Source organism: Plectropomus leopardus, chromosome 18 (genome assembly GCF_008729295.1).
Source record: "Plectropomus leopardus isolate mb chromosome 18, YSFRI_Pleo_2.0, whole genome shotgun sequence".
In the NCBI taxonomy this organism is placed as follows: Eukaryota; Metazoa; Chordata; class Actinopteri; order Perciformes; family Serranidae; genus Plectropomus; species Plectropomus leopardus.
The window spans coordinates 6,143,468-6,215,057 of NC_056480.1; the positions used below are offsets into that span (position 1 = coordinate 6,143,468).

The 71,590-nt window shown below is 39.3% G+C and overlaps 4 protein-coding genes across 10 annotated transcripts; 3 read left to right on the forward strand and 1 right to left on the reverse strand.

Moving 5' to 3' along the window:
- The first annotated feature begins 1,167 nt into the window (after positions 1–1,167).
- On the forward strand, positions 1,168–33,391 carry ago4 (argonaute RISC component 4). Of its 7 annotated transcripts, none has more exons than XM_042506057.1 (19): positions 1,168–1,348; positions 10,435–10,606; positions 11,869–11,989; positions 14,506–14,687; positions 15,614–15,750; positions 16,970–17,104; positions 17,909–17,996; positions 18,179–18,326; positions 19,541–19,660; positions 19,954–20,115; positions 24,229–24,377; positions 25,524–25,708; positions 26,130–26,289; positions 26,646–26,817; positions 26,990–27,166; positions 29,462–29,596; positions 29,683–29,784; positions 31,278–31,477; positions 32,445–33,391. In XM_042506057.1, the coding sequence occupies exons 1-19, from the start codon at positions 1,330–1,332 to the stop codon at positions 32,551–32,553; spliced, it is 2,673 nt and encodes an 890-aa protein (XP_042361991.1). In that variant the 5' UTR covers positions 1,168–1,329; the 3' UTR covers positions 32,554–33,391. The 7 variants fall into 7 exon arrangements, with proteins under 7 accessions (XP_042361991.1, XP_042361993.1, XP_042361992.1 ...); XM_042506059.1 differs by having other exon boundaries at positions 27,023–27,166; XM_042506058.1 differs by having other exon boundaries at positions 24,244–24,377.
- A 6,518-nt stretch (positions 33,392–39,909) lies between these two features.
- LOC121957901 (claudin-4) lies at positions 39,910–40,896 on the forward strand. Its single transcript, XM_042506701.1, has one exon. The coding sequence runs from the start codon at positions 40,207–40,209 to the stop codon at positions 40,894–40,896; it is 690 nt and encodes a 229-aa protein (XP_042362635.1). The 5' UTR covers positions 39,910–40,206.
- Positions 40,897–42,113: 1,217 nt separating this feature from the next.
- On the reverse strand, positions 42,114–44,666 carry c19h1orf109 (c19h1orf109 homolog (H. sapiens)). The gene is made up of 4 exons (XM_042506878.1): positions 44,211–44,666; positions 43,239–43,418; positions 43,038–43,156; positions 42,114–42,529 (listed from the first exon to the last, which is right to left on the reverse strand). Exons 1-4 carry the CDS (start codon positions 44,477–44,479, stop codon positions 42,489–42,491), a joined length of 609 nt encoding a protein of 202 aa, XP_042362812.1. The 5' UTR covers positions 44,480–44,666; the 3' UTR covers positions 42,114–42,488.
- A 119-nt stretch (positions 44,667–44,785) lies between these two features.
- cdca8 (cell division cycle associated 8) lies at positions 44,786–50,584 on the forward strand. Its single transcript, XM_042506808.1, has 11 exons — positions 44,786–44,862; positions 45,169–45,261; positions 46,760–46,888; positions 47,038–47,078; positions 47,195–47,270; positions 47,471–47,529; positions 47,641–47,723; positions 47,823–47,921; positions 49,197–49,326; positions 49,550–49,636; positions 49,870–50,584. Exons 2-11 carry the CDS (start codon positions 45,171–45,173, stop codon positions 49,903–49,905), a joined length of 831 nt encoding a protein of 276 aa, XP_042362742.1. The 5' UTR covers positions 44,786–44,862; positions 45,169–45,170; the 3' UTR covers positions 49,906–50,584.
- Positions 50,585–71,590: the final 21,006 nt, after the last annotated feature.

Sequence of the window (71,590 nt, forward strand, 5' to 3'; positions counted from 1 at the left end):
AATTTTGAGACATTAATGTAAATAGCCACTAATGTGAGATTAAACTACACGGTTACAGATACTTCCAGGCATGGACCATTAATGTTCATGAGTTTTCTTCAAGGATAAGCATTGTATATTTTCATTTCATAAAAAGGTTACTGTAAAGGATGAAAACTACTCAAATGACACTAAAGGACCCAAAGAGATTTACCTTGTGGATTGTAAAACCTGCAAAATTTTAGTACTTGCCTTTAATTGGAAATTTGAGAAATACACAAGCATATGTGTAAATGAATAAGTAGATTTGGTTGCACATAGGTGTATTGATAGAGGTATTTGACCTGTTTTTATAATGATTATTTTGTATTATGGTTATGATTATTATTATTATTATGTTTTATTTATGTTTTTTTTCTTTCATTAATGGTACAGCTAGTTTGGCTGTGGTTATTAGAGACAGGTTTACAATATATGAGAGAGCATAATGTTAAATATCAGCAACGGAAGAAGGATCAGCAGCTGGTGGTGAATGTTTAAGGAGGTTTGTTTGTTTGGAGGAGGGGGTTTGGCTGGAAATCTGTGGTGAATTTACCATTCTTTGTTTCCATGCTCTGTTACAGTGTTAAAAAACAATAAAAATGTTAATCATAAAAAAAAGAAATTTGTGAAATACATTTTTCTCTGTACATGTGTAATCCAATATTGGATGACAGTATATTATATGCACTGTAGTCTGCATCTTGCGTCAAAGTGAATACACTGACAGGACCACTGCTTCACACACTTTGGGTGATAAAAAGTTATGTATAGTTTTAAAAAAACAAGTTTATTTAAAAACTGTAAGCGACACAATGGATTGGATTTAATAAATTTCCACTTCTTCCCACTCCTGTTTGGACATGTCTGTATGTTTGTGTATGTTTACATGTTCTTTCTTTCCTTTCCATGTTTTTACATGTTCGAAATACATTTCAGCTCAATTCAATATAGGGCATATAGTGATATATTTATGATCTGTTTTACTATATCCTGTTACTATTCCGCAGCTCCCCGCCCTCTCATTGACTGGGATCATTAAAATTTGATCTGCCAGTGCGGTACAGCAAATTACGCATGCGCAGAGCGGACTCTACGGCTCCTGGCTGGCGCATGCGCAGTTACAAATCCCCAGAACCAGCAGCAGCGGCGGTAGCTCAGGTCAGTTAGTTCAGTCAGCAGTCATCCGCGCATCTATCTATATTCCCTTTTCTTAAATTAGCCCATTTAAGCTTCGCGATACCGCCCCCAATTTCAGCGTCGGTACGGAGCCGCCAGGCCGGGACAGAGACGGAGAGAGAGGCCTCGGCCATGGAAGCGCTCGGACCCGGTGAGTAATTTTTTAAAACAGAAAAATCGAGCTAGCAGCGGAGAGCGCGAGCCGTGTGTGGGGCGCGTGTGCGCAAATGCGTCGCATCACTGGGGGCCGCGGCTGCAGCGAGGCCTCGACGCTGTGACGGGAAAACAAACCGAGGCCCAGCCCGTGTGAATGTGTGTGTGTATAAATGTGTGGTTTTATTTACACCGAGACACGTTTTCTATCCGTTCAAAGAGAGTTGGTGTTTAAATGTGTAAACCAGTAATGTCTGCGCGGTTTTATTTATCAGAAGCACGCGCAGCTCGTCGTGTCGGGGCTGGCATTGTGTGAGTGGGGATTTAACTACCTTCCTCCTTCCTTCCTTCCGCGTCGTGGTGTGTTTACGTTGTTTGTACACGATGTGTTTCTCTTTGACCACATAATACGACGTAATTCCTATAACTAGACCGCACAACGACGTCGAAATTTGACAAAATAATTCACCTGTGTCAAATCTTTGCTGCCAAACCATTTAAATTTGTACCATCGCCATCGGGAACAGTGCGTCTCCTCGGGCTGCCCTCCGTCCAAGATGACAGCGATGGGGTGAAAACAACATAAAACACACGTTACAGACGTTAAATGGGCAGACGTGCGTGTTTTGTGACTCCCAAATTTTGTGGTTTTAAGCGAGGCTGTCATTGGTTCACGCGCCATGCGTCTGTGAGAGCCCAGCAGGGATGGATGGCGCTTTTATCGATCAGATCTGCAGGCCAGCTCCATATTATTCTGCTATATGATAACAAAGGCACTTATTTTGATGAGAAAGCGTGCGGAGATGAATCAGCCACACACCTTTGCACACAGCTATGCAATGCATTTTTATTGTAAGATCATGCAAATTGTGTGTTTACCTCCTTTTTTTTTTCAAAATAGACTTGACTGTTCCTCATTTTGTTTGTGAAATGCGCCCCTATATACTGGAGGAATTGAGTGCAGTTCGCGTAGTGAAGTGACATTTTTTTTTTTAAAAAAAATTTGTTGAATCCGTGCACACATTGCCAACATGCTCCAGGAAAGTAATACTCCTTGGGGGACAATTTTGCAAAATTACAAAGACCAGAAGCCAGTCACAGCAGCCCCATAGGTTTATGATTTTAGGACAATTCTAGGGTATTAGGACGTTTCTAGGGTTCAAGAACATTTTGAGGATTTTAAGATGATTGTATGACTTTGGACATTTCTAGGATTTTAGGACATTTCTGGGATTTTAGGACATTAGGGGCTTAGCTAGGACCTCAGTCGGAGGGGATCCTCCACTGGCACTTTTTTGATGAACAAGCTCTATTTCAATGCTGTTTTATGCACTCTGGTATCTTATGTATGCTAAAGGTAAATGTTAGGAAATGGTAGGTGGGCCACCCAGCACCCTATTAGGGGCCAGATTTGGCCTGGGGGCTGTACGTTCAGTATCACTGCTCTAGTAGAAAGATAGTGGCATTTAGAAAACCTAGATGCATTATTTAAGGAGGACACTGATGCATTGTGCCGTGAGAGCGTCCAGAGGAATGTTTAGGGGCAACAGTATTGTACAACCATCCACAGGTGTGTGAGCTTCACATAATCAGTGCAAGCCATCAAGTTCTTATCTCTGATAATAACAGCAGCTGCAAAATTCACCTGGTACTTCCAGGATCTCCACGAGCCGGCTGCATTTCTCAGGGAGGACTAGGATTTAGTACAGGTGTACCGTTGCAAAGTGGAGTGTGGATGTAGATTTATTTTGCAGAGATTATTTACTTTTATTAATAATGAGAAATGGGGATACAGCAGTATGATTTTTTTTTTTTTTCTTCAGTACTAGTGTCACTACTAGGCATATTCACACGAGCCTTAGTGGAATTAATGTGCAAATCAAGTTAAACCTTTTCAAATGCCTAACTTTAATCAGTATTTGTATTATGTGAGATGTAAAGTGATAAAAGAACAATTCTGTATTGCTCTTTAAAAGGAATATTTCACCCACAAAATGACTATTTATAAATCAGTCATTCTGTGTTGCCTCAAATTTGTGCAGGAAGCTTTGTTTTTCTCGCATGCCTCCATGGATGAAGGCGAATATATTGATTTATTGGGGACAAACAACGAAACTTTAATAACAAAACTATATCAAAACCTCTGTTTACAAGCTCACACTACTCACACAGTATAATCCAAGTCTCATTTAACTAGTCCTATGCTCAGTGCTTCCCAATCACATGCATTGTCACGAAAAAAAACTTATTTGAGTCTGCCTTTGAGGTGAGCATAAATAAAATTGACTTTCAGTTTAGTTTTGAATATTACAGTTTGCATGTGTTTGTACGGTGCTGAGAATACAACTGGATAAATGACAATTGGATTATACTGCAGAAGTTGTGTGTGTAGCTTTGCTGTTGTTGAACATGGTCCCCCATAAATCAATATGTACGCTGCTTTCTGTTGAGGCATGTGAGAAAAGCAAAGTTTTCTTCATGAATTCAAGTTAACAAGGCATGACTAATTGATATACAAAGGTCATTTAATGGGTGAAGTAATCCTTTAAACAAATCACCAATAATGTCCAGTGCTACACAGAAGGCCCCACTGGAGAACACATTGTTCACAGTGCAAATTTCCATTAAAAAGTACATTGGTTGAAGAGAATTTCTTCATAAACATGCACTTTTTGGTCTTTGCTTCAGTGTGGCTGGAGTTGCTTAGACACGGCTGCCAAAATGTGTTGTGTGTGTGTGTAATGATGTGATGTAGACCTGGGGTGTCTTCACCAGCTCCTCTTAGCTCCTCTAATCTGTTGCTATTGTTTAGGTGCAACTGTTAAAGTGTTTTTTTGATCCAAACTGAAGTAGTTAACACGAGGGATGTGTGCAGTTAGTCTTCTGGTCAATTAAATGTTTCCACCATTTCTAGTCAGCGTCAGAAATCTTAGCCAATTAAGTGTATAACTATTTTATGGGATTGCATTCACCCATTGAAATGCAGTTGGAATAATCAAGCTGGTTTCCTAAAGATAAAAATGTTATTTTTTGACTTTTATTTAGTGAGTCATGGTTTGTAGGATGATGTGCAATGTTTATAGTTCACGGTGCAAAACGCTGCATATTTCAGCGTTATTTAATATTTGTTTATTACAAATTATTATGGTCTTAATAATTTCGTTACTGGTTCACAACTGCCGTGTTCCAACTCCCATTAGGGATCGACAAAGCTTTATGTGGTGTCGCAAGGCCTTGTAGATTTTAATGATTGCAAGAAAACTTCTTTATTAAAATATGGTATGCTTTATCTGAACATTTCATTCATTTCTGTGAAGAAAACTATATGAAATTTGTTATTTTTAAAGTTTAGATTATTATTTAAGATATACACTTTAAAAAACCTCACAGGATAAGGGCACGGTGAAGACCTGAACACAAGTTTGTTTTCTTACTTTTAGACTAGTTAACTGATCTAAGTTTAAATTTCTGTTTAAATGTTGGGGAAATTGGTCAGAACATTTGTAGTTGACACAAAATGCAACACAGGAAAGGCGTAAATAGAGCTATAAAGACAACAGTTAACTGTAAGTGACATGAATTGAGGGAAAGTTGAGCCCACTCAAGCAAATGTTTAAACTTGAGCGAGAAATTCATGATTATACTGAATTATTTGGCTCCACTGCACAATTATACAGAAATGGGTGCTTCTGGTAGAATTTGGGAGTGATTGACAATAATCTCAGCACGAGCTATTGCACACAGACTGTAAATGTGTGTTATTTCAGCAGCTGCACTTACCGTCAAGAAATGCATCCATTGGTTATTTGTTTGCCAGTGAATATGAACCGCAGAGGTAAAATTAATGTAAATAACAAATACTGCTGTTTTTATCTGAACTCATCAATAAAAGTTAAAATCAGATGCTCCTAAAGCCACAGCTAAGAGTTAAAATTCTCTACACCTAGGGCTGTATAATCCCTTCTTGTGAATGAGTTCTCTCAGTACCTCCTGCCTTTTCCTCAGTCCAATGTGTAGTACCTTTAATCCAGGTGATTTGCAGGTGTGGGTTTCTCAGCGCGCGCTCTGCTCAGTGCTGTTAGTCTCTGACTCATTGCCGAGGCCAAGCCATCATCCTCATGCTTAGCTTAAGCCCAGCTGTCTCTCTGCTTGATCACACTGTGGTTACCAGGGACACACATAGCATTAGTGGGCTCCACAGTGCACGAGTAGTAAACCTCTCTCGTCAGATGTGAGCACACCACACACAATCTCTTTAAACAGTAGATCAGTAAAGAGGGAAAAAAATCATCGTTGTTGCACTGGGAGGCAATGATCTTTGTACCGTGTTGTGTTGCTCCTTGAAAACAGTGGTGGTCAATTTAGTAGCCAAGATGAAAGATGCACTCAGACTACATAGGGAGCAGAAAGACTTGTTTGGCTTCAATGCGTGATCTGTCATTTTCTGTGCCAGGAAAAGCTAATTTCACTTCCTCCGTGACTCAAAGTAGCTGCAGCCCTGTCTCACTCGGAGCAAAAGCATAGAATTATGGAGGGAGCTCACTTAACAAGATGCTTAAATGCCACCTTTAGGTCTTTTTATGTGATATACCTCTATTTAAAATGTTTTATTGATTAGTTATTCTGTCAAACAAGGAAAAAGGATTTGCATACCTGCTCAATTGAACTCTGTGTTTTTTAATAATGCATGACAAGGTTGTTAAAGGGATGTTTAAACACATAGTTATGACAAAATATGCTTTGGACAAAGAAAGAAGGGTGTATTCAGAAAAGAAATCACTTGAGAGAGGGTGTTTTCTAGACGGACTTAATGTTTCCCTGCATATTTGTGGCTTTAATTTAATTTCTGATTAAATAGCACTTTGTTCTGTGTTCGATGGCCTGCATGATCATGTAATGGTCCTCCTGATTTTTTTCTTATTAGAAACTTTTGGTGATTTTTTTTTTTTTTATTATGTCCGCTTCCTGCTTCCCCTTCTCTTACCCCATGACAGTTTAGGGCTCTAAAATATTCTCGGTCACATGAATATAGGCCAAGTTTCACTTTTTTCTCAGTGTAGCGGCTGTACAAAATACTGATTTGACCTAACGTTTACCCCAAAGATTCACTCAAGTTGCTTATTTGGATAAAAAATACTCATGCTTTTTTATGCTTTTTGCTTTTTGTTTTGATGTCATGTAGCTAGAGATGAAATTATTAGTTGGTGGATAGAAAAATAGTCAATTTTGGAGCATAAATAGTAAAAAAAAAAAAAAAAGAAAAAGAGTAAAAAGCTAAACATTATGTTGTTTCTGTTTCTTACCTGAGCAGTTCTGCTGCTTTTCTTTGTCATATAGGAAATTAAACTGAATATCTTTGCTGGCGGTGCTTGTGGAAGACGGAAAACAACAGGATAATAAAAATAAACGAGTAAGCATTACATAAAAAAGCCTTTATTATGGTGGCTTAATCATTAAAAAAGCCATCATGTTTCGACCAAAAAACGGTCTTCGTCAGGGCTTCAAAAACATATGCATTGTGGATATGGCCCCACATATACAGGGGCAGGAGCCACACATAATTGACTGACTTTGAAGCAGTTCCTTATGGCTTGTGTTTGGCAGTTTTTCACAATTTTGGTTCAACAAAAACTTTATATGAACTCAAACATGAAACCCTTTTTTAATGGCAGTGTGTGCAAATAGTCTGAGGAGAAAAGGAGATGGACAGGGGAGTTTATTTGTCCAGTTGCATAATTTTTTCAATACTGTAGATAAGCAGTAATTGTCATGCCACAGTAAGCCTGAAATCAGTATACTGCTGCATTCCTACAGGCAGGTTGCAGTAACATCAGCCATAATAGCTCGAAAAAAAGAATACTTTGCAAGACAGCCAAGCTTACTTACAGAGAAAAATAAGAAAAGAAAAAAATAATGTCCTTGTTTTTTTTTTTTTTTTTGACGCAAAGGTGGAGCTGACTGACATCTCTAGTATTATATGAATGAATTTGGGAATTTGAAGAACTTGCTAAATGTTGATGGTAGAGAAGAAGGCAAGTTGAGGGAGAAATGTTGTCTTCATTGAATTTGTGTGGTATGGAGTAAGTGTGTAGGCGTTACTTTTTTCCTCAGAGAAGAAGGCAAGAACATGTATTTATATAGACATTTATATTCTTTCAGTTTTATCGAACGTATGTGTTTATATCCATGAGCCTTTTCCACTTGTTGCCATTTTTCTGCACTCATAAAATAACCTGAGCCAGTGCTGTTGAGTGAAGTAAGACAACAAACCCAGTCAAGTGAAATTGTTAGAAGTTAGAAACAAATTTTTCACTGAAATGACTGGTTTTAATTATCTGCTAGTTGACGGAAGGAAAATTAATCTGCAACTGTTTTGATAATCAAATAAATAATTTTTTTAAATTTTTTTTTTTTAAGCCTAACACTTCCTCTCTCCAGCTTCTCAGTTGTGAGAGTGTGTTGCTTTTATTTGTCGTATGTGATAGTAAACAGAATATATTTGGGTTTTGGACTGTTGGACAGACAAACAAGAAATTTGTAGACATCAACTTGGGCTTAAGGACATTTTGACTGACATTTTATTTACTTACCAATTAATCCATTAACCGAGATATAAAAATAATTGTCAGTTGCTGCTGTAAACTGTTTATCTAAACCCCGCAGAGTTGGGTTGGTTGGTGTTTACTGTGGTAAATAGACATGTTGTGGAGGAAGGATGGGTTCAGGCATTTCGTGTTGAGACACGCATATCTACTGTGGTAGTGTGGCAGCTGAGGCAGCTATATATAGTTACAGCTCTGGTTTTGGTGGAAGAGGAGGGCCTTGAGCTCACTGTAAAGCCCTTTCTGTAGTACCTGTATGTGCACCCAGCAAGCAGAGAAACCAAAACACAAGTACAATATCATAGTATCATGAGTTTTTCTTACAGAAATTACTTCCACACATATTTACCTCATTATTTGAGTCTTTGGCCACCTTTTATATAAACGTACTTCATCTTAACACTATATATAAGACATGGAAAAGCATAATAGTATTGTATTTGTATGAAATGGGGTTTGTCTCAAGCATATGGTAATTTCTGTGGTCAGAGTTTGCGGTTGCAGTGTCGTATCAGATTGCATTTTATTAAAATTGCTTTGCTCACCCACACATGTACATACAACCAAACACAGAATGTTATACAAACACATTTTGCTGCTCGCAAAACTTTCCATAGACACTATCAACACAACGCACCATAACAGAGGCATAAAGGAATGCACCTGAATTACTATTGAATCCACTTGAAATGCTTGTGACACATAATGTGAAATTACACACACAGGGTGCTTGGTAGGCCTTTTGTTGCCATCGGTAACAAGGCCAGTAGGACAAAGTGGAGTGAATCATCAGATGGTTTTAATCCAAGTCGTGACAAAGACAAAAACAGACTAACACCTTTTTTTCCCGAGATTGTATCATAAGCATAATAACGCTATGGAAAAGCTGAATGATAACACAATCAGGCTAATGGTTTGTTTGTGTGATGGATGAGGAGGAGGAGGTGGAGAAGGAGGGGAGTAGCAGGGAGCAGGGGAGGTGATTTGGGGCCCAGACTAGTTGAGGGCATGTTAGGAAGCGTGTTTTCAGGAAGCGATGGGGAGGGTCCTGATTGTCCGTGCTCTCGCGCTTCACTTGCTAACTGGAGCGTGTGGGTGCATGGAGTTCAGGAGGACCCCCACAGTCCCTTAGCTGTCAGTTAACAAAAGCTTTAAGCGGCCTCCTCCAACCTCCTCTCCATACCACCAACACAAGGTTATTTTAATATCGTTTGTAAATATATTTTCTGCCTTTTGTCTTCTTTTGTTGCAACTAAATTCAGAGCCAAGATGTGCCGTATGCGTTTACTGTTTGAACATTTTGCAGACACTCGTTTATACTGTTAGTAGTGTTGATGTGTGAGATAAATGTGTTTTTATTGAGTCACTTGATGAAGTACTGAGCATATACAGTATGTGCTATGCCTGCAGCTTTTTACGCTAAAATACAAGACCGACCTGTGTTATGTACCTGTGCATGTATGTACGTAATGTGTATGTGAGTGAGATGCATGCATGCGATTGCGTGTAACGGTAATCCCAGACTCTCCGTGCAGCACCCCCTCCATATGGCCCTGCTGCTGTCTGTCTGAGACGAGCTCGGTCTTTGTCTCTGCGTGAGGGGTGGGCGCCCTGTATGTCTGGGTGGAGCTGGGGGCGGGCTGAAGGATAATTGCAGGTCATTGTTTCGCCAGCCCCTTGTTGACCCATGTAGGCCAGGGGCCAGAGTTACGGATCAATCAAGCGGTATATGTGCGCCTCAGGGTCTCTGAGGCCATTTCAGTGCATTCAAGCAGGTGTCACTGATGAGACAGTTTGCAACAAGCTTGGCGTTACGCCGCGTACATTCATCTTTTAAAATGTGACATGTAATGCAGAGATAATGGCACACGCTTTCACTGCTGCCACCTTTGTTCGCATTCAAAATAAATGCCAAACATGCTTGTGTTGAAGCTTCGTCCTTTTGTGGCGAGGAATCCATTCGTTTCCCTTAAGAGTCTGGTAGGTTTAGCTTTCACTGAGAGGAGGAATTGGATGAAAGTCGCAGGGCTGCAGGATATGCAAAGAAATCAAAGTGCGATTGGGCTACGTTAAAGGATTTTGCAATTGTGATATGAATTGCAAGTTCAGTGGGAATGGGACTTTTTCAATTTATTTCATTTTCACTGAAAAAAACATAAAATTGATGTTAATGTAATCTTTGCTGGGGTCTGGAGTGCGATTTGATAAAAGGGACATCTCTGTTGCACTACAATGTGTCATTTATAATGGTATGTTGTGAGACATTTTACCTTTATCAAATAAGTGGAGCTCCTGTGATTTGAATATTGCACTCATAATATTTCGATTAATTTTGCAGCCCTAGTTATATGAACACTTAAAATGAGGAAAGTTACTGATATTCTTATTATGCAAAGTAGTGACTTGCATGTAAACAATGTAAACAAAAGCCCATAAACTTTTAAGATGGTGGTAATTTACAATCACTTTTCTCTCTCTGCAGGCCCGCCCGCCCCTCCCTCTCTGTTTCAGCCTCCGCGGCGTCCCGGCCTCGGCACGGTGGGGAAACCCATCAGGCTCCTGGCGAACCACTTCCAGGTGCAGATTCCCAAGATTGATGTATATCACTATGATATCGACATCAAGCCTGAGAAACGGCCTCGAAGGGTCAACAGGTAGGTCCTACTGACGGGTTTGAGCAAAAAAATGCACAAGGGGTTGAGAGAATTTGTCTTATATTTTGACAATTTTTAGTTAGGTACGATAGTGGTAATTTATTTCTGTCCCTGTTAATAAATTTCCTAAAGGAATGTACATAATGGACATAATAATTTTAAGTAACATCAAGGCATTTAATTAAAAGGAAAAATAAAAAAGGTAAACAAGGTATAAGCTGATGTTTGCACCTATTATACCTACCCCTTTTTATTATACCTAATGGTTTTTTCTCAGGATTTCTCATAAGTAATCTTATTTAGGTGCCAATTGCATCTGCAAGTATAATAACCACAGTCTGCCTGATGAGAACCATGTCTCTAAGGGACAAGATATTTTAGATGCCAAGTAATGGGCAAAAAAAGCATTTTGTTTTTATTGCAGTATGAAATTGGGACTCCTTAAAAACTTGATGTTTTACCTGGATGGGTGTGGTTTTGCAGGACACAGTTGTGAACGCTTCTGCAAGCTCTGTGACCGTCTCAGCCCATGCTGAATGCAAGTTTATACTTAATATGATAACCTGCATGCAGCTTTGCAAGATTGCAGATCACAAAACCTATTTTGGTTTGATGAAAATGAGAAGTTGGACTGCATGGCAAAGTATGAAATAGTTTTATTTCTAAAGCAGAAATATAGACTAGCTAGACTGGTAATTCACTAAAAGTATGAAAACATAAAGAATATACTGTTCATGTGTTTCTATAATTTGTATATCTGGTCTCACACCTGTTCACATGGAAACCGACAGTCTGCCTTGTAAGCCTGTTTGGACTTACAAATGGATTTTTCTTCTTGAACACAATTTAGTCCATCTAAGTGTCACTGTGTTTCAGAAAAAAAGTTGTACAAATGTTTTAGAATAAAGTTATGATAGTTAATGTGAAAATGTATCAGCAGTCAGTTAGGAGTCAAAATCTGAAGGGAAGTCTAGCTGTGGTACAGCCGTGCAGCAGAACAAGGAGCAAAAATGTAAGTATATCTTCATAAATTTAGTTAGGAGTGAGGTTTCCTGTACTTTTAATCATGGGGTTAGGGCAAAATCAGGCTTATGAAAAAAAAAAAGAGAAAAGAGAGAATGCAGATCAGCCACACAATACTGTGTAGTGCAGGATGTAAGGCACCGCCCCTGGGTGACTTGTCAAGTTTTTAGGGAGTCCTGTATGAAATGTTGTCACCAGAAATGCTAAGTCAGTCATCCTGTCGTCCCCGTCTCTTGTAGGGAAGTGGTTGACACCATGGTGCGGCACTTCAAGATGCAGATCTTTGGAGACCGACAGCCTGGTTACGATGGGAAGAGGAACATGTACACAGCACATCCACTGCCAATTGGGAGAGACAGGGTTGGTATTTCACACACTGGACCCTCATGTCATGAGCATGAACACACATTAATCTGTGTGTCTTTTTTTTTTTTTTTTTTAAAGAAAAGTATATGTGTATGTCCTGTTAAAAAAACAAGTTTGTGCTAATGGATACAGAAAAGGAGAAATGGTTTGCCTTTAAACATATAAACCCTGTGATTTGTTCACATTTTAGGCAGGAGGTGTCAGGCACATAAATGGTTTAGTGGATTATTTTGATTGTTTGTGGGTTTGTAAGTGAAAGGTTGCCAGCTGGATCAGTCTGGAAAGTCTGGACCAGGAATGTGAGACCAGCACTGATGCACTAGGACCTGTAATGGAGATTAACCCCAGTCTCTTGAATGCTCTTACATTTACTTACCTTTTCTGTTAATTGATGCCTAGTCTTTTTTTAACAAATAAAGTAAAATGATACACTACAGTCAACTCTGACAAACATCTCCACCCATACATACAGTATTTAAAACAGCACAAAGTAAGAAAAAAATGTGTCAGAGAAAAAGAGGTAGAGAAAGGCCACAGTACACATTCATATATAGGAAATATTGGGTCACAATAATAATATATTATATTTAATTTCTGTCCCAACTCAACCTCTATTATATATGTCGATGTCTATTGGTTTACACTTGCCAAGCGCTTATTCAAAAAAGATTTTACCTTGAAAAAATGTAATAGTTCAACACATGGAGCAACTTTTGTTATCAGTTAGCACTGATGTCCTATATATCCTTTAAATAATGAGTATACATAAAATAAATTAATACAAATTTTAAAAAAGGAAGTTTTTGATCCTTTCTATAAGTTATTTTCTAATACTTACACTGCGTTATAGAGAAAACCTGACAGTAAGTATTGATGTTTGACAAAAAAAAAATCTGTAATTTGTATGAAATCTCTGGGAATAAGAGACGTTTATCTTCAAATTTTAACATTTAATCATGAATGGAGACATCAATACTAATATCTTTCTTGACAGTGTCGAGATGTTTTAGGGTATTAGGACCTTATCTTACACACAGCACAGCGAAATAGTCATTGCCAGCAAGTAGCAAACATACTCGCACACATCTGTGCAGCCATGGACTGCAGGTCTTAAAATGATGTGTGGTCACATGCATTGTTGACGCATTTTTATTTGACAGCAAAAACCAATTGTGCTTTTGACCAACAAAAAACTGTTAATAAATTAAATGTTAATTTAAGGGTGCATATTCAGATTGTAAGATGTGCTTACAAAGGTGGATTAACAACACGCATGCACTCATGTTCACACAAGGATGTGTGGATGGGTTGCAAATGGGTTGAATAATACATCATTAATGAGGGAAATATTAATAACATTCTCTGCAGAGCTGCTCTTCAACTCCAGATTAAAAGCGATGCTGTGGGCATTCATGCATGAGGAGCAGTGTAACTTCACTGATTTTTTTTCAGAGGCTCAAAGTTAAGTCCTTCTTTCTCTTTCAAGTTTATAACCACAGTTTTTAGTTTTGCTGCTTAATGTCTCACAACATCTGTCTGCTGCAGTGACAACACTGCTCTAATTAGTCTCCGCTGAAGCTGCTCGCTTCTCCAACTTGCCAAATTCAGATTATAGATAGCAGTGCACCTTGGCTGTTAAAATGAATGCTATACATAGCTGAAATAGGCCCCGATGTCTTAGTTTTCATGGTTTACTTAACCCTTTGAAACCTGGGCAAATAGGCTTGATTTCTTTAAAAAACATGGAAAGAAGGCAATGAGCAACCAAAGGAGAAATGACCCAAAAATTAGACAGAAATTTGTAAAAAGTAGAAAAAATTTGACTTAAAATTAGCAAATAAAGAAACCAAAACACACACAAAAAAGAAAATGAGAGAGTAGAAAAAAAAAGGATATGACTTTAAAAAAGTGCTTAAAAATGATAATTCTCTAAAATAATTTAAATATAATAATGATGATAATTATAAACATAGTTTAGATTTAGAAATATTTCTCTCTATATAATATATTTATAATTTCTTGGAAACTGTGGGACATTTCTGGCCTAGTAGCTCTTTGCCCCTTTTTCCCCAAGTTTTTGAAATTTAACCAGTTTGCTCAGGGCTCAAAGATTCCAATACTAATAGCTAAAACAAAAGTAGTGAAATTGAAAGTGTATTTTTGTTTAAAAAAAAATGGAAAAACTTTGTGTATTACTAAAAACTACTACTTTACTGCTCATAGAGCAAATTGACATCAGAATTAAGTACATTTTTTCCCCCAGTTTTTGGATTCTTGCCTACATGCGTTGACTCTGTGTGGCTTTGCTAATTTAAAGTCTAAATGTCTTTTGTCATGTCAAGGACAAACCAGTTCATCAAGAATTCTTTCCGTGTTGCCGTCTTTATCCCAATCTACTTTGCCCTTCGGTCTTTATTGCCTTTTATCTCCTCGCCACCTGTTCATCAATCCATTTCCCTCCTCATCTTTTGTATTTGTCCCCTCCCTTTGTCCTTTCTCTCCATCTTTAGGTGGACCTGGAGGTGACTCTGCCTGGTGAGGGGAAAGATCAGACGTTTAAGGTGTCTTTGCAGTGGGTGTCTGTGGTCAGTCTTCAGATGCTGCTGGAAGCCCTGTCCGGTCACCTAAACGAGGTCCCCGAAGACTCTGTTCAGGCTCTGGATGTCATCACACGGCATCTTCCTTCCATGAGGTATCGACACTCGTCACCTCAAACACACCGCCCACATCTTTCTCACATCTGTCAACAGAGTTATTGCTTTTCATCTTTCATTTGTCTGTATAATTTTAATTTCCTGCCATCCTGTGTCTTCCTGACCAAATCATATTACAGTCAAATTACATTTTCATGAAAGTTTCATTGAGTTTAACAGCTTCAGTAAGATCTGAACCACAGGGCACTGCTTTCCTGATTTGTCTGTCCATCTCCATAAAGGGATTTTAAAATTTCTGAACACTTTGATTTGAATGTCACATCACACTAAAATTATGACAGAAAAATGTGAGAAATCAGTTCATCGCACACAGATGATGAACAGGAAACTATTATGTTTTAACCTGGACCCTTTTTCCCATGTTTTTTTTTTAAAATTAACTAGTGAGGATGACAATTTTTGTGATTGGTCCAGTATTGAGAGAGATCAATTGAGCCACTGTGGCAAAAAAGGCTGCAATGTAATCCCTACAAGTAATAGTGCACCGCTGATTCACGTCCACTGTGTTTTTTTACACACTCAGATTGGTATTATAAGTGTCTGACAACACTCCTCCCCAGAGAACATTTAAGTGTTATTGCTTTTGCTTTCTTAATTGCGAGATGCATTATACTTGTGAAGTGGAAGCAGGAGGCGTCTCCTGTACGTATCCAGTGGGCCTGGAGAACTTAAATGGTCTTCCAGTGTTGTATTTTGAGTTCTAGCTATATTTTGTGTATGCGTCCACAGAAACTTCCACCTCAAGCTGTTGAACCCAAACATTTTCCCACAACAATCAAATCTAAACTTTAATCTGGTTTATTATTTAAAAAAATGATTTTGTTGACATTTCATTTATTGAGGTAGTTTGACTCTAAGTTGATTAATTTGGTTCATTATTCGATGTTTGTCTTTGTGCACACAGGTACACTCCTGTGGGGCGTTCGTTTTTCTCCCCGCCGGAGGGCTACTATCATCCCCTGGGTGGAGGCAGGGAGGTGTGGTTTGGTTTCCATCAGTCCGTCCGTCCTGCCATGTGGAACATGATGCTTAACATCGATGGTAAGCTCATCGGCTTCAACCTGTGATCTTAAAATCTTTCTTTGTTGTTTAATTGTCTCTTATAATATTAACAGATCATGCAGTTTTATGACCTATGGTTATGACATATTGATAAACCTTCAAAACAGTATCTGTTACTTAAATTAAATTTCAGGGATTGTATTCCAGTGTCTCTCCTCCAGCAGTGAATCGCTCTTGATTTCCTTTTTCCAAACACGAGGCTGACGCCAGTGTAAACAACCGTTAAGTCAGTTGAAATTGTAAAACTCGCATATTTCACAACGCATTTTGGCACTAAAGCCAGTTCCTAAATCTATTTAGAGTGAAGAGGTAGTTGTGATGTCTGCTTAACACCAAGACCAGAAACACCAACAATCTCACTCTATAGCCCCTTTTAAACATATGCACTATGACCCTGAACTTATTGACACACGACCCAGAGGAGCTGTATGTGAGAATACATATGTTTTAATCAGTTAGACGGGAAATAAAATGGAATTATTTCTCGCCAGCTAGCTTGTAAAAAGTCCATGTAATGTGAAACTGAACCCGTGTGTGAGTAGACTATGTCATTGTCTGGGAAAGTGGGTGTGTTGATGTTGTGTCTCGTGCGACTGGCACAAAACTGGAAGAATACAAACATCCGAGGGTGAAGAAGAGAGGCCATTTTACACGAAGACGCTAACAAAAATGTCTAACAGGAGAGACGACAAAATCCTGGAACTTCTGTCCGTAATAGCCATCATGGACAATTTCCACAGCGTGCTTTTTGTGTCACGTCCTGCCTCCTGCATGCCACCCGTGCACCAACCCTTGCCCAAACCAAACACAGTATTTCCATAAAGTTCCTCTCAGAGAGTCCGCAGAACTGTTCAGTCCAAAAACGCCCAATGTCTGGAGCACATATGAAAAAACGAATTTTATATGACAGTAAGTCACTGTCTGTGTCTCAAAAGCCTTTATAAAAGTCCTTCTTGTGGAAAGATGTTTAGCAGTCCATAGATGTTGCTGATGATATCAGTCCATTATTTTTGTCAGCAAGAAGATGCTTTAAAGCATTTATTACTGCTCCATCCCCACTCCCCAATTCTACAATATGACCACACTCTTCTTATTATATCCAGTATCATTAACTCATTTGACTCTGTTGTATTGTTTTAAGTTATTGATTTATGGGGCCAATATTCTGAATAATGTCATATCTGTTGTTCTCCCTCAGTGTCAGCCACAGCTTTCTACCGCGCTCAGCCTGTGATCGAGTTCATGTGCGAGGTGCTCGATATACAGAACATCAACGAACAGACCAAACCACTGACAGACTCGCAGCGCGTCAAATTCACCAAGGAAATAAGAGGTGAGTGCTCAATTCCAGCACACACACACACAGTGGCTTTTTCCATCAAGTGAAAAGCGCTAAACTTAACAGACACATTATATACACAACTTCTGTGACTCAGTGTATCAGCAGAGATTACACAGAGGTGTGGGCCTTCAAGCAACATGCATGTTTGTTTTTATGCAATGTATACGAAGCTACACCCACTTACATACTGGATACCCACCACATACACAATGCTGCACACTTGTTCCTAACCTCACGGTGACAGAAACAAGCCACTCACATCAGAAAATATGTCCATTAGATTCACTCAAATGTTCACAATTGATCTCCTGAATATGGCTTTTATTCATAGATCACAGATTTATTTTAATGTAAGAAATTCCTGCTGATTTGAGCTGCTCCAGTCTGCATTTATCTCCACTTCTGTAACTGCAAATATAAAAAGAAACACAGAGTAACATTGCAGGAGATAATTGGATTTTTCTGACACTGTGGAATTTCAGCTGCATATTTTCTACAGCAGACACTTGTAAGATCTCTAAATTCTTCTTTTCGGTGTGTGTGTTTTGAGTTGTGACAAATGTGTTAAGAGAAACGACAGAGAGCTAACACATCCTGTATGCAATCAACTGCCTTGTCAGCATTTGTCTTTATAAAGGCCCTTAAACAACTGACGGTGAACAGAAAAGCACAATTTTAACCTGCTAAATTTAAATATTTTGAAATATTTGAAAATACAGTCGGGTGGAAAAGGGAACTGCTTCTTCAACTCGGTAACAGTTCTTTTCTTTAATGTTTTTTTTTTTAAAAAAACAGGCTTGAAAGTTGAGGTCACACACTGTGGTCAAATGAAGAGGAAGTACCGTGTGTGCAATGTGACACGCCGACCTGCCAGCCACCAAACGTAAGTGCTCATCACTTTGCTCACCCTCATACTGCACGTCAGCAAAGGCAGCATTGTACGTGTAGTGCAAAGTACCTTGTAAATATACAGTTAATGCATCTTAAGTCATATTTTCCTTTTTGTGTTTTACATGCTCATGAGGAACTGTGTATGTTTCACTCACATTTTCCATTTATTCACAGGTTCCCCCTACAACTCGAGAACGGCCAAGCCATGGAGTGCACAGTAGCTCAGTATTTCAAGCAGAAGTACAATCTGCAGCTCAAATATCCACATTTACCCTGTCTTCAAGTAGGCCAGGAACAGAAGCACACCTACCTTCCACTGGAGGTGAGACAGAGGCTGTGTTGATGTCCAGTGTGTAGGATTAAGGGGTATGTTTTGGCAGAAGTGGAATATAATTTAATAAGTTTGCTTTTTTTAGTGTACAATCAGCTGAAAATAACAATTGTTCTGTTTTCGTTACCTTAGAATGAACCATACATATTTACTTAGGGAGCAGGTCCTCGCCCAGGGAGTTGGCAGTTTTCAGCGGCAGTGTTTTTACAGTAGCTCAGAACCAACAAACTAAATTCTGGTGCCAGATAGGGCCATGTATGTTTTTGTGTAGGTCACCGTAGTGAGCTGCCCCTTTGGATGAGAGCATACAAAACGCAAAGATTTTCATAAAGTGATACTTCTTTATTCAGTGTTTTTACCAGTTAAATCACGAGGTGTGTCTGTTTGGGAGAGGGTGAGTCTTCTGGGTGTAGTTCAGTTCCCAGCAAAAACCTCGTGAACATCTCGAGCTGAAGTTATTAGAGAACAAAGGTAGGCCACACTGTCTGTGTGTGCGTGACGGCTACCTCGCTGAACTTCTGCAGCGTTTCTGCTGCTTGCTGAATGTAAATCTAGTATTTCCAAAACTAAAAGCTGGTACTCCACTAATTTATGTAGCCGTGCTAGCAGAAACATTGTCAAAGTGCTTTCATTTTGAAACGGAAACAGGATGTGTTGCAAAAAAAGAATTTATATGCTTTTTATATCTGTGACAGACATAAACATTGAACCTATAGTGAAAGGCAGGTAGTATGTCAATATGACCATCAAAGGACCATTTGTACAGTGATTTTTTGCTGTAACATGCACATCATGCAGAAAAAATAGGCAAACCTTCTTTCTTTTGATGTTCTGCCCTTGTGCAGCACTGCTCATGAGGACAGTGTTCCCCGGGCGTCAGCAGGTACTGGGCCAGCAGACCTGTCTGCAAAGAGCTCAGCAGCGCTAGAGAAAAACTGATCTGTAATGTGAAGCTGCTTTATTCACTGTTTTTACTGGTGTCAATCATTTGGTCCATTTGTTTTGGAGAGGAAGAGACCTCTGTGGATAATTCAGCTCCTGGTACAATCCTCCTGAACGAAGATCACTAAAGGAATTCTAGTTTCAGCTGGTTGCAATCGGCAGTCCTCCCGCTAAATCTTACACACTGGTCCTTAAAATATCATTATTTCAGTTTCGAGTTTAATAAAAAATCTTAATCTGAAATGTTTCTGTCTGCTCTGTAGGTCTGTAACATCGTAGCGGGCCAGCGCTGTATCAAGAAGCTGACAGACAACCAGACGTCCACCATGATCAAAGCTACAGCTCGCTCAGCCCCCGACAGACAGGAGGAGATCAGCAGACTGGTGAGTGCTGTTCCCTCGTATGGTGGGAAGCAACTGGAGCAGCTGGCATGTGGTTGATTTTTCTCAGAGGACTTGTAGTTTTTAGTTGTAGCCTCTGATATGAAATCAGGCTTGCCGTCTTGCTGAATATGAGCGAAATCGACAAGACAAATCAAACAACTCTTGTACTCTTGTTTGTCATATAAGATGACAAACAAGAGTACATCTCTGCATTCGTTCTTACTCATTCTTCACAATTTTGAGGTCTTCTCAACCTTCCAATTCCTCTTCCTGACTTTCTCCTCTCTTCTCAGGTCAAAAGTAACAGCATGGTCGGGGGCCCCGACCCTTACCTGAAGGAATTTGGCATTGTCGTGCACAATGACATGACAGAAGTGACAGGGCGTGTCCTCCCAGCGCCCATGCTGCAGTATGGGGGCCGGGTGAGTACAGACACAGGGCGGGACTGTGGCAGGGTGAGTACTGGGCAGGGGCTGCACTCCGGGGGCGCACACCTAACTGGGATAACACAGGGTGGGGGGCATCACAGAGTGGATGCTGGGACAACGGGGGGAGATCCAGGTTTGCAGAGGTCACTCATCGAAAGTGTATGAGAATTTATAATGTAATTTTTTTTGTTTTTTGATAATCAAATAATCCACTGAAGTGAAAAGTATTCCTTTGAGAAAACAAATATTTGCCAGTTTTTCTGAATTAACAAAGTTATCTCAGAATCATGAGAGAAAATTTCATGGGGAAAAAAACTGAATTGTTTGTCTGATTTTGCAAGATTTTAATCTTGTAAATTATTTTTTTGATCCACAAGATTATTGTCTCATTTTGGAAAACAAGCAGCAATTTCTTTCCATGAAAAACCTTTAAATTACCTAAATTATTCTTGTCAATTCAGAAAAATAGGGCAATTTTTTTTTCTGAAGTGAACACACATTTCTGAGAAAAATTCGAGATTAATAAAAATTGAAATTGTTGGTTAAAAATAGCTATTTTTTCACTTAATGGCATAGAGTTGCAAAGAGGGAGGAGAATTAAAGTCCTGTTAGTTATTTTTATTGACACTATGAGGTGACCGACAGTTGGAGCACTTCTACAGCTTACATGGTAATCAAACTTGTCCTTTTGAAACATCAGTATGAAATATGAGTAACTGTTCATAAAATATCTGCTGTCTGTAAATTAATAAAGTTTGTAGGTAATGTAAAAGCCTGTGTGCATAAAAACATAAGATGAGACGTTAACTATGACTCACAAGGCTCACTTGGATAAGTAACTAACCACAGAGCTTTAAAATATTTGATGTATGCCGCTAATTGCAAGTTAAATTTTAATATTGACTACAATATACTGATGAGACAATCTCCATCCTAAATGAACTCACTCACTCAGTTTAAGATTATTTTTACTGCAACTCTAATTTACGCCTCTGATTGGCTTCTTCTCTATACCAAAAGCAGCCAAGGGTCATGGGTATTATTATATTAAGAGAGCTGTCAGCCCCATGTTTCTGTGTTGAATAAAATTGAGGATGTGATTAGAAGAAAAACTTGAAATGGGAATACAGAATAGTGGGGGTGCAGAAAAAATATTGACAATAAATTTTAATAATTTGTTAGCATTTTTTTAAAGTTATTATTGCCTTTGTGAAATTAAAATTGGATGAATGAATTGACTGATGCAACATATCAATTTTTTTATGTTAAATATTAATTATTAATATTTCAAATACGTATTAAACTTTTGGTAGCCAGCAAGAACAATAAAAGGAATTAGTTTTTCAATCATCAGATATATTTTGCGGCAAAAAAATATATTTAAAGTGAGATGACAAGACTGAGAACTTTGTCAGCATCTGTTTCATCTAATAAGAAAGTTTTTCTTTGGCGACATAATTTGCTGTAAAAAAAAAAAGGGGACGTAAATCACAATATATGTTTTATTGAAGTACAAAACTTTGAAAATCACAATAATATTGTATCATGACTTGTATTGTTGTATTGTGATAATATTGGTGATTTCCACCACGACAGAATAGTAAAAAAAACGCCACAGAATAGTCATCTCTTCTGACTTTGCGACTCCATATGCTCTGTATGAACCAGTCAATTAACTGGTCTTTGATTTAAATGTTTCTATTTACTCCGGTGGTGACTAGATACAGAATTCAACGTGAATGCGTGCAAACCTGTAAAACCTGGAACTTTCCCCGTGTTATAATCCTGTGGCGCATCTCTGCAGTCTGCTTCATGCTTCTCTTTAAATAGTCTTTCCTATGAATAGGAAGGTTTCCATTAACCCTCAAATTGTGCAAATTGAAATTGCAAATATAAAATACGCCTAATGGAAACGTCAGTTTTAAAAAAAACTCCCATTTATTGCAAGAAAGTTTTTACACTTGCATGATGTGGTATTTCAGGCAGTTTGATAAAAACATTTTGCAAAACTGCAATGGAAACGCTTTAGGTTTTTATGGGTAACCTGATGTTATGACTATGTGCTTATCAGTAGGAAGTGGCTTCTTTAGATGTGATGCAACAGACACCACAAGAAGTGTTATTGCATCACAGAACTCTTCAAAAGTTCAGTGGATCATCCAGAAGTTTTGAATCCACAAATTCTTCTCTGAAATAGCGGACTATCACCTCCCTGAAACCCCTCTTACGTAGCCACTCCCATGTATAAGGGGCTTGCCTTTCTATTATCGCTTGCATAACGCACCTACGTCGCCTTACATTGGAAAAAATAACAGCTAGTGCGGTGACTGCAATAGGAATAAACCTGCTAATGTTTTGAACATCCATCATCATGCTTCTGGGAGCGTTATTTTATTAACATTTCAAAGAAAAAAAAGTTTTGTGTAATCCGTAATGGAAACCCGCCTAATAACACAGCTTCTACAGTAAGTGTGTAAATATAACAGTGCACAAAGATGATGGCTGAAGTTTTCACCCGTTGCATTCAATAGTATCTGTGAAAGTGAAGGACTGGAGATGATGATGAGTAGAGGTCGCCGCAGACTGCCAAGATTCACCCACTGAATCTCAAATCAGCTACTTAGAGAAATGTTAGATTGGATAGTGCATGCTGAAGAAATAAGTAAACATTTTTTTCTTATCACACTTGTCTGGATCCGAACGATCTTGATCAATTTTTAATAGGAATGCAGACCTTTTTAATCCTACATTTACAGGTTGTTAGGCGCAAGAGGCTGATTTGGGATTCAAGGATCGTGTGTAAGGGGGGGAAGAATGAATGTGCTGCCAGCAGGACGACGATAAGACTCGTAGCCACCCAGCATTAAAGTCTGAAAGATTCATTTTTAAAGCCTGTTTGATTTTTATCTCCCATCTGCAAATGAAAAGGATCATATTAAAACTAAAGGTGCTGGAATATAACACCCCATTCAGAGGCAGCGTTTGGTGATTCTACTCAGATAAGATGAAACTTTAATGATCCCCACAGGGAAATTGGTTCAGTGTATGGGCCAGCTTTTCTCTTTAAACTCTCTGCTACATTTACAATTGTTCTTTGCAGAATCACAGCTTGGAAAAAAAAAATCTTTATGTTCCAGTGCCAAGCTTAAATCCAAATATTGGCTGCCCGAACTATACATTGGTTAATTTACCCAAGATCCTATCACAACAGTCTCTTTCTGAAAGGCTTGGCCACTTGCCTGCTGGGACATCGAGTCTAATCGCCTTCAGTGAAATGCCCTTAAATGTAGACTGAAAGCTTTTCCCATTTCTATGATACCTTGGTATGAATGAAGTACATCTTTCATTTAAAAATGGCATGCTGATATTGGCGGACATACAGTCACATCAGAGTATTCATAGAAACAAAATGAATACGGCTTGAAGCGACTGCATGTACGTGTGAGATGGGAAAAGCAGCAGTCTATTTCCTGTGTAACATGCGCTTTGTATATCATTGACAACAACCTGTAATCACTTTAGGTAGTTTTTAAATCCCTAAACTTCATGTTGAAGATTCTTTTGAGACAATCTTGTAATGAGATGAAGAAGCTTTTAACTTTTCTTGGCGCACAACTCAAGAAGTTCATGGTGGTCACTTGTTTTGGAGAATAAAAGCTCTTAATGGCCTTTGGTAAATCTTGTTAACTTAATTGAAAGCCACTGCCCTTTTGAATTTGTATTCACAGCTCAAAGCAGGAGCACTCACCTAATGACGTGTCTCCTAATAGATACACTGCTCTTGTTCATGACAGGAGTCCTGATATAAGAAACCGGGATATTTATGTGCAATAAAGAAGAGAGCATTTCTCTCCTCTAAATAAGTCTCACCATGCTTGGCACAGACTGTGTGTTCTGTGCAGATCAATAGTTATTGCAGAAAACACACACAAAACATCTTTATACAAAAAAACCTTTCAATATGCATTGATTATTTTTTATGTCTCAAGTGTCGCTAACATTATTTGTTGTCTGTGGGGCAGCTGGGTGGGCTTTAATGCTTTATATTTGTCTGTATATTGTTGGTAAATCAAAGTTTGGGTTGGACTGTGGTAACTTTTGTATTGGCTCACCCAACCGGGGGGTTGACTAAGAGAGTAGGGACTCTCTCCACAGAATAAAACCGTGGCCACGCCCAACCAGGGCGTGTGGGACATGAGAGGGAAGCAGTTCTACGCTGGCATCGAGATCAAGGTCTGGGCTGTTGCCTGCTTCGCCCCACAGAAACAGTGTCGAGAGGACCTGCTCAAGTGAGTAATGGTGTCAGCTGTTGTGCTGTTAGTTGAGACTACTTCAACACGTTGTCTAACCTGGTCCCCATTCAAAAAAGTTTGGACACCCCTGACCAAGACCAGATCATAACCAAAACCAGACTGTAGTGAAACAAAGACAATGGCAAGTTTTTGACGGGCTGAGACCAAGAACTTGTCTGCACATACACGGGTATTTTTGAAAACTTTTTGCTTTTTGTATTTTAGGTGACGATGTTTGTGGAAGAAAATTTCTAGTTTCAGTTTTCCAAAACCCCTGTCCTTGAGGGCAAGGCCCAAGTCAAGTGCCACACTGTGTGATATACTTAGGATAAAATGTGGAACGTGGAAACCATAAGCACTCATCAAAATAATCGAAAAAAAATGAGATTTTATTGCTGAAGCTGCAGCTTACAGAACGTGACAGAATAAACAGAATTAAACTTTTAGCCTCTGAAATAAGCAAAGAAAAGGGAATTCCTGAACACTGTCCTATTATTGCAATAAACTTGTGCTGGAATTGTCTTTTCTTATACTACAATTTTCTCATATGCACCTGTCTGAAAGATTTTGAAGGCGTGTGGAAGCCTCCACATACAACTTTTTAGTTAAGCTGCTCCTCGTACACAAATGCACACAGCGTCTCTCTCAATGGGGAGCCAAACAGCAGTTCTGCTTTCTGCTGTGTTGACATTTTAAAGAATGTACTTAATATTTTCTGCATTATATTTTAACCCAACATGAAGGTGCATCTTTTAAATAGCAGGAAAACACTGTGCCATGCTGACTTTAGATCAGGTTTTTGTTGGTTAGTTGTGCAATGCTTTCTGCTGCCTCAGAAGAGCAATAAACCGTTCGCCTGACCACACCTCATTTTAACACCGACAAATCCATGGGCACACAGATGGGTGCATGTACATTTTGCAACTTGCACTACAAGTGCATTAATCTTTGTACCAGCAATGACGCTTGTGCATCACTTTGCGCTGGGTGTGAGATAAGGTCCATCAGTTAGAACCAACAGTTGCATTGCTCTTGGTCTTTCATACATATAGTGAGTTTATTTCTCCCCGCTAGATTGAATTTTATTACATGTTGTTAGCTTACGCTGCTGGTTTCTGATGAGTGTTCAATGCCTCCCAATAGGAGCTTCACTGACCAGCTACGAAAGATCTCAAAGGATGCTGGGATGCCAATCCAAGGCCAGCCATGTTTCTGTAAATACGCCCAAGGAGCTGACAGCGTGGAGCCCATGTTCAAACACCTCAAGATGTCTTATGTAGGTCTGCAGCTGATTGTGGTCATCCTGCCTGGCAAAACACCCGTCTATGGTAAGAAACTGAAATTAAAGCATTTTAGATATAAGATGAGTCTCATATGAGGGAATCCGACCATATTTGTTGTAATTCTGCATGTAATTGGTCCGTTTTTAACTCTAATTATTATTATTTCTAAGCACTTTTTTCAAGTCATATCCTTGGGCCTTTATTGAACTTTTCTTCTTTGGCTAATATTTAGGTAATTTTCTTTTTTTGTTTTTTTTTAACTACTTTTTTTAGTTTTTTATGCAAATAATCAAGTCATTTTCTTACACTTTTTTTCTAATTTTGCTCTTTTTTTGGGTTGTTTCTTAAGTTGCTTATTGCCTTCTTTCCATGTTTTGAAAGACATTAAGCCAATTTACTGAGGTTTCAAAGGGTTAAGCTCATTTTTTGTGATCTTTACCTTCGTTATCTCTTTTTTCGTCTCCAGCTGAGGTAAAGCGAGTGGGTGACACCCTCCTCGGCATGGCAACCCAGTGTGTGCAGGTGAAGAACGTAGTGAAGACGTCCCCTCAGACCCTCTCCAACCTGTGCCTCAAGATCAACGCCAAGCTGGGAGGAATCAACAACGTCCTGGTGCCTCATCAGAGGTCAGAGTGGATTTTAGTCATTTCTTCATTGCTGTCTAGATGGGAGTCAAATGCTTTTTTGCGTTTAGTGTTTGATTATTAAAATGTTTTCTAAATACAGATAGTCCTCTGGTAATCATGTGGCAAAGAGCAATCTAAAAGATCATGATTTTCATGTAACTTCAGCTGTTCTTGGTGTTTGTTTGATCTGGTGCTTTAATTCTGAGAATCTTGAGGAATAAATATTTTGTCAGATTGAAACTTTAATGATTTTCTGTTTTGTTTTTTTCTTAATAGTCGTGCTGTCCATGGTTTACAAGTTGAATAAGAAAACAATGCGCTGTTTACTTATTGTGTGTGCCCCGTTCTTGGTTCAGGCCCTCTGTGTTCCAGCAGCCCGTCATCTTCCTCGGAGCGGATGTCACACATCCTCCAGCAGGTGACGGGAAGAAACCGTCCATTGCGGCGGTGGTGGGCAGCATGGACGGCCACCCCAGCCGATACTGCGCCACAGTGCGAGTCCAGACGTCCAGACAAGACATGTCCCAGGTAACAGCACTGTGTGTGTACTTAATGGATAAAGTGGCATTTTGATTTGCATGTCATTGATTAACTGCTCGTTTTACTTGACTTATTCCTTTAAAGTGAACCTGCTGTGTCCAGTTTGAATGCATCGCTTTGGCACCAGTTTCAAGTTTTCAATTTCACACTTTATTAACAGTGCCCTACTCCTACTCCTACTCCGTCTGTTCAGGAGCAGCTCTTCAGTCAGGAGGTAATTCAAGATTTAACCAACATGGTGCGGGAGCTGCTCATCCAGTTCTACAAGTCCACACGTTTCAAGCCCACACGAATCATCTATTATCGTGGCGGTGTGTCTGAGGGACAAATGAAACAGGTGAGAGATTTTGAAGCTGTTTTTCATGCTTATCTCCAGTTTATTTCTGCCATGTTTTTGGGGTGCAAGTCCAAAGTGCGATCTGCAAGGCAGGAATGGCAGCTGTGTTTCATTATGAGCGGAGGCTGCTGAAATCTTAATTTAAAGATGACACATGAGCAATTCTCAGATTTTGGAACAATACATCTCCTCCAGATTTCTCCTCATGTGAACACGTTAGCTAGGGTCATCAAGAAGTTGAAAGCTTTAAGAAGTCATGGGCAGGCTTTCTTGTTTTTAATATGTCGTCAGCATTGTAATGATTTGAGGTCTAGTTTTACTGCTGTGGTTGCTAAATTACTTTTTTAGGACTAAGAATGGGCAGCTACCAGGGACCAGTGTATATGTCGAATTCCAACAAAGATACTGGCGGTTTGTTTGTGTCTGACTGAGAAGAAAATATAAAAATTTTAATTATAAAAAAATAAAAGATGACACATTGTTTCAGTCCAAAATGGTATCCAAGAGCCTCATTACAGAAAAATATCTGTAATAAAAAGTTAATTGATAAAGCACTTATCAAAACCAAGTGCTATAGCCTACACTTAAAATGACAAAACACAACACAAATGAAACATATGAGAACAATGCACAGGAAAATGTTTAAAAATAATTAAAAACAACACTGAAGAAAAATTTAAAATTAGTGTTTGAAATTAAAATCAAAACAGTGCAGTGCCTTTAAGACTTGAGTGCAATTTCAGGAGTAAGGTACTATATATTAATAAAACAATCCATAAAAAAGACTTTCAATAAAAATAAGTTTTTATAAGTCATTTAAAAGAAGATAGTGATATAGCAAGCTGGAGATCCTCAGGCCGAGGAGCCCTACCTGCAAACGCTCGATCACGAGAGGTGGTCCTTATTTAAACTTAAGTTTCAAAGAAAGGAAAAATCTGATCTTTCGCTTATAGAAGTAATTCCTAAACTTATGGCTACATGTTATCCTAACATGATTGTAAATCAGATCCTTCAATCGGCACTTTTCCTTTCATGTCTGTATCTTTGATTAAAAAATATTAATAAGATCCTTCTTGTTAGCACTTTATAGTCGATGATGACCATAGCACGTCTTAAAGCTGTGACACATCAAGCAGACGGTCCGGCCGGCAACGGCTGTGGAGCCTGTCGGCGAATTAAATCACTCTGATTATCTGTTCAGCTCGGCCACAAGAAGAGAAACTGAAGGCAGGTTTGATGTGTTCCTGTGCTATTTTTTGGCCGAGACACGGCGATGAGAGGCGACACAGCAGGGGGCTTTCGTCGCAGCTAGTTTTCTGATGTGTGTCACGGCCTTTAATGTGTTGGGTTTTGGTAAGTGCGCAGACGGCTGAACAGACCAATCTGAGCCTGTAATTCTCTGCGGCACACTGGACATGTCAGAGAGGATGTGGAGCTCTGAGACGCAGCCACAACTCTTTACTTAGCAGAGTTGTGGTGTTGCTTCCTCGACATAGCACGTGAGCGTCTTTTGTTCTCGCAGAGCGCTGCACCTTCCTCGACTTTTCCTCTCCAGGTATTTTGGTCTTGAGCAAGGGATTCACAGCTTTTTGGATCAAAACCAAAGATCTTCAAGGAGGCTGTGGTGGAAAATTAAATTTGGATCATTATTTATTGCATATTTTCACATATACCATACACTACACCATATTTCATTTGTCTTAACTTGTGATAAATTATTGACACATTTTAGGTCACTATAACAGGTTGTGTTACCTTGGCTTTATCCTGAGACAAGGACACCTAAAGTTCTGTTTCAGTTCATATATATCTGTTAATAAATGGTTTGGCAAATTTAAAGCGCTATATAATTTGAGTAGCATCTCAGTCAATATATTTTGGTGTTCATATTGGTCTGCAAGCTCATTTCTAATATGAACTGCAAACCGTCACTGGGTCCATGCCCGGACTGAGGTCCGCCATTTAGTGATGCTGAATCTATGCCGTACATACTTAAGATTCTTAATGAGGGAAATCTCAAGTTAAGATTGTACTGTAATAGCTAAATGCCCTTTACTAAGATAAGATTTTTTTTCCTAAATGCAGTTAGGAAACATTTTTCTCTAATGCCAAAAAGTCTTAATGTCATTCAAAACTATGATAAGGTATGATTTCAGACTTTGCTGTAATGAGACCTCGGCCCATCAAAAATAAATTAAAATGTCAAATAAGCACAAAATTCTATGCAATTGTAGTTTATCAAGACAACATGTTGCACAGGATACCTTTCAATTGTGTGTGTCTTTTCTCTCTCAGGTGGCGTGGCCAGAGCTGATAGCCATCAGGAAGGCCTGCATCAGTCTGGAGGAGGATTACAGGCCGGGCATTACCTACATCGTGGTTCAGAAACGTCACCACACTCGTCTGTTCTGCTCTGATAAAGCGGAGAGGGTCAGCAGGAGTTCACTCTGCTATGATGTGTTTTAATTCATTGTTTTCTGAGTCCTAACTGTAATTTCATTAATCACCTGCTGCAGGTTGGGAAGAGTGGTAACGTCCCAGCAGGCACCACGGTGGACAGCACCATCACACACCCGTCCGAGTTTGACTTCTACCTGTGCAGCCATGCTGGGATTCAGGTGAGTTAAAACGTTCACACACTTGAGGTTTTCCACAAAAAAGTGGTGTTAAATAAATTGTTTTTTAAATTTTAATGAAAAAATGATGCAACTTTTCATTGTTTCCAGCTCACTGCAGTTCTCAAAGTCTCGTTGCTGTTTTTCATACAAAGAAAAATTGAAATTATGGTTACAGCAGTGGAAATTGTCTTCAAGGGTGTAGCAATTTTGCTCTGTGGTTACCACGGTAATGATGCTTAATGACAATAAACGGCATAATTTGGATGCTTCTTTGACCCATCAGATGGTTTGGCTGTTATTTTAAGTGATACACTTCCCACAAACTATCTCCTCAGTATAAAACACTTGTTTCCTGTAAATATGAAAGATGTCTGGAAAATGTGGCTGCAAACTGCAAGACATTTGCAGTGGTTTGTGTACATTGCTGCGTTTGCCTCTTGCTCTTTAGTTGGTCAGGAGAACTGCTCTCTTAGCTCACTTAATAGGCAAGCCTGATGCTGCACTGCTGTAAAACTAAATTAATTTATGTGTCCAAAGAGACCAAGAAACATGCTTCAAACAAGGGTGTAAGTTTAGCAAATGAGTAAGCTCATATAGTGTGTACAAACCATCTCGCCTTCTCACAAGCTTCACACAGTTGTCTGAGAGTTTTGAGATGGTAGCAGTGTATTCAGCTGGTGTGTTATTCTGAAAATGTTCAATTAAAACATTTAATGTCTTACTGTATCTAAGAAGAACTGCAGTGGAGGAGAGAGAGATGACTGGTTGCTCTGTAGGCTATAATCAAACGTAGGTCAAAAACTTGTGTCGTGTGCTCATGGAAAACAGGAACCAACGGGAAGGAAATCCAGGCTCTCCAAAAATGTGAAAAATGAAAAGCCTTTATTATAGCGGCTAAATCATTTAAGAGAAAAAGCCAACATGTTTTGACCACAACCGGTCTTCAACACAACAGGGCTTTAAAAAAATGAACTGCAGCGGATCTAGAATATTAGTGCTGGAAATCAAATGATTAAGGTTTGATGTGTCACCAAGTAAATTTTGTGCACTTGAAGTCTTAAAAGGCTTTGAATTCATTAATCCAAAAAATAAGGCCTTAATTAGTATTACAATGTTTTAAATAAATCTTTCAAAAGTCTTAAAAAATCTTAGACATGGAAAATTAAGAATTTAATGGAATTCAAGGATCCTGTTTTTCTGACACTGGATTGTATAATTTCAAAATAACTGGCAACATTTTTTAAATACATAGAAATTTGCCAAATTCCTCTGGCATGAAGGTCACAAAGTCATGTTTTATGTTACAATTAATATTTGTGTAAAATTGTCAATTGATGTCGGTCCGTGTCTTTTTGATTCATTTTTGCTTTTTTACAAATTACTCTTCATTCCAAGTGATATGAAAAAATCTAACCTGCCTTAAGCTGTATGAAACCTGTGACATTATCGGTACAGTATTAACATGTAACGTTTTATGTCCTGTCTTTCCTCAGGGAACCAGTCGTCCCTCCCACTATCACGTCCTGTGGGATGACAACTGTTTCACTGCCGACGAACTGCAGCTCCTCACCTACCAGCTGTGCCACACCTACGTCCGCTGCACGCGCTCCGTCTCCATCCCAGCACCAGCCTACTACGCCAGGCTAGTGGCTTTCCGAGCCCGCTACCACCTGGTGGACAAAGACCATGACAGGTGAGTGCTGAATATCTGTGGTCCCAAATATAATAAGGTTTTAATTAGCATTAAATTGATTTAAATTAATCTTTTGAAAGTCTGGTAATGTCTATTTATTTTTTGCTCAACAATTTAATAAATTACTTTTTTTAAAGTTGTCGTGATGTGAATCCAAGCTGTGGAACCTCATATGAAGAATGAGAAACACCAAATCATTCAGAAAATAGGCCAGAAATACCTAAATTTCCCACTTCTGTTGGTAAACAAAATAGATGCCTTCATGACAATACGATATGTTCATTGTCTTCCACGTGTTCCACTGTAGATAATCTAACTTTTTCACTGGACAAAGAAAAAAATGTTTCATTTTTCATGACACAATAAACATTTGGGCAAAATACAATTCTCCTTCAGTTTTGGGTATTCAGAAATTAGTCTTAAACCTAATTGTCATTGGCATTAAAAATCTATCTTGCCTTAACCCTGTAAAACCTGAGCAAATTGGCTTGGTTTCTTTCAACAACATGGGAAGAACACACTGAGCAATGAAATAAGAAATGGCCTAAAAATTGGCTAGAAATTAGTCAAAAGTGATAGAAAATTACCTGAAAATTCTATTTAAAAAGGGGAAAAACATGCACTGAAGAAAGTTTTAAAAACATGACCTGGCATATTATAAAAACAGTTTGTCCCTAGATTTTTTTTGTTTTTCCCCCAAGACATTGTTGCCTCTTGGAATATGCAGAACTTTTCTTACCAAGTTGCTCTTTGAAATTTTTTCATGTTTTTGAAAAACACAGCAACTTGCTCTGGGGTCAAAGGTTTAAATACTTGTAAAAGGCATCTGAAAACAGCACAAGAAAAGTGATGTCAATCCAGGTTTCACAGGGTTAAGCTGCAGGAACTATGCATTAGTCGATATTCAGGTTGTGACGTGATATCATTTTTGATAGTCAAAGTAAACTCTGCCTTTCTGGTTTTGCAGTGCTGAAGGAAGCCACGTGTCGGGCCAGAGTAACGGCCGGGACCCCCAGGCGTTGGCCAAGGCAGTTCAGATCCACTATGATACCCAGCACACCATGTACTTCGCCTGAGCTCGCAAACACGTCAGCCAGTCCACCCGCGGATTCCCTTTCTCTGTCTTTTTATCTCTTATTTGCCAGTTTCTCTCTCTTCCTCTCCCACATCTCTCTCTCTTTTTAGTCTGTCTCTTCCTCTTCACACTCACTGTACATCTTCTGAATCTGCACCAAAGCGGCTCTCGGACGGGGAAATCTGCTGCGACTCAATGTCCAGCAGATTTTTTTATTTCAAGGAACAATCTCCAACCAGCGTTCCCAATCGAGCCGCCTTTCAAACCAGCAACCCAGCACTGCAAACCCTGAGGGGTTTCCAATGCACAAAAGGAAAAAAAACAAAAAAAACACGAAAAAACAAAAACAAACCATACACACACATTCTACAAGTTGAGCCATTATTTTGCGTTTGTTTTTGTTTTTTCTATTTGAATGTCTGCACTCTTGTGTTTGTAAGATACACTGAGCAAGGGAGTGGACTGGCACAATCTGTGTCGGCGCAGCTCTTTAGCTCTCCCAGCTAAGCAGGACTCTTATCTACTTTTACCTCAAAGCCCCTTTGGGCAAAATCTGTCACAAGGTCTTGGGTTTATCGGGTGGTGGGGAGGGAACTCTACACGAAAAGAGACGGAGGGGGAGTCGACCTTTTGAGAATGATATATATATTTTTTTCCTTTTTATGAGCGTGTGTTTTAACTTTTTCTCCTTTACGGTCTTTAACAAGCGAGGTGACCTGGGTGTCCATGCCCATTACTATTTTCCTCCCATCTTAGCGAAGAATACTCACGTCTGTCTGTGTGAGTGTATGTGTGTGTATGTGTGTGTCTGTGTGTGTCTGTGTGTGTCTGTGTGTGTGTGTGTGTGTGTGTGCGTGCGTGTGTGCGTGTATGTGTGAGTGCGTGCGTGTGTGTGTGTGTGTGTGTGTGTGTCTGTCTGTCTGTCTGTGTGTGTGTGTGTGTGTGTGTGTGTGTGTGTGTGTGTGTGTGTGTGCATCTCTGTATATACATGTACTGCTGTATGAGAGTGTGTTTGTGTGTTTCATGGCAGGCCACTGAATTGTAAAGGGAAAATCATGGAGATAACTGCTGTAAATGACTCAGATTTGTTGTTTTTATATTCACACATACAGTACATATAAGCATATATTTACATCTATAGAGCAACTTTGAGACATATGACATAAGCAGGCCTCATAGAGGCTGGTGTGGGTATTTGTAGCAGCCCTGGCTCGCTTGTTAATTGAAGTGTTTTGAGTTACGTTTTGAACATGCGTGTTAGCTTTGTGCTAGTGCATGATGGGTTAGGTTTGCACCATGTTTGTGCCTGGAAACATCATTGAAACCCTGGAAATGTAACTTATTCCATTTCAAGTAGCAAGTGAAGTCAGGTCTGACTGTGTAGCAGTGGTAACCGTGGTCAGGCCCGTGACTGGCTCAGCATTGGGACCTGTTGAGTGGATGAAGGCATTAAACGCAGAGTATGGTCTTTATCAGCCTTGCTGTCTGTGTGAAGAGCAGGATCTTATTTTTCTTTGGACCTGATTATCTGAGAGACTTTATGATGATGACGACACTGCTGGACGTTGCTTTTCTTTAGTCCTTTTTTTTGTAGAATTAGTATCATTGGGCCGGAAACAGACGTAGTTTTTGAGGTCTCCTTTGCTAATATTGGCCAATTCATTGCACTGACCCGGGACGCTAGGCAAGCAACAGAGGGCACTCTCAAACTCTCTTTACCTTTATGCATTTATACATACGAATCAAGAAAGCAGATTTGTAAAAGTTTAATATAAGATGTTTTGTGGTTATCTTAAAAAAAAAAGAAAACGTTTAGAATTAGTAGTTTACCATTGATGTTGTTGTTGTTGTTATCGTTGTTGTCAATGTTGTTACTATTGTGATGAAATTTTATGGTCGGCAGCAAAGCCAGTTATATAGTTACTAGTGCGACTTCAGGAATAGACCAGTTGTTGAGCTGCAGGTTAGCGGGGTTTAGAGCTTTGGGTTGGAAACATTTTTTGTAGCATTCTGGCTAACGGTGAGAAGAAGAAGAAGAAGGCCCCAGGATGGATGGATGGATTCATGCTTCCTCTGTAGGATGTGAGTGAGATGTAGCGGCAGATTTGAGGTATTGTGTAGCACTCCTAAAACAGATCTGCCGTTGTGACTTCACTCAGCTTGTGACAGTTGGTTTCGATCAGACAGATGGAGACAATCAGGGAATCAGAGGGACCCTAGACTAAGGGATTTGTTTTAAAAGCGATAGGCAATGAGTTGAATTTTTAGACTTTTTAAAAATGGTTTCTATTACTCTGTGTGTATTTGAAGTATACCCAGTTTAAAGTCTCTGCTATTTGACGGTGTTTGTTTCATATTTTTATGCATTTTTAACACTGGATTAAAATTAATTGACAATAAGCATAAGCACTGCCCTTGGACCCCCCTGAACAAACACTTGGCAGACTGTTACCACGGTGACGGTTGCACAAGTGATGCCCCCCCACCCTCTGGTGTTGCAGTTGGAGAGTTTGGAGAAATGGTCGACGTGCACGCCTCATCAGGAGGGGACTGCTCAATGAAAACTCTTTTGTAATAAACCACCCGTAAAGCAGCAGGTTTACTATGAATGAGTTTGAGCACCTGCCTGTTGATGGCGTGGGCGTTGGCGTCGGACAGAGAAAGATAGAGGAGAGCTCGTCGTGGGGGGGTTTGGGAGGGTGTCGTCCAGGCATTGCATGCAATAAGTTTCACTCTTTGTGTAAAGGGGGCCGATTTTAAAAACGTGCACTAGTTTTACCAAGCCAAGTGGGCTGTGATTGAATATTCATATAACGAGGATTTGATTTGATGCTTTAAATCCAATATTTGATCAATAACCTCCAGTCAGATACAAGATCACTCCCTGTTTGTCACATTGCAAAGCAATATTAACCCAGTTTTCAAATGTGGAAAAACAAAGCTATAATTCTACTCATTGTGGTTGTTGGTCTCTCGCTATTGTGTATCTGTACTTTTATTTTTTTATTATTTTTTTGTTTATTTTATTTGCTTGTATCAATCAGTGGGAATGTGCATTTGGTGGAATAGTTATGTAGGCTTTAGACAATTTTCTTTAAAGTAACAAAATATAGACTTTGCTCGCCTGCATGCCAGAGTATTGTCCTTTAAAAACAAAAAAAGAAAAAAAACTTTTTTGGAATCATATTTATTATGAGAAAGAAAAAAATATAAACACTTTTTTGGGGGTAAATGTTTATCGATTTAGTTGGGACTGTTTTAGGCTAGCAATATTTGTCCAGTCTCTCTAAGATGCATTTTAAAGATTCCTACACAAACGTCAGTAATTTTGGGAGGTACAAGCTGTTTTTCAGAGGCGAGGGGGCCCGGCTCTTTGCGTCGTGTTCAAATTCAAACGAGGTACTTTCTTCAAACGTGGACCCGTTAAAGACCGAACCCCTCTCCTCTTCGCCAGGTTACCATAGCGAGCATCCATTTTGTCTCCTCGTTCCTGGTTTGTACCTTTTGGCCACGCCTCTCTTGGGGGGGGGGGCTCTCCTGTCTCCATGGCAACTCTGCTGAACCCTCACAAATGCACTTCCTCTTTGTGACGGGGTCCCCATGGCATCACGGGAGCAGGATTACCTCTTTTTAACCTTTTTAAAAGAAAAGATCCATGATTCTTTCTGTGCCCCAATAGAGAGCATGAATTATTTTTAAATTCCTCTCACTTTGATATATTGTTATATCTTAACAGATTTGTAATTTGACATTGTGTATTGTGTATTTTACTTTGTTTTTTTCCCTTTTTTGGTTCCTTTTTTTTGGGGTTTGTTATAGCTCTGCTCTGTTTCTTTTTGTTTTTTCTGCTAGTGGTCTCTGAAGCTGTGTGTGATTGTCCGATAGCAATAGAATCATAGAATTGGAACATTCCAATTCCGTGAATGGAACGCTCCGATTCTGTGAATGAACGGAACCCTTTCTGAACGGTTGTGAGGGGGCGGGGCTCGTCCTATCTCCGCCCCTTATAGCAGAGGGCCATTCACTCGCTGTTATTGCTATTTTGTGACATGTTCAAATACATTTTTTTTTTTTAGCCTGCAGGGAATTCTTGTGTTAATGTGCAAAGTAATAAATTGGTATTTTATGCCTATAATGCAGCCGGTGTGTTCTCGTCATTGACGACAGATGACATGTTGTGCTGCTGTTAAAGGGCTCTGACATCGTGCCCTTATTTGTTAGTTGATCAATTAAGTCTTTGTGTGTGTGCATTTTGTCACTAGGTGGCATTCTTTACCAAAGTAAACAGGATCACATAATTACTGGGAACAGTTAAACATTAATAAGTCCGCGTCTTCACCTTGACGGTCGTCTTGTAACGGCTGAATGAGTTCAGTTCTTTGGTTTTATTGTTCCTCTAGGGGAAATTTGATCTGCAGTTGGCGCTACAAAGCGTTTTTTCGCTGTTTTTTTTATTGTTTAAGAAAAAAAACACTAGAAAAGCATTTACAGTCAAATTATTTAGACACCCTTTTTGCTGTCCTGGCATGAATACATACAAAATACAGACACACAAACAATCAAAACAAACCACACACAACAAAGTGACAAAGATACAGAAAGGGAGAGAAATTTGCAGCAAGAAAATATATGGTTAATAAGCATATTATGGTTAGCCTATACCAATAAATAGTCACTGAAAGGGGGACCATACTTATACAAACTCATCATTTCCCTGTGCCCTTATTCTTTGCAAGAGATCAGCTATGATTTAAACGAGGTTCAAAGAACACAAAAAAGTCATTTTCACACAGCATAACAATGTAATATTAAACAGTGAAATAAAAGCAGATATTGTGTGTTGAGAGCATTTTTATTTAGTGGCTTAACTTCTATTGAGGTATTAAAAAAGCAGGATTAAATTTTGGGGGGGTTAAAAAAAGGCTACTATATGTCACATTTGTTCATTAATATTTGTTACTATATAATAAAAATTCAAATGACATTCAAGTCTTGACGTGGTCATCCTTTAGAAAATCAAACAATGATTTATCACTTGGATTTTCCACTTTTTCCAGTAACTAGAGAGACAAAGCAGCGCCTCCCTCCCCTCCTGGTGCCTCAGGTAAAAGAGGTCATGCAGTCAGCTGGTATGACCTCTGTGGAACAAAGGAATTTTAAATAATTTCAATGTTTTTCAGTGTAAAATGTTGTTAAACGGGAACAAACCTCATTTATGTGCTGTGCGGTGATATTTCTCTTTATTATAACGACTATTAGCTGCATAATGTGTAATTTCACTGCTACAGAAACACACCTACATCTGTCTGTTCACTCATTCAGCCATCATTGGTATGTGTCACCTCCTTCCCTTTGTGTATCATCCCCTCTACTCTCCCGTTTCCTGTGTCCCGGCTGGTTGTCATGGTCACCGTTACCAAGGAGAGTGGAGGCTACAGAAGAAAGGAAACCTGAACCACAGATCTTGATGCCATGATATTTAATTCATCAGCACAGCAAGGTTCAGTGTAATGCAGATGGAGCGAGAGCGTGCTTGGGTAGACGGGAAATGTGTGAATATTAGGACAAAGAGGTGCTGTCACATCCTTCTGTCACAGACAGCGACTATTTTTTCCTCCTCTGGCTGATTATCGATCAATCACTCAATCAGACGTTTTTTGTGTAGCACTTTCATATAAGCATTGTAACAGAAAGTGCTCTATACAATGCAACGAAAAAACAAGATAAAAATAAGTATAAGATTAATATTAAGTAAAATAAATAAATAAAATACTCTCAATAGCATGTTAAAATGTAAATAAAGGTAAACCGAACAAATAATAATAGATAAAAATGTTTAAAAATTATAATATACCATCTAGTAAACAGCAAAACAGATTAAATGTATAAATAAATGGTAAATAAATAAATAGGTAAAGTTCAATTAAAAGCCAAACTAAAGCAATTTATTGATAGCAACTGTAATAAACCACCTGGTTTACCTGTGTGTTAATGTTTCAGCCACAATATTTAATAGAAATGACACACAAAAAAAGATTAAAAGTGTCAGAATTCAGGTTTTTGTAATATCCTTTGTCCAGATAACAGACTCATACAATGACTTTTTTTAACCTGTGACCTGTCTGTTTCTCCTGTGGCTTTTCAGCATTTCAAACAGATGTTGGAGAGAAAAAAAAACCCTAAATACCCCCTTTTTGTGCAGCCGTTTCTCCCTTTCACTGCAGACAAAAAGCACAAGTGAAAGCTCCTTTAAAACACGCGAGTTTGTGCAGTACGAAGCAACACAACGTGTGTAATCCCCCCCCCCAAAATGTTGTCTTTGTGTTAACTGATCCACCTATGGACAGCGCTCCGTCCTCGGCCATCCATCCCTCTCTCCTTTTGTTGTCTCACCCTCTTTTGCCCTCTCCCTCCCTCCCTGCATCGCTGGGTGTTTTTTTCTCTTCTCGGGTTCAGTGTTGCTCTCGCAGGTTTGACCGTCAACAGCAGTGCTGATGATGGGAGGGAGTGAACAGATGCTACCCAGAAGTCTCACTATACGGCCCTGATTTGTTATTTATACCCTCGTTTGGAAGCAGATTGACCTATCTGGGCTACGTTGCTACTAAAGGAAGCAGTTGGGGGCAGGGTGAAGGCGAGCAGAAGCTGAAGTGGAGCCCAACGCCATTTATTGTCAACAAAGAGACACTTCAGCAGCTTCTGATGACGAGGTCTGCCGGCTGCTAGAAACCTGTGCTTTTTTGTGATTCAAGGACGAATTTAAAAGCGAGTCTCCTTGCAAAGTTTTCTGTGGATTCTTGGGGAAGAAACCTGCTCCAACAAGTGGCCGGACTAACCTCTTTTGACTGAAACATAAACAGCTGATTGTTCATCTCAACAGGATGTTCGTTTCATTTATCCCGTGAGGACTAAACCTTGGATTTCTGTCGACCAAGAGGTAAAAAGCAACGCCGATTTATTTTCTGTGCAATCAAGCATCACCCTCCTCAACCTTGCCGTGACAGGATACACGCTCCGGAGCATCAGTGGCCTTGGATCCAAGTATCAGGTTTTATCAGTCTGACCCATCTCAGTAAGGCTACACCGTACGGGGGAGTATGACACTGAAATACACTGCAGCTCAACAATTGGCTTCCTGGATTTGAACCAGAGCTGAGGGCAAAGAAACGCTTCCACAAAAAAGAGAAAAAAAGCCTGGCTAAGATCCATTTCATCCAAAAGGCCTGGAAAGACTGCAGAGCTCCATCGATCCTGCCGCCGCCACAGGTGGCTGCACAGCTATCGGTTGCTCAATAATGCATCGAGTCAAACTGAGGAATGAATAGAAGGAGAAAGTGCGTCTGATCCTCTGAAAAGGTGGATGACTGTCGAGGGAAGGCGAGTGATTACTTCTCAGAGAGTTTAGGACACGTGGAAGTTAATAAGCAGTGAGCAGATGTTGAAGAGGAAGAGAAAAAGAGAAGAAAATGGCTGCTGATAAAGTGGCGTTGGGGCAAAGACCGTAAAAAGCTTGGACAAGAAAGAAAGGACGTGGACAAGTCAAGCAAAGGACTTTAAAGACTACAAAGGAGGATAGCAAACTAAAACAAGGGGGCGACTTTTACAGACAAAGAGGAACACAATCTCTGAAACTTTGGTCTAAAGAAGCGTCGTCATGGTGAACACTGGCATGCAGCTGATCAGCTTCACCTGCGCGGTGACGGGCTGGATCATGGCGATCGCCGTCACCGCCTTGCCTCAGTGGAAGGTCTCGGCCTTCATCGGCAGCAACATCTTGACCTCAGAGATCAAGTGGGAGGGCATCTGGATGAACTGCATCTACCAAACCACCGGACACATGCAGTGTAAGACCTACGACTCCATGCTGGCGCTGCCGCCAGACATCCAGGCCGCCCGCGCCCTCATGTGTCTCGCCATCTTCATGGGCTGGCTCTCCTGCACCGTGTCCTGCTGCGGCATGAAGTGCACCACGTGCGCAGGAGACGACCGCCGGGCCAAGGCCGGCATCGCGCTCTCAGGCGGCGTGCTCTTCATTCTGACTGGCTTGTGCGTGCTCGTTCCCGTTTCCTGGACTGCCAACACGGTCGTCCAGGATTTCTACAACCCCAACGTGCCGCTGATGCACAAAAGAGAGCTGGGTCAGGCAATTTATCTCGGCTGGGCGTCTGCGGTGATTCTCATGATCAGTGGAGCCGTGTTGAGCAGCACGTGCCCCCTCATGGAGCGGAGCGGCAGGTACCGCAGGGGGTACATCGGCCGGAGCTTTGCTAATTCACCCGCTTCAGCGCCAGATCCTCCAAAACCAATCACATCTAACAGTGTTCCATTAAAGGAGTATGTATAGGTGGAAAGGCAGGAAGTTAGACCCTTTCCTAAATTTACCATCTAAAGTTTTAAGTCTGTGAACCCTTTTACACCTGGATCGACATCAGTTTTCTTGTGCTGCATTCAGATGCCTTTTACTAGCATTTAAACCTTGGAAACCTCCGAAAATTGGTTTTTATTTCTATCAAAAACATGGGAAAAAACGTTCGACCAGATAGTGATATTCATAATTCTCTTAATTATATATTTAAAATAAGGTGACAAAGGGATTTTTTTTTACCACTTTCTTGATCATATTCTTTTTCTAAACATTATTTTATTTATTAACTTTTTTTCCCTTAATGTCAGGTCATTTTTTTCTAACTTTTTACTAACTTCTTGCTAATTTTTGGGCCATTCATTGTAAACTTGCTCATCACCCCCTTTTCATTTTTTCCCTTAATTGTCAGGTAGTTTTCCTCTAACTTTACTTATTTCTTCCTGATTCTTGGGGCATTTATTGTTAACTTGCTCATCACCCCCTTAACATATTTTTGAAAGAAATCAAGCCAATTTGCTGAAGTTTCAAAGGGTTAAGCTATAAATTAAAAAATATATATTTATTAACATATTTAACCTATATTTTTTGTATATCTCTTTGTAATGTTAATGTATCCTTTGTTTGTTTGAAGTTTGACTTTTTCCTGCACTGTGATTTTTAGTAGTGCCTGAAGAAAGCCCATTGCCTACATCGTCAAATCACGGAGGATGACTGTTATGACGGCTGTAATGATGGCTCGTGTTGTGAATGAAGATTGCGGTGATTTCTGTAGCAGTTATTCTCTGACAATGTCGTTACCTCTCCATTTGTCACATAAAGCCTCTGACAGAGTGTGCCTGCATCCAAAGTGTGAAATAAAACCAGTTTGTTAAAGCGTGACTCTCTAACTGTGTTTTAAACTGGCTCTGCTTGTGTGTGCTGATTGTTTCTTAAAATCACATTTGGTTTGGGCCATTTTGACCATCATATACAACAATGGCTTTAATTAAGTAATCAATCAGGCTTCTTTTTTGTGGGGAAAAAGTCAATATTGTAAATTCATCTTCAATTACCCTTTAGAGTGTGGGATGTGCACACACTTTCCATCCTTATTTTACCTTACAGTTTTTGACTAAATTAACAGGTAAAATCAGCTCAAATTACATAATTACATTATAACACATTAATTATTTATTTGATGTCATGAGAAAAGAAAATTTCACAGCAGTTGACTTGAATTTATTTTAGTGGATTCGGCAGCTTCTATGTTGGAAGTGCTGAGAAAGAAGGATAAATACTCCAAATGGTGCAGTTAAAAAAAATGGTGCATATAATTTTAAAAGTTACATGCATCAACGCACTGAAAAAAAGTATTTCAAGCCCTGTAAGAACATGCCCAAAGACATTTAAAAGACAAAATAAAAATCCAGTCCTTTCGATAAGATCCACAGGAAATGCGTCCACCTGAGGTAAAGTTGATTGTGTGCACATTATTCCTTTAACAGTCCTGCTCTTCTCTTCCAGACACTTTATAGAAATGCAGTCAGATTCAGACGCTGGTCAGAGTTCCAGTTATGTTGCTTTTACTCTCGTCACTGGCACTCGATAAAGAAGGACACTTTGCAAAGTGTATCTGAAAGACGGCAGAAAATTCATTAGTTCTCTTACAAATCTTTGGAAACCTCACAACAAACACTGACAGCTAATGAAAAAACAGCCATTACAGATTTGGCCAGGCTAGTCCTTAACCGAGTTACATAAATTGACATTAGACCAAATTATGTCAAATGGCTTTGCCAGGGTCGGAGAAAAGTTTTGTTGTTCTTTAAGAATAAAGAAGAGCGTATATATAGAGTATGCTGGTCCTGGAGCTCAGTCCCCTTAGCAGTTATTTTAAGTCAGAAAAAGTATATCAAAAAAATACTTGATGTGAAGAATATATTTGTTAAAAGTCTTGATATAATATTTCAAATTCCAATAACAGATATTTGAGGCACTTCTGATTTTCTTTCAGAATCCTAAACAAAAGGATATTGTTGTCAAACTTCATGTTGCTGCACAAAAGAGAATCACGTATATACGATTGATTAGTTATTATTTGAGCTGAGTAACAATGAATTACAATGAAGTTATTACTTTACCTGTGATACGCTCTTCTGCGCTGGGAGACTCGAGGGATTTCCATCTTTTGGGAGCAGATTCTAAAGGGGAGAGATGATCTGCCCTCAGAGTCTGCAGCAGAGTCTTCCTCCTCAGAAATCTGAACACGTGAGTCGAGGGCAAAAAAACTCCTGGATCATAACGCAAACTCATCCCGATGCATAAATGAACGGAAAGGATACTGTTGTCGATAGTGACGCTCGGCATCCTGCAGCCACTCCAGCATGTCAGAGACTGACGGGACGACGGCCGAGCGCTCGGTCACAGCGAGCAGATCCAGACTGTCTTTGTTCTGCTCGTAGAGCTGAAAGACTGCAGAGACCTGGTTACTGATGGAGTCTTTCACAGACTGTAGAGAAGACCTGAGGGACACAGAGATGGATGGATAGATAGTAAAGCAGCCATGTATCAATAAATCATTTTTTTTCTTTTAGGTTTTTTGGGGGATTTTTATGCCTTTATTACATAGGACAGGTGAAGCATGAAAGAGGGCGAGAGAATGGATGACATTCAGCAAAGAACCAAGGCTAGAATCAAACCCACGGCCACTTAGCCTCCATATATGGGGCACCTGCTCTATCCACTGAGCCACCAGTGCCCCAATACATTTTATTTTAAGCCATTAATTATTTTAGCTGCTCACATGGGGCATATTCCTAAATAAATGTGTCTCTCTGGGCAGAATATAATAAAGTTGCTATGAATAGTCTAGTCAGTCATGTGCACTGCAGCGGAACATGACATGGTACTATAAGTCAACAAGATAAGTACAAAAGTCAAAGAGAGTGAGAGAAATGAACAGCAGCACAGATTTCTAAAATTTGCAGATGGTAGTCCAGTCTTATTTCAGTGGCATATGCTGATTCAGAGGGGTATGCCGCTGTCGTTTTACTTGCTTACGGCACTAAAAAATGCCATGACAGAGTGCACATCATAAGCTGAATTTTAATCTTGGTGAAATGGGAAAGGGGGGGCAGTATTTGCCCAGGGCCCCTCAAGCAGATTGAGCCGGCCCTGCATTACTGCTGTTATAATTCATGATTATCCAGCAACCACATAAGCAAGATGCCAAAAAAAAAAAAAAATGTGTATAGCTCTCTGTGCGTGATCTCTACAGTCTTAATTTGTGTTGCACGATTTACCCAGTTACTCACATCTTCTCATTGAGTTTACCCAGCACTGTGTCCATGGCCAGTGACAGCTTGAAACGGAGACGCTCCTCGAGGTCAGGAAAGTCTCTGAGCGGTGTGTTGGAAATTTGGACATTGGAAAGCGCTCGCAACTGCTCCGCCAAGTTCCCGAGAGACGCCATCAGAGGGCTGCACTCCGCCAACACACTCGTCCATACTTTCTGATTGTTCTCAAGACTCTGGAAGCTCTTCCTCAGGGCTTGATGAAGAGAAAAAAGTGCAGGTTTGGACATTTCAGGTGGGGATTTTAGACATCAGTTGACCACAAAATCAACACCGCGTATGTGCGATAAACCGAATATATGTATTTTAATTATTTTAGTCCGTTTTGGAGCAAGTGACTCTTTTAATACAAGTTCTGTAACCCTTTTAAATGTAGCGATGTTAGCCGCTAACATCACATTTCTACCATGTTGCTTTGTTTCATTTCCGCCCTCCTGATGTAAACAATGACGTTTGCTGCTGCGATTGGCTGAGAGCTATTTTTCGTGACGCAATGTAATCGCGCTTTCTGATTGGCTGATTTCACGTCTGGTCCCTCCTCGCGCAGATATTTGAAAACGGCTTTGTGAAGAAGGAAGAGAGGCGAGTGTCCGACCGAAAAAAACATAATTAAGTAAGTCATTGTTTATAAAAATGAACCACACTGGTAAAAACTAAATACTCAAAGCGTCTTCTTATATTTTTGTGCGTAAGAAAAAACTGATAAAGTCAGCTAAATTGTGACCAAATAGCGATATACGTGACGTTAGCATTAACTGTTGCCACTTTGCTAACGTGTGTTAGCTCGTTTACCAGCCGGTCGCATGCCTGCAGTTTCGTCTTAAAATGCTGGCTGCACTTATGTCTTAAAGCTATACTTTGTAGCTTCACTGTCAAGTTTCAGAAAATTTACTTTTTTTCTCGCCGCCTTTCATTGCAGATATGGCTCCCAGAAAAAGGACAACGAAGCAACGGAAAAACAATCCCAAGACGGCCAAGCTGGAAGCTTTTCTGGAGGATTTCGACAGTGAAGGTAAATAATGTTGTTTTTTTCTTGACTCAAATAGACATTTACTTTACCACTAATCTCAGACAAGCTTGCTATATGATGCTGGGTTCAGTATCAGTTTGTAAATGATGTAAAATAGCCTCTTTTGAAATGTTTTTTTTTTTTTTCAAAGCCTGACAGGTTTTAGATATGACATTATTATATTGTCAAGTAAGTTTCTACAAGGTGTAGAATTTTGCTTTGGTGTTTTGGTTCATGACACAAATAAAGAATCCAAATACAATTTAAAAAGGAGAGAAAATACTACTATATCTGTTTTCAATGTGGATAACATGCAGGTTTTAAAGTAGTTTTTCACTGTAATTTGCAAAATACTATCACTGGGAGGTGCAAAGGTTCATACTTTGAGGCAGTGATACTCAACTTACCGGGGGCCAAATAAGGCCCCTGAAAAACATATGGAAAAAATAATGCACTATGACAGGGAAAAGGTCTTAGTTAAAACTATTAATATTAGTGTAAGTGTCCTTGACCATTAAAAATACAAGCAGAAAGGATGCTGCAACAGAAGGATACTACAACGTTGGTTGCAAATTGAGGTGGCCCCCCAACCATTTTCTAATTCACAATAAAAAAAAGTTATTCACACTGGGATTTTTTTGTACTCTTAGTATATATAATGTGCCAGAGTGCAAAAACAGCATCAAAATAGAGCTTGTTGATCAAAAAGTGTCAGTGGAGGATCCCCACAACCCTTGACAGAGATTCTAGCTAAGCCTTATGTCCTAAAATCCTATAAACATCCTAAAAACCTGAGAATGTCCTGAAATCTGAAAAATGTCCTAAAATCCTAGAAATGTCCTAAAGACCTAGAAACATGTACCGGGCACTTTTTATGAGATTTTTTTAAAGGATCACCTGAATTTGGTTATTAAAGATTTTGACATTGTCTGACATTGTACATCTGAAAAATAAACACAGCAGTACCCTCTGGTTCGACAAATTGTAATTGCAATAGTGTTTGATTTGACCTTTCTCCACATCAGTTTCTTTAAATTTACTTGTCAGTTAGGGTTGCTGACCAATATGTAATATGTAACCTGTCGGCGAATCTCTCTTGCACATGCACATCGTTTTTCTTTCTTGACAACCTGTCAGACTTTTTACTCATAGTTTAATTTTCAAAAATAGTTTCAGTTAATGTAAAACATTTGTTAAACAAAAAAAAAAACATTGTTTTTCATTCCTTGAAGGATCATCGTCACTGATCATTATTATAGAAATTGTATTATACAGTATACTGTGAAATCTAGATAATTTGTGAGATGGTTATTGCACCAAGAAAATCTGATATCATTGCAACCAACATCAACATATATGTTGTGACCGATGTCTGTAATAAGCTAAATTGACCAGCAGTATTGATCAGGCTGTTATATTATTGTTTTATCAGTGAGCCAGTTTGAACTGCTTTATGAGCCACTGAGTAGCTTAAACTAAAACATATGTTTTGTTTTCACAGTGAAGACCAGAGTTGGACAACTGAAAGAGAAGATCAACCAGCTGCTGAAAGATGTTGACAACAGCTACAACATGGCAGTAATTAAGCTCCCCAAGGCCGTCAGACAAATGGTCTGGCTGGAACATTTAAGTGAGTTGACACAAACTCCCTCACAAATATTGCAATCATGCCCCAGATTTTATTTATGTATTTATTTAGCATTCTGCCCTGGCCTTATAGAGACATAACTGCAGGTCCTGGGTATATTTTAATGAGCCTTTACCCCTCTCTTTCTGCAGAGTCTGAGAAACCAAAGTCACCAGAAGTGGATAATATAAAGGTGAGTTGATCATATTCCTCATTATCTCATATCATGATTCTCAGTGTGTCACGGGTTTCAGCCCGTCCTGTGTTAAACATTCGTTTAGTGTTTGATTGACGTGTGTCTGTTGACAGAGACAAGAGGAAGCTGCTATTGTTGAGAGCGTTGTGGCCGAGGACCACACAGTCCTTCTGAAATCAGTCAAGAAAAGTATGTTAAAACTACTTTTTGTGTTTTCTTTTTAGGTCTTTATAAATTAAAAAGTCCATCAACTGCGCACTATTACTGATGCTACTTTGGACGGGACAGACTGATTAAATTCTTTCCATCCCATCAAGAATTTAAGCTTAAAAATGTAATTAATCATTTTTTTTAAATGGATTTCATCTCATTTATTTTGTCTCCCACAGCATCAAAGAAAAAAGGTGGAGCCAAATCCAGTCCAGAGGATGAAAACACTCCAAGAAAGGTAACGGCTGATTTTCATTCGAGCGCGCATGAGAGGAAGAAAACACGGCAGAGTGTTTGAGAGCATCATTGAATACACTTTATGATGTTTAACTGCTTGTTCTTAATTCAGGGGAAAGCAACAAGGAAACCGCCAACTACATCGAAAAGAGCGAAGGCGCTGGCAGTCAGCAAGCAGAACAGCACCATCAGACGGTAAGACCTTTTATGTCTTTCTTTCTGTCTTCCTTTTTCCTACCCCTCACGTTCAGTAGACTCCGAACGTCATACTATCCTGTCTCTATCTGGATTCAGATCGACCAGGAAGCCTCTGGTCACTCCTGCCAGGAGTATGCTGGACTCTTCACTGATGATGGGCCCGACTCCCCTCATCACCCCGCGCTTTGACCCAAGGTAAACAGACATTATGATTATAGCTGCACTGCATCCGTTTTTTGGTTAAAGTCAAACCACTATTCTCCCTGTTTCTGCAACAAAAGATGTCTCCTTCGTTATAAACCGATGCAGCACATATTGTTTTGTAATTTGCATCAATAAAGTTTTGGAGAAGGGTAGTCTGGTTGTTAGGGGTACGGGTTGGCTCCATTATTTGTGTTCCTGATGTATTAGAACCATAAACAGGGTTCCCGCAGATCCTTAAGTTCATTAACCTAAAAATAAGGTCTTAGTACTAAAACGTCAGAAACGTTAGTTCAGAGGCGACCAGTAGCTCGGTTGGTAGAGCGGGTGCTCCATGTACAGAGGCGTTGTCCTCGCCGCTGCGGGTTTGATTCCAGCCGCTGTCCTTTACTGCATGTCATCCTCCTCTCTCTCCCTTTCACACTTAAGCTTTTCTATCCCTAATAAAGGCAAAAGCCCCAAAAAATTCTAAAAAAATCAGTTGGTTCAATCTTTCACAAGTCTTAAAAATGGTGTGGACGTGGAAAGTAGGTTTCTATGAATCCCCCTTTTTGTTGCATTTTAAAATCTCAAAATAATTGGTCGTATATATCTCTAACATCTCCATTGAAAAAAAAAATTAAAATTCACCAAATAACTCTGGCATTGACTTCAGGCAGATGAGGGTCGTGGAACCAACAAGAATTGTGTTAAATTGCAATAAATATTTGGGGGAAAAAATGTCGGTTTCAACAGTTTCAATTTAAAAGACACGGAAAAGAGCGTGGAGCCGTTCCTTTAACTTCTCCAAAATGAAGTAAATGAAAACCTTGAAGCAACGTGGTAAACTGTTGAAATGTAAGCGAGTGTGTGTTTTATGCAGTGATTTACTACTTGCATCTGCGTCTGCCTTTATGTGCTATATACAGCATTTAATATCGAGGCAGAGATTCCTGTACAGGTAATGCTCTGTGCTGTTGTACATATTTTTATGAAAACACAACAGACAAATAAATGCCCAGATTATTGCATCAGATCTCAGGCTGATCTTTAAAGCACTCATTCTTTTGTTCTTATAGATCTGATCTGTAAGCGAGTTTAGCATCTTTTATGTTTAATTCATTATGAAAGCACTGGAGACTTGTTTTCATGGCTGTCTCACTAATTTGAAATGCTGCTATAATGATGCATCAAGTGCAGTTTTTACTCACTCAGATCTTCCTTTAAATCACTGACATTACACACAGTGAGGGGTTCATCATACTCACCTTTCAGTCTTTATTTCCTCAGGCTGCCTAAGACCCCCGCCGTGAGGATTCCCCGCCACAAAGAGAGGGTTTACAGCATTTCAGTCAACGGCTCGCCCATTGCAGCAGGAAATGAGGACATTGTCATCAACGTCCCGGTCGGCAACGGAGAGGTGAGTGTGCGCACTCCTGGAACCTCCTGAACAATGTTTAATTTAAGATTTTTCTATTGGAATAGAAATCACTTTATATTCAGATTCTTGGAATTAACAAGTAATTTATCTCTGTGTTATTCCTGTATTTATTTTTGATTAAACCACTGTTTTATGTATTATATGAATTGTGCAAAATGCGCTGTAATTTGCTAACTAAATGTTTTGAAATGTTTTTATCCAGAGCATTCAGCTGTTGGCCAGTCAGATGGACTCAGTGGATCTGTCTCTACTGGACGAAACTGCTCTGAAGAGCATTCGGCTGCTGCAGGTATATTTATCACCCCTGTAGTGTCACTATGGACCTGTTTTCCTAGATTCAGGCCTAACACACCTTGTTAAAAACATATCATGCAAATCAAAATGAAAACACAAAAACATAACTTAAGCCACGCCAACATGCGGCTATATAACCATGACTCAGCCTATTCAGTTTATCAGATGTGAAATATTTGTATGTGCTTTTATTCTCATTGTTTTTTGCTTGTTTTTTCTTGTTGACAGAATCGGCTCACAACCCTGTGTGGAACATCAGAGTGACCCGACCGTCTGCTGCTGACTTGTACATTACTTTTAAGAAATTTTATCCTTATTTCAAAGCTTCACCTCCTCTCTGGCTGGTTCTGTTTTTTTTTTTACTGATAGGGGAGATTTTAAAAGATGTAACATACACAGGTTTTATAAAAACCATGTTTTGTCAGTGCTCTGTTTTACTGGATAAATTCTAGTAAATGTGTTGATTTAAAGAAAAAAATCAACACATTTACTGGAATTTATCCAGTTAATGAAAACTGTCAAATGTATAAATGTTGTTGAAATGTATTTTACCATATACTACTGTTTCATTAATTTACTTTTGTAAGAGTCGAGTTAACAGCCCGACCTAATTAACCTTTTCATTTTTATTGGGTGTCACCTCCTGCTTTTGTAGCTTTAGGCGTAATCTTTGCTGGAATTCTGCCTGTTTGTCTCATTTAGGTTTTTTTGTGGTCTTTCACTCCTGTTGTCCAGTCAGACTTGTAAAGTTTGGGTATTAGCTGTTGTGCATGCCCTCTCAGACAGTTAATTGACAGAGCTGCACTCTGCAAATATGATTTACTGTTCATTCTTTGATCTGTAAGTACACTCTAATCTTACTTTTTTGTGTGAATCAATAGTCCTCTGTGTACATAGATCACTCTGTCTGCCAAACTGATAAACGATTTTCACCACAGCTTTACATCTGTGTTATGGTTTATTTGGGATTGCAGTGTGCTGGATGGAAAGAGTGGATTAGTAATTGGGCAGGGTGTCTACAGGTATTTAAAAAGTCTTATGTCTTAAATTAAATTTATTTAATACTAGGCCTATTTTATTTTATTTTTATTTGAAATTCAAAAGCATAAGGACTCAAGAAGCATCATGACGGAAATCTCCCAGAGGATAGCATGAAAAAGCATTAATACAATGTCCAAAGTGATCCTTGATGAAAACAGCAAACAATACATAGACACATATACAAACAAACAAATAACGTAAACCTACTCGCTTGTGAAGCAGCTCCATGTCCATGGCTCAAACTCCGATTGTCTCCTTTCAAAGGTGAACCATCACCCCTCCACAAATCCTCCCTATTTATTTACCACACCAACAACTATATTCCTGCATACTTAACGTTACGTTGACCTGTAATGCTTGAATAAAGACGATTTCTCCAAAAGTCCATCTTAATTTTGGTTAAATCATTTTTGAAAAGATCCTAAAAAGCATTGAATTTTAAGTCACTGATTACTGTCATCTGACTCCATCTGAATGCACAAAGCAATTTAAAAACAAACAAGGAAGCTATAAAGACCTCAAACTATAGTAGAATTTGTATCTAATAAAAACAAATGAGGTGTATTATTTCTTGGTTTGAATCTCCCTCCTACAATTTAATGTATTAGTTTTTGTTTTATGTTCTTTTTATGTTTTTGAAGTTGTTTCAGAAATGATGCTATGAAAAAAACATATCTGCACATTCAAATCTGTGCAAAAATCATGCCTTACTTTGCGATCTTTGGGTCAGAGACCTTTTTTAAGGTGGAAAGCTTGCATAGTAAACAGGAATTTTGCACAGATTTGAATGTGTGGATGTGCTAGCAAATACTCCATGAGCAGTGTTTTTCCAAGACTGATGATCATTTTTCATTATTTTAAAATGAGTTGTTGTTTTAAAATGAAATGTCTGTACAAAGTACTTTGCAATTTGAAAAATGCTCAATTAAAAAAAAAAAAGTATTTAACTGAAAAACTTTAAGCCAATCACAGTGTTCCACATCATCTAAAGTGGACTGCAGTGAAGTCACAGCCACTTTCTCAACAAGCATGGAGGACCGTGAGGTAAGTAGGAAGCACAAGACACATTTTAATCTATTAATCCTGTTGTTAAAGTACATAATTTATGTTTAAACTGTTGTCAAAGTAAACATGAGACATATACATGTCAAAATATCGTTGAAATCTTTAAAAGCTCTCTCTCAGGATGTTTTGAATGTAGAGGCTCATGTGTGCACACCTTCACCTTGTTGTTGCCAGTAATTCTAATATTTGAATGGTGGGAGGTGTCGTCTTATAGACTAAATACACAGACTAATTGCAACTTCAGCACCTGGTTTCTGATTTGCCTCACCAGCGTTATATATGTATATATTTTTTTAAATGTTCTTTGTTCTTTTATTTAAAAAAATGTAAAAAGGTCTTGGACAGAAAAAGTGGATGTACCTGAAGAGGGAAGTTAAATCTGAAACAATGTTATGCACGCATAAATCTTAAAAGTATATGTATAACAATTTGTGGTGTGATTTTGTGGAATGGGCTGGAGGAAGAAAACAAAATAACAATATCAAACAGTTTTAAAAAGATGTACAAAAAGGGATTTTTTGTGAGGCACAGAGATGAGGAAAGGGGAATGGCTTGCTAATGGTGATTATAATATTATATATATAATATATAATTATAATGGTGGCTCTTTTTTTCATTTTTGGGTAGTGTTGTTGATTATATATGTATATCTGAAAAGCATGAACAGGGTGGTTTAGTTGTGGCGCAGAGAGTTTGTGATTGAGCGTTTATTGGTTAGAATAGCACAGGGGTCGGACTAGACAAGCATCTGCTTCTTCTTCTTACTCCTTTTTGGACATGAAATGTTATTTTTAATGCTTATTGAAACACCTTTACATGCATTCACTGTTATTTTTGTTTGTTTTTTACATATACATAGCATTTTACTTATTGATTATTGTTTTAGGTGTTTTGTAAAAAGCATATCCAATAAAATAACATTCAAAATGATACCATAATTATGTATTAGTTGTATTTATTGGACAAGTATTTTCACTGAGATGCACCTTTGCATGGTGACCAGCAGCTGGCAGCATTGCACCAGAGAAGTTTGATGTCAGCAGTCAGAAACGCTTCCCCTGACTTTGGTTTTTCCAGTTGTAATCTGCCCTCAGTAACAAAGCTGTGGCCATAAAACCAAAAACTGAAGTAAAACTTGTTTTAGCACAGTTTCTTTCGGCATTAATTACAATCTCATTGCATGTATGAACCTTAAACGCTGTGATATATTGTATTTTTTTGTATTTGAATCTTGTGCATCATTTTTTTGTTTACAAGAAAACAGTTGATTGCTTTCTTGTGCAACACTGCTGAGCTTTTAGTTCATGGTGGCAGACAGCTTGATAAATGTAGTGTTCAGTGTTGTTCCGCTTCTTTTGTGAGTAATTCTCCTCTTTAACTTAACAAACTCTCACTTTTGCTTATGTAAGAAGTTTCTCTTGTCCTTTCACGACTTTGTTTACACAGAGGGACATTAGTGGCTCACGTGACGTGCTGTTGGCAGGAAGTGGCAGCCTGTCCCGCTGCTGGCACTGAAACCTGCACTCTGACCTTCGGGGACATCATAACGCTGCCAATTAGAAGCTTGTTAAGCTTCGTTAGTCCTGATGAGCTCGTTAGGGTTTCCACCTGGGATGGTGAAGTGGGTCAGCCCAGGCCTCACCTTGGGCTCAGACAGACAAGCATAACTCTTTTCGCTATTCCCGCCGGATTCTCATGCATCATATGCTAGCAAGCCACAGCGTGGGAACTCTGCGCCCCCCAGCTGAACGCCGGGCCGGGTCCCTTCCATCTGTATCCATCTTAGGCGCTTTATCATAGGTTGTCTCTTGCTGTGCAAACTGTGCTACAGAGGTAAAAACCAAACTCTGCATCCCTACAAACGACAGATGTTGTGGTCAGCGGTGCGTGCAGTTCAGCTCCCTCGTTAGCGGAGCACCGAGCCCTCGCGCACCTGCTCTACATATCATAGAATTTTCCTACTTTTGCCTCTGAATGGATTGGATCCTTTTTTTCATTCTCTAGGTGGGTGGAAAATTGCCATTTTGCACGGATGGCTTGCTTTTCAGTAAGCACGCAGGCAGTGGCGCAGTGACAGGTGCGGTATGGATGGGGCGGATTTTGAGGTCACAGAGCAACACTGCTACATAAATCATCCGCTGAGATCTTCAGGATGAGGGACTGGAAGCTGAGATAGTGGAGGGGAGACACACGGTAAAGAGACGCTTCGACACAGAGCAAGCAGCTCGATATCAATGACTATTTTGTGCAATTCTAAAGCAGTCCAAAGAAAACTGAGAGATTTAAAGAGACGCATTCGTGCAAAATTAGTATTTTAAGGATTCTTTAAAGCTGCGTTCATCAACATTTTGTGTTTTTGACTGATATATCTCCCACTGGCAAAATGGCTGGTTAATTTTCTTTAACCCTAATTAGGCAAATATTTAATAAGACTAATAGACACACAAAAACTCCCATTTATTGCAAAAAAAGTTTTTTCATTCGCATGTGGTGGTATTTCAGGCAATTTGAAAAATATTTTGCAAAACTGCAATGGAAACACTTTTTTAGCTTTATAAATCACATGATGCCATAGCTATGAGCTTGTTGGTAGGAACTGGCTCTCTCAGGCATGATGCAGCAGGCGCTACAAGAAGTGTTACTGAATCGCATTACTCTTCAAAAGTTGAGCTGGTCATCTGGATATTGTGAATCCACAGTTTCCTCTGTGAAATTGTAGACTAAAACCTCCCAAAAGTTGCCTTTCCATTATCGCTTGCTTGACACGGCTACGACTCGTGGCTGCAATAGAAATAAACCTGCTAATGTTTTCAACATCCATCGCCGTGCTCCTTCGAATGTTATCTCGAGAGAAAAAGTCACATAACGTCACTCAGTGGAAAAGCAGTCATCTTGCAATTGTATTTTATTGTCGTTTTGAAAATATCGCTTAAGTTTTGCACAAATCTGGAAACCGGTCTATTAACTTTCACATTAAAGTAAAGTCTGATAAAGCAATTAATTTAGCTAATTTAAGAAAAGCTTGACATTGGTGTCTTGCGTTACTTAGTGGGCTGCTACAAATATGTAACACAACCAAAAAAGCTAATTTAGGTTATTTTTCACAACAGTCGAGGTAAAGGCGTTTGCACACCAAATCTATATTTTTGGCACATTTTTTTTAATCTGTCAGATATAAAGTGTTCTACACGGAAACTATGCATACTGAGTGAGATGTGCTTTATTGTTCGATCTCTTGTGACAACTCAAAACAGAAGGACACATTTTCTTTCTTACTTCTCTTCACTGGATGTAACTCCCTTTGCTGTCGTTCTCTGCCGGCGTCATGCATTTGGTGCTTTGGCTGCCTGAGTTATAAAGTGATGCGGTGCTACTATTACATTGCACTCTGCTGTAAGCGTCATTACTGCTGTTGTGCATTTCTGGATAGGCTAATGTTGTCTTGTCTTTGTTGTGGACGATTTAAAAGAGGGACACCACTTCCGTATATTTAGACTCCATGTTCTTGCTGTCCACATTTTCTTCACTGTTTCACACAACTCTGGATGCACGCAAAAAAATGCAGAAAACTAAACCTGTTCCAAAAACCTTGATGACAGATGAAAGTTTTAAACTTCATGTATAAATGTGATTTACACATTAGGTCGTATTTACTTTTAAACGTCTTTTCTGGACAAAAAGTATGGACAAGCTGTGAAAAGACTTTAATCATGTTGGAATTTAGCGAGAACTGGAGCGAGTTGGAGGTGCTGAAGTGCTTACTTATTTCCTGGTTTTAGGACTCATTACTCTATATGGCAATGTTAAGTTGTGCTTGCAGGTTGTTCCAAGTATCCCAAAAAATCAGTGAATACTGCTTTAAGCTGCATTAGTGCTCCACAATCCTTTTCTTTACCTGTCCTTTGGTCTTCTTGTTCCACAAAAGGCCCCCACAGTCCCATCTCTCTGCTCACAGCTCCACCCTTTCACCCCCTTACCTCACCCTCCCTCTCTCATTTTGTATTCCTTAAATCTGTCATCATTTTCACATGTGTCTGACACATGAATGTGGCGTATTTCTCAACAAAGCTGTTCCCTCCCCTAACTACTGGAGCCGTGCTTAATTGAGCCCCCAGACCTGGGGAAGCTGCCAAATTTGCTGCCAAGACGAATGAACCTGGCAGAGGCATGTTCTCGTAGCAAAATTAATTCTCTTGTGCGTCGAGGCCTCCTATGAATCCCATCCGTCAAGTGCCCCACTAATCGATTTATTCACGTGCCCACACCTCCGTCTGCCACCGTCTCTCACTCATTTCATACTGAGCCAGCCAGGGGTCGAGACTCATCTTTAGCTAAGTCGGTTTGTCAGCATAAAAGCCAAAGAGGGAAAAATGTCACTGAATGCTTTGTTTTGTCCGTTTCTGTGACGGCGCGTTCGGAGGACACAGGCTGATGGTGAAGTGAGGTGGCAGACGGGAGGAAGAGTTAAATGGGACTGAACAGCCCCCGCATGATGCATTCTGGGCATGTGTTCGTCTGGTGGCCAGCAGGGTCCTGATGGCGTTTTGATGGGCGGCCCCTCTGTCGCTCAGACACCCCTGACGATGGGCGGGGCGGAGAGGAACATCTGCTGCCAAAAAAAAAAAAAATCCTGTGGAAATTAGGCCCCGAAAATAACGGGCTACTCTGAGGAGATGCAGGAGGTTAATGCTGATTTAATGTCGACATTTGCTGATTGCACAGAGACAAACTTCTGCTTTAAGGGCCCCTGGGTGACTCTGAAATTCAGACAGCATTTGTTTGCATTAAACATGTTCTGTTGTTTAAGAAAGTGCTTTAAAAGTCAGGTGTTCATTTCGTGATTTGTGCAATTGTCAGGTTTGTGCAGATAGTGTGGTGCAGTGTATTCATGGGAAAACAAACCAAAAAGAAGAGGCTCTCGCTTGTACTGTAAATTGCAGGTGCAAACACTATGAAAAGGGAAATAATGTATCAAAATAGTAATTTTTTGTATGTGGATAACTGTATGGGAGTGACAGTTTTAGTTGGAGCACTAAAATGAGTTGAAATGTGAACATTAACCCTTTGAAACCCAAGCAAGTTGGCTTAATTTGTTTGTTTGTTCACATATCTTTGTTTTGCTTTTTTGTAGGTTTGAGCCAAATATTCATGGCATGAAAAAATGGAAATTTGATGGCTTTGTGCTGCAGTTCCATAGAGTTTCCACTCTTGACCATCGTGTTGAAACGTTGTTTTGCCCTTCAGGGCTCCGTGCCGGTCACATGACTGAAAACTAGGAATAAGACTTTGAGACTGGATATTTTATTATCGTATGTGTTTACCAGCAAGCAGTGTTTCTGATTTTGTCAGTTTATAAAACTCCCTTTGTTTGCCATTTTCTGCCTGTGAACAGTTGGAGAGTCAAGGGCACAAACTTAGACTTTCCTAACAGGGCGAACCAAAGGCTGCATGCAGAGAGTTTTAATGTGGAAAGCACTGATAGTGGAGGCATAAACCTGCGCTCTCTGCTGTCATTCATTCCCATGCTGGACCTGGCCTGGGCGGGTTGAAAACAAGCTTTTCTTATTTGGTTAGACGAATATGAGATGCAAATATCAGGAAGGGTGACAGAGCAGGGATAAAATAAAGTGAATTCTCAGCCCATTCATTACCTCCATCAAAGACAGAAAAGGAAAGTGACCATAAAATGAGCGCTGGAGCAATGGCTGGGATTGCCTTTGAGAAATAATTAAAGCCTCTTTGCAATGCTCCCCAGCCTCCGGGAAAAATCCCCATCTTCTCTGTGGTCTACAATTGATGTTTGGTTTACCAGCCCCTCTGTATAAAGCAGACCTTCAATAAACTATATCACCCTATTTGTGAGAGTAATACAGCCCAGTGCGGTCCTCAATTAGGTATAAATGACACAGCAAATTGGAAAATTAGGAGGAGAGGGAAGGATAATTTGCTCCAAAACAGGCTAAAACCAATTCATTAGGAGACCAGGAAGGAGACAAAGGGTCCGTTTCTGTCCTCCAACAGAAAATCCCACTTTAAGTTCGGATGCCTGACTGTTCACCTTGCCACAGGCTGCGTTTGGAGTTTGATCTTATCAAGTAATATGACTCATGTATGTTGGAAATAGTGTGTGTACAGTAATGGTTGCACTAATAGGGGATGCGTGACAATAAATCTCAATTAATAACTCAAAGCTTAATATTTCCCAATCAGACAAATCTTAATCATAGAAGAAGATAACATGTCCTCGGACAGCAGACACTGTCTGCAGATAAAACACGATTCTGTAAAAAACAAACACAGGTCACAACAGGGGAGTGATGAAGAGTGATGCTCTGCTCATGTTGCAGATGGCGCAGAGTTCGGATGGCTGGATGATCTGTGTTTTGTTCACACTGGTGAGTCTCTGCGTTGCTTAAGTATCTTTTCATTGCTCAGAAGGCCCAGTAAATTACCACATTAGTACAATGTAAAATATTCATAAGCACCTTAGAGGTTAGGACTTAAAAGTTATTCAAAGTCAAAGTAACCTGTGCAAAACAAAAGTGCCAAAACTGCACTGACATACACACACAGTGCGATTATTATTATTTAGCCGTGGCCACTGTGTGTTTTTTAGCACGTTATGTCTGTGTGTCTGTCAGTAGGTTCGCAACTTTGGTCCAGAGTGAGATATCTCAACATTGAATTGTCATGAAATTTTCGTACATGCTTCTCCTAAATGACATGAAATTTGCGACAGATTAATTATAATAATAATAATAATAATAATAATAATAATAATAATAATACAAATTTATGGTCCCCAGATGATTAATCTTAGTGTAGATTCAGGTTGTGCTTTGTGCTCATTTACAGATGTCAGCATGTTAACATTGTAAACACTTAATAAATATTAATGTGCTCACATTGTCATTGCATGCTGATGTAATCATTTGCCTCAAGGCACCATTGTACCGTTAGCATGGCTCAAACTCTCTAGTCGTGTTTTTATATTGAGAAGTAAATGGACAGGTTCTACAAAAAATACCTCTATCTCTAGTCAATAGTCAAGCTCTTGTCCCACCTTTCTGCGCCTCAGCTCACTTTCTGAGTTTGAGAGAAACTGTTGAAGAAGTGTTTCAGACAGTGTAAAAGCCGAGCTGACAGTTTGTCATTGAGCATTTGGTGGTATTTTCAGCGACAGACCAGCAACAACAGGAACGGAGCTGACACTCGCTGTTAGGATGTTTTTCATTTCCTATGTAGGAAAAGTTCACAGATTTCAGTTGCGGTTTTGTCTAAAAGTTGGCTTCAAGTGTGGACCTTGATGTTACCATTTGGCCAAGACTTTTGCTCTGTAGTTTTCCTTTCACTGCTCCCTTATCTGTGATTTTATAAGCTGCGCTTACAACCCATATGCATTTTATAACACACACATGTTGTGTTCTTTAGGGCTCCAAAGACGCCTGCTTTTTAAGCTACCTGATGTCAGAGAGGTCAGTTTAAAAGAAAAGCTTCCTCCTTAAACTGTTTGCTTGCAGAGTGCAGATGTGATGTGGCGGCAGCTCCTGTCCAGGTGTGTACTTGTGATTCTGGGCACAAAACAATGCAGATATGAAGTTAGCGATGATTATATTGGTGCTGTGAGACAGCGACACTCTCACAGTGGCTCTTGGATCATTTGAGAAACACCTGTCTCTGTTGGATTCACGGCAGCAGACCTACATGATAAAATAAGTTTTGGGAATCAATTTGTCTTCATTTCCAGACTCTCTTTTTATTAGATGCAGTGGTGAGTGATACGATTAGGGGGGTCTGATTCGAGAACTGCTGCACGATGTGCCACTTCACATATCACACACAAATAAAAAATCTCTTCCTAGGAAATAAAAGTCTGTCTTTACAGAAGAGAATAGGATAAAATGTTGGCAATTAATATTCCTTTCAATCATTTAAATGTCCAACAAATATTTCTATCAATTCTTGTGCAACATATTTGCAATAAAAAACATCAGAGCCTTTTAACATTGCAGAGAAAAACACCGAAATGCAGCCAGAGACGGACGGATGTCCGACAACAAGATGTGTCAACAAAATGTGCTGCTGAAAGACTGGATCAGGCAACTTTAAAACTTCATTAACATCCTTTAGAAAGTAGTTTTGTGGTACAAGTCATCCGTCAATAAATAAATCTCTCCCCATGAAAGAAGGAGATGTTTGACTTTTTAACTTTGGGAGTTTTCAGCTGAACATAGTGCAAGTATTGATTCAGTCTCTTCCTTCGTAACGGGTGTTGCTTTACTGAGAAAAAGAGAGGAGACAGTTTTTGATACACAACAAATCTCTGTGCCCTGTAAAGGGTCATTTTACATTACAAGACACAGATATGTCGAAAAGTGGCAAAACCAACATTATTTACAGGTGTTTGTAATTTGAATGAACTGATATTTTAAAGGGGCATCAACTTGTTTTGGGGGTTTTTTTGCTGCTAGAACAAGCTGAAAAACATGAAGAAATGTTTTCAAAAACACATTTAAGTGTTTTGTTTAGCTGTAAAATGTGAAAGCATGTGACCAGACAACATAAGAGGCAATGCTGTAATGGAATATTGATTAATATTTGATACTTGTTTGACAGTTTAACTAGAGTTCATCTTCATTATTGACAGGATTGACAGCTGCATTAGAGACTTCTCGGCTCTGATGTTTTTTGTGTGTCGCGGTCGATTCTAGCAGTTGCCATCAGAAGCAGTAGGAACAGGAGGAGGCAGAGGATTTTTTCCACAGATTATCCGTCTCATTCAGCCTACTGCTGTGTAGATGAAGTAACAGTTTCAGCAAATACGACAAAAAGTTATTTTCATAAAAGTTACCTCCTGTAGCTTTAAGCACAAGTTTAAGATGGATCACTGTATCTTGACGAGCAATGCTGTTCTCACTCCCATCTCGTCAGATGTTGCTGCTTTGTCAGTGGACGTCAGCGTCAGAAATCGATGCACAGAGGGGCGCTTTGCACAAACTCATGAAAAGTTTATTATTATAATATATTAATATATTATATTAAAAATGTGTGGGAACCCTAACAGTAATAAAAAGAGCAAGAAAGTCCACATAGGGCAGGCAGGACTCTGGACTTCACCCTGGAGCCAGCTGTTTGTGTTATTTTAACAACATAGTGTGCTAGTATGTGTAGTGTGCTACGGTAGTGACCAGTGTCGCATGATGCATGTCGCATGACACATTACGTATGTGATGTAATTACATAATGTTCGTAATAACCATACTCATTTAAGCCAAGTCATGATGTTTTTTTCTAAACCTAAACACATACTTTTGTTGCATAAACTTAAGTTTTATGCAAGTTGTAAATGTATTTTGAAAAAGATGCAATGAGCAGAATCCCATGAAAACAGAAGTTTATTTTGAAAAGACACAATTTATGTAACAAGCCTAAATTGACACACCATCCCCTGAGTGTCCAAAATTGATGCAGGAGGGTACTTGCTACATTGTATTTTGACATGTACTGTGGGTCCACTGAATGGAGCTGCAGAGTTAGATGCTGTTGATATAAAGTTATTGATTAGAGCAGGTTTAACACATCTGCATCTTTACATTTGGTGCCGCATGTGAGAGGAGGCCTGCAGACACACACAGACACATTTAAGTGAGTGAAGATGGATTTCTGGCCCGTCACTCTCCTGATGTGTCTGCAGTCTCTGAGAAGAAATCCAGAGTAGAGCGAAGTGAGTAAAATGCTGACCTCGCTGTAAGCAACACCGTCGTGCCGTTAGCAGAAAAGCCTGTTCCTCTGTCATGCATCACAGAGCTGTCGACCTTCAGACCCCTGTGTCTGTCCGCTCAGTTGCAAAAACGTGCAAAGTGTTTTTAAGTGCTCGGCCCTCAAGTCTCTAGTAGCAGGTGCCCATTTTCCTCGCCTGTTTTCCTGGAAAAAAAAAGCCACAACAGTCCCCGAGAAGCACGTCATGCCTGTAACAATAAGTTGCTGAGCTGCGGATTTTTCCCCTTCCTGCATAATCAGTACATCACATTAACAGCGATGTGTTTGGTGTATTAATGTGAGTATTTTCTTCTCTGTGGCCTCTGAGAAGAAGGACAGCCACCGCTGATGGAACAGATTACCTGAATCCCAGTTGTGCGAATTAAACAAAGAATTTAAAACCAGCTTCAAGCTGATATTTTAACATTTGCATGACATTTGTAGTCATGCTTAGCTCTTGTTTGTGTCTTCAGATGATTCCCTACTCCCACGTGTGCCTGCTGTTCTTCTAAAAACAATACAACCACAGATTCCAGTGCTGCAAAAACATTTTCATTATTTGCATCATGATTGGTTTTCTTTTGACATTACAGCGACGAGAGAGCAGATTCAGCGTTCCCCTGGCGTGTCTGAGTGCGAGTCGTGCTTATCTGAAGTTTCACAGTGATCATAGCCACGCACGGTTTATTCAAACTGACTGAGCGAGGCTGCAGTGTGGTTGCACCTGCCAAGAGCTTCAGTAATACAGCAGCTCAGCAGGTTTAACACAGATTATTGCTGGTATCCTGCTGAAAGACCCTTTCTTTATTTTCCTTGTTCTCTTTTTGCAAGAACTGACAGTTAACATGGTCCGCTACATGTAAAACAAGTTTTAAAGTCATATACAGAGCCCAGAAGAATAAAAAAACATTGTGAAAAAAGTTAAAGTAATTTTTTTTTCATTTAAATTTATGTGGGATCTGTAGAACACTGATGTGATTTAAATTGATGGAGGATAGTGTGAAATCTCAGGTGTCTCCTGCTCCGAGACTGTTCATCCTTCTGCTTCAGCTCTAGAAATTAAAGTTTTTCTATTTGCTTGAACATATTTTCCATTCAGAAATTACATTTTCAAAACGGTTCACTCCGTTTAACAATAAGTCACATTAGAATGATAAGATTCTATCTGACATTTTTGTCAAAATTGCGATTTTCATACATTCTTATTCTGTGACAACTTTTTAACATAATGCATGGGGCTTTATTTAAGTTTTATGCAATGTTGGACTTTTAATTAGAAAACCAAAAAGGTTCATATCATTTATGCTATCTGGAATGAAAAACTTTGAAGCTCAATATCTCAAAACCACTCACAACGCAAATAGAACCTTATAATTCTAAGGTGGCGAATACAAGACACAACTGATCAAAATCAACAATCCACAAAACTTTGGTGAAAAATCATATTACATGCTAGTTTTTCGACTTTGAAATACATTTTCAAATGCATTGCAATTAATCATACCCAAGTTTCTGCTTGTTACATGCATAAAGTCTTCTTCCAAACAAACTGATAACTTACACAAAACACTTCATTTTTAGATTTTTTTTTTCTCAAATTGAGGCAGCAAAAGCATGTGGATAGGTTTGTTACTAACTCCATTTAATGTTACGTGAAATACAACACTTTCATACCACACTACGTTAATTAGACTTTTGGTTTTCACATGGGACACACACAAAGAGCTCCTGCATGAAAGTCCAGAGTTTGTTTGAACCATGCGCCTCCCTTCCCACCTGCCCTATACGGAATCTCTCACTCTTTATACAGCGGTAGCCGCCGTTTGTGTCACAAACTGCTGGCCAGTGTGTTTCAAACCACCGCGATGGGTGCCTTTGTGTTTCAGTGTCTGACACTGACATCCACTGACAAAGTATTTCTGCTGCTTCAACAACTGACGCTGCTGATGTGTATCATACTGCTGCAAAAAAAGTGCATCTGTGTGTCGATATCTGATGCTGAGATGACTGACAAAGCAGCAGTACTTGATGAGTTGGAGGTGAGAACGGGCTGCTTCTAGAGATGGATAAGGACTGATTGATGATTGAAGAGTTTTGCGAAGGAGTTTCACATTAGAGATTCGTAAGAGTTTTGGGTCTTTCTTCAAAACCTGAGTTAACTGTTTTGAAAAAAATGTGTAAAACCAATGAAAAAGTGTTAACAACCAATCAGTATTAAAGCTTCACTGGTTGTATAAACAAGCACATGCATCGTAACTTATCACTCTGGAGGCATGAGACTTATGTTTGTTTGTTGTATTGTTGCTGTGTTGTAGTTGTGGAAGTGTTTTTGTGGACAGTTCTTGCTGCGGGTGCTTTGTGGCTGTACATTTTGTTGCAGAATGTACCCAAATGAACTCCAAATGTAAAGGTTGATTTGATGATAAGTTATTTAACCTTGAATCTTTAAAGATTTCTGCTGTCCTATAGAAGGTGAAGATGTAGAAAAACAATAATACTACAACTGAATCAATTTTAAAGCATATTGTGTATGTCTATTTAGCAAAAAACTGTCAAATCTCACAGTAAAAACCTTAAGAATACAGTTCCCTCACAGTTCCTTGTTTTTTCTACTTGTTTAAAAGAGAGGGATGCAGCCATATGCAGTGTCATATGGCTGCCTGCAAATATATTATCCAATAAAGAAGTCTCAGCTCAACATCCCGCCTCTCTGTCTGTCCGTCCTTCTCTGAAACATGTTGGGTTTTTATTGGACAGCTGCTTTTTGCAGTAATTAAAACTGCAACTTACTGCCTTGGCTGTTAGTTTTGCTTTCTTTTTCTCTCAGATGACTTCAAGACTGAAGATGAAAAGATTGAAGTTTTATTTGTCACATGCTCAAACAAGATGTGTCATGAAATCAGACCCAATTTGGAAAAGCAAAATCTTGTTCAACATCTCTGTAAAGCTTGTGAGGTCGAGGTCCTGACAGTTTTAGTGGCGTGTAGAAGTTGTTTCATCTCTTTTTTGATCTATATTCTTCATATACTGTGTGTTTGCTGTCTGTTGTTTATGGTTTTCTGTATTTTCTGGAAGGATTCCTCCTATGGTGCTCTTTTAGGTTCCTTCCTTTTATTTTTTTTATTATACAAACTGAGGATCTAAAGACTCAGAAAAACCAAACAGGCATCAAAGAACTGGTGACAACGAAGGCTGACTGTTACAAAGCCTTATATCACCTGTATCAGCCAATAAGTTGCACCTGAACACACCATTACGTCTATAGTCAATGTCCAACTACCACATACACTCTGCACATCTGTGAGATGACTTAATTCTCTCTCGCAGCAGGTGGCAGTTGTCTGTATTTGTAATTAATAAAGGGAAAGAAGACCAACAGGATGGATTCATGATGCAAGTAAGCCAATTACAACATTAGCAATCAACTAATGTTGAAAAAACAAAGGACATAATCTTGCCTAAGATAACAAGTTGGTTTGTTTGGCAATATTGAGAGGACAGGTTGACTTATAACAGTGCTGATTGCAGTGTCCATTTTGTCTTAAGCACCCACCATTGTTGTTATTACTCTTCATTGTTCCAGCACAACGGGACCAATGACAACGATTGACAACAGCTTGACATTGGCATTAGTCTTGGCCATGGTGCTGATTGATTAATCACTAGTCCCCACACGTTGCTCATTGGTTATGTTTTATTTCAACAGAGAAACTGCTGACTCATGTCACGATGCCAGACCAGAATTAGTCAAATGAAACTCACCGGAGAGGGTAGATTTAAAGGTCTGGACTCAGGCTATTGCTCTCATGTTTTTATGCAGGGGGGAGAAATACTCTTCTTAAATATTTAGGACGTCTCCTTTGCATCATACACACAAAATCTACGTGTATGGACACAGAGAGTCTTATGCTGTTCAGGCTATAAAAAGCCCTGATTTTATATTTTGGTTTTATATTAGTAAAATGAAATTGACCTCATACCTGCGGCCCCTGTTGTCTCACCCCTTACCTTTGTACCACAGACAAAGGTTGCAAAGGTTTTAGTCAAAGAAGCAAAGGACAGTCAGACACTCCTGTGCCAAACAGCAGGAGACAGTCTGACTTCAGTATTACTGAAGCAATGACACAGGCAGATCAGATGGATATAGAGATAGATCATCCACTAGAAATCTAATAAGAGAGAAAAAAACAAAAAAAAATGAATAACAGTAAATTAAACTCAGAGAGACAGAGCAAGACTCTGGCATGTTTATGTAGATTTACTGGAGTGAAAGTGACTGACTCACACCCTGAGATATGGAAGGCAAAAAAGTAGTAAAATCTCTGACGAGTTTGACTTTTCAGTGACTTTGCTGGTGAATGACAGGTCGTTCCACTTGCTGCATGAAAGCACTGCGTCAGAGAAAAAAATGTGAACAAGTATAAAGGCCAAGGCAAGAAATAAATCACTGCCATATTATCATATAACTGCTAATAAGACACAAATAAAAAAGTAATTTCGGGGGGCATCCATGTGTGCCGACAGAAATTATTTAAACCACTTGAGGACTTGATGTTACGGAAAAGGAATTTTCTGAGAGCTGGTAAAGTATTTGTGTATTGATTTGAGGCTGAGCCCGATGGCAGTTTTAATACTCGATCGATGCGTGTCAGGGCTACTGTATGTGAACGGGCAACATTAAGTGTCAGATGGAGGTAATGAAAGGAAACTGTTTGCTGTCAGATATGACCTTATTACCAGGGCCCACTTTAGATAGGTCAACATGTCCTCAGGTTATGAGTTAGATGTAATCATTAACTGAAACCTGCAGAGGATAAACACTACACAAAATACACTTTTTTACTTTATGCTTTTATTGTTTCCATAAGAAAAAAACAGCATCTACAGCAACCTGAACCATGATGAACAGAGTTATAAATAGATATGATGACGGATGAAAAGATGTTAAAGAACTAATTATTTATCCAAAAAAAGAAAGAAATTTTATATAGATAATAAATACGTAATACATAATCAAACAAGATAAATTCACACAACAAATTCCCAGCATCTACATATATCCATGTGATCCTGCCTCTGCATTAGTTCACCTGCACAGGATAGATACAATGTGCATACTGTGTGTATAAAGCCATTTTAAGACACATTTATCAAAGTGTAAAAATCCAAAAAAAAATAAATAAAATAAAATAATACTAGATAAAAAATAAATAAATAAATATATATTAAAATAAAAATACATAACAGATAAAGAATTACAAGGGAAAACAATGCGACCCTCTTGGCAGTGGTAATGGCAACTTTTAAAGATTTAATGCATTTTTAATGTTCAGATAATACATAATCTTCACACAGGGAGACAAATAGGTTTAGTGTTTCAGGAATTTCTTAATTAAATAGACAGATCACTTAATAAGAATGATGAAATTTTGTCCTTGGGATAATTAAAAATACACTGCAGATAATATTAAATTAAAGAATCTTTCATATGCTACATTCCTTACCTTGCTGCTATCCTTATTTGTCTTCAATCCCCTGGTATTTTGGTGGCTATATTACACAGCTGAGTCTATCTTTGAAGGAATCAAGGCAATAAAAGGCTTTATTTACCCTTATCTGGTGCAGACCCCAAAAAAACTGCACAGTATAATACAGAGCAAGACACTTTCAACAGGCAGCCCGTGAAAGCTTCCCGGTCCTGTCTCCTGGCAGGATTTTGTTCTTATTTTCGTTTATTAAAAATGTGTTATTTTTTGTCACTGTGCATTGTACATTATTATTGCGCACAGATTTCTTGGAGGGCATCGTCTCCCATGAGCTGGTGTGGAGCTAATGGAGGGGAGGCATTGAGGAATGGAGGAATGAAACTTCAGGTTGCTAAATCAGACCTTGCCTTCGACCACTTAATAATGAAAAGCAATTACAGGCAGCCTTAGCAATGGAGTTTGTTTTGTTTTTTTTTTTTCTTTTTATTTATCAAAGAACCCCAGTTGTCCTGGATGACTAATGCATGTTGTCAAGAATAGTTTTGCTTTCTGTTTCGTTGTTGCACTGACTTCAGTGTCAGCTTTTATAGGTTTCTTCTAAACATTTTTGTGCAATGAGGATGTTTCTTCTGTAGTGAGTTAGAGGTCTTCCTGTTGAGGAAAAGAGAGACTGTCATGCGTTTCAAAAATAGGAAGGAAATTCACATGAACGGTCCAGTTTATAAGCAGGAGTATTTGACTAAAACATTAGTTTCAATCAGGGGTCTCATTAATACCTGCAAACTCTTGTTCTGTTCTGTTACAGATATTGAAACAAGAACAGAGCCATATCCATGTTGGTTGAAAACAGACTTTATATGAAGATGGACGACGACGTGCCCCCACTTACCCCTACTATGCTTAAATGAAAATCAAATATGGCAACTGCCAATATAGCCATTGCCATCTTGTGCTGGCGACGTCATTCAGAACTGGAGTCTGCGCTGCAGCGATATCCATGATGGAGGACACACCCACAAAAACACCAGTCTGTCAAGTTGCGAGTAGCTCCATTGAATACAAGTGCATGGAGTTGCTGTCTGGTGTCAATTATCCCCTTTTTGTAGAATCAAATAACTCATTGAAACCAAACATTTATCATAAAAATGATCACTTGAACAAACATCAGGGTGATGAGAGCACTTTGAGTTTTTAGTTTGGCCTATGTCAAGTCAATTTCATTTATAAAGCCCAGAGGACTTTACAACATACGACATCCCTCTGCCCTTAGACCCACACATTGACTAAGGAACCCCCCTCCCAAAAAAATGGTAGAAACCTTAGGAAGAGCAATTGAGGAGCGATCCTGCTTCCAGGATGGACAGATGTGCGATAGTTGTTGTAAGAAATATTTTAAAAAATATATTACATGCAAATATTGTAGTTTAGTGTCACCAACATGGAGAGGAGGGCTTTATGACCTATACTGCAGTCAGGGGGCCAATCGAGATTGAAAAGCTACACTTTGGGGGAGTTGTCATGTTGTCCATCTTTATATACAGTCCATGGTTTAAAAAGCGGTAAAAATGGCATTAAAGGTCCACTCTCTGATTTTGGTATAGGGCTCAATAATGTCTCCAACTGATGATATTCTGAAAGCGCAGCTCTCATTTGAGTTTCAAACTATCAGCAGTGAGCTGTGAGGATGCTGCTGGCCACTACACAAGATCAGACTGGCAGCTTTGCAGAGGAAAGTGGGCTGTACCCTGCAGCTCCCGGGGGGTGTCCTGTGTGTAGCACCTGTCCACAGCCTGGAGTATATAATGTCTATAGTCATTAACAATAAAGTGATAACTCCACCTGGCATTGTGTTAAACTGTGCCACTCCTGCTGTTCTGACTGTGCGCCCTTGCTGCGTTGCATAAATATTTAATCCTACCGTGAGAGACGCCCGGGGTTAAAATTCTGGGATGAGCGATTTACGGCAGAAGGAGCTTTTGGCAAATTGTGATGAGGCGGGGTGACCTTGTTGCTTTTGGCATTCCTGTACAGAGATAAATACATTAAAAGTGAAAAAGCCACTAGACATGTGTGACAGCCACCTCTGCGTTTCCTGCGAGGTGTGATGGATGGTGCGAGCCCCTCGCAGCGTGTCTTTTTCGCAAGCTTTCCATGGCGGCTCGCTGGTTAGGAGATACGGTAAGGCAGCATGTTGGGATGAAGGTCATTTGAAACTGAAGTGTCTAATTTACTGTGTGAATCGCGACAAGTAAAACTGAACTCTTGTCAATGTGGAAATGATGATGTAAAAGTGCTCAGAGCGCCGTGGCCTGTGGTATAAACCACTTATCAAAGAATCAGGCTGCAGGAAGCGAACAACACCCCGGGCTGATGTTCATCCGTGCAGCGTGCCTTCCTCACAGCTGCAACATGCTTCACTTTCTAGGTTACGCCTCTTGAACTCAAACACTCACTTTACCTTGATGGCCTATTCTCTCTGAAGTCACCAAGCTGCAATATAAATAGAGTGATCGTAGTATTCTGTCCCAGCAGAGGTCCGAATATAACCTGCAATCTGGTCCCCTTGAAAATATCTGTTATTGTAGCCTCTTATTGTCCTTGGACTGTTTCTGTGAGTATAGCCTTTTCTTCCCCTCTTTCAAGCCAGGATGACTTGGATCTGCGCCCTTCATGTAAATATCCCCCCGTGACGTGGTTTCAGAACAAAGAGGAGCCGTATCTGGCGAGCTACCCTTGCTCCGAGCCTCCAGTTGAGACATTCCCAATGGGGCCAATCTATCACCATGTGATTTATAGGCTTTATGGAGGGGGGGGTGTGGGAGAGAGGGAGGAAGAGAGAAAGTATAAGGAGGCAGAAGAAGTGGGGCTGAAAAAGAGAGAGAGGGAGTAAAATGAACCATGGAGATAGAGATGCATAGTGTTGAAGTAATTATTACAGTCTTTATCCTCACGCTGGCAGAAGCTACAGTAAACACTCATACATTATTATGTTGCTGAGCTTTATTACAAATGGATCTAAGACTGAAAGAAAAAGCTTAAGATAAGATAAGATAAGATAATCCTTTATTAGTCCCACAGTGGGGAAATTTCCACTGTAAATTAGTGTCACTGCGGGTGAAACAACATATGGATGTCATCTTCACAAAGTTTAATTGCTGATGGTGGGTTGATTAGTTTTATTACATCACAACAACAGTTGCGGTTTTAATTGCACATGGGGCTTTACATGCACTAACAGGGTTATAATGAATAACATTATCTGTCTGTGTTGTTAATGTGTTAATGTGATGTGCAGTCGTCGATGATCAGGTATTAATGAGAAGGGCTTTTATTTTCAGGAGTGGGCTTGTTTTTATCTGTTAGTTTGTGAGTTTGTGTTTGTGTTGCAAGAAAGAACTGATAACTTTTTGGTGGCATATATATGATTATATGTGCATTTATATACTTCTTTAACTTAAAACCCATTTTTATAGACTTGCTTTAATGTGGTCATCTATTTTAATTCATTTATTTTAGTTTATCTTTCAATTTATCTTTAAATTTGTTATTTTATTCTGTCTTAATCTTATTTAATTATATTATTAGTACTATTGTTTCCTTGTTTTCTGCTTATATTATTTGAACTATATTTAGTATTTATTATTATTATTATATGTTACTAATGTAACTTTACAATCATTGTGGATCAGTGGATCAGAGTTCTTAATCAAAGAACATTGTTATGAAATTATTATTATAATAAGTTGGAAACCACCATTTTTGCCCATTTTTATGTGGATCTCATGCTTGGGCAGACGCTGACGCTGTTAGCACCAAGGTGTCCGTAGCCAACAATGCTGTTTGCATTTGGGATGTAAAAAGCCATTGGAGCTATTTACACTTGAGTGTATAGTCCTCGGTGTCCCTAGTGACATTGAAATATGACATTAAACTGAACAGGCTTATTCAGTTACTCTGCTGAGGTTTGTCTGAACCGTGTGCATTCAGCAGCTTTATACATCCTTAAAACTGAAAAATAATAAGTCAGCTAAGTCTAAAAATAACAAGAAAATGCTGATTCACACAGGACTCAATTCACATTTGACCCCCTCACCCGCCACGTCTTACTCCCACCATGGACTGAGTTGCGCTCTATACTACATCACCTGACTTTCTGGTGGTACAATTTTTTACAGAAATTTACCATTTTGCTTTAAGAAAATATCAAAAATTGGCAATAAATACCAAAAACCATTACCTTTTTTTTTTTTTTTTTTTTTTACCTAACCCCTTTCCCTTTGTCGGAAAGCTGTAAATGGCTACAGTGTGACTTTTCTCACCTGAGTGCAATAAACACACTTTAAAATTTACTATGGCATGAAATATATTTTTGTGCTAAATTTTACTCCTCATTTGTAGGTTTGGTTTTATTAGGATGGCCAGAGGCTGATTAATGTAATGTGGGGTGATGATTATGTGTCAGAATACCGTGACTTTGTTTAACTGATTGATTATCTACTGAACTTATTTGTTGTTTGAGTTTCAACAGTGGATACATTAAATGTTGTCCACTTATCCTTTTTTTGTGTCATGCACACTGTCATGAACGTGCTGTTACA

Coding starts and splice junctions, on each gene's coding strand:
- ago4 (XM_042506057.1), top strand. Junction 14,688..15,613: donor CGGCATCTTCCTTCCATGAG/GTATCGACACTC, acceptor TTGTGCACACAG/GTACACTCCTGTGGGGCGTT. Junction 17,997..18,178: donor CGACCTGCCAGCCACCAAAC/GTAAGTGCTCAT, acceptor ATTTATTCACAG/GTTCCCCCTACAACTCGAGA.
- LOC121957901 (XM_042506701.1), top strand. CDS start 40,207: ATGGTGAACACTGGCATGCAGCTGATCAGCTTCACCTGCGCGGTGACG.
- c19h1orf109 (XM_042506878.1), bottom strand. CDS start 44,479: ATGTCCAAACCTGCACTTTTTTCTCTTCATCAAGCCCTGAGGAAGAGC. Junction 43,419..44,210: donor GGTAAACTCAATGAGAAGAT/GTGAGTAACTGG, acceptor TGTGTCCCTCAG/GTCTTCTCTACAGTCTGTGA. Junction 43,157..43,238: donor GAGCGTCACTATCGACAACA/GTATCCTTTCCG, acceptor TCACGTGTTCAG/ATTTCTGAGGAGGAAGACTC.
- cdca8 (XM_042506808.1), top strand. CDS start 45,171: ATGGCTCCCAGAAAAAGGACAACGAAGCAACGGAAAAACAATCCCAAG. Junction 49,327..49,549: donor TCCCGGTCGGCAACGGAGAG/GTGAGTGTGCGC, acceptor GTTTTTATCCAG/AGCATTCAGCTGTTGGCCAG. Junction 49,637..49,869: donor AGAGCATTCGGCTGCTGCAG/GTATATTTATCA, acceptor TCTTGTTGACAG/AATCGGCTCACAACCCTGTG.